General features: G+C 41.3%; 2 protein-coding genes across 2 annotated transcripts; one reads left to right on the top strand and one right to left on the bottom strand.

Moving 5' to 3' along the window:
• Positions 1 to 210: 210 nt before the first annotated feature.
• Positions 211 to 37,774, bottom strand: fam20ca (FAM20C golgi associated secretory pathway kinase a). Its single transcript, XM_058049022.1, has 10 exons — positions 36,795 to 37,774; positions 36,162 to 36,358; positions 29,753 to 29,831; positions 6,997 to 7,089; positions 6,070 to 6,185; positions 5,815 to 5,995; positions 5,625 to 5,734; positions 3,760 to 3,841; positions 2,907 to 2,966; positions 211 to 2,379 (listed from the first exon to the last, which is right to left on the bottom strand). Exons 1-10 carry the CDS (start codon positions 37,340 to 37,342, stop codon positions 2,121 to 2,123), a joined length of 1,725 nt encoding a protein of 574 aa, XP_057905005.1. The 5' UTR covers positions 37,343 to 37,774; the 3' UTR covers positions 211 to 2,120.
• A 16,653-nt stretch (positions 37,775 to 54,427) lies between these two features.
• On the top strand, positions 54,428 to 60,322 carry LOC131103089 (uncharacterized). The gene is made up of 8 exons (XM_058049020.1): positions 54,428 to 54,560; positions 56,289 to 57,416; positions 57,501 to 57,595; positions 57,675 to 57,719; positions 58,939 to 59,163; positions 59,271 to 59,448; positions 59,526 to 59,699; positions 59,768 to 60,322. Exons 1-8 carry the CDS (start codon positions 54,521 to 54,523, stop codon positions 59,857 to 59,859), a joined length of 1,977 nt encoding a protein of 658 aa, XP_057905003.1. The 5' UTR covers positions 54,428 to 54,520; the 3' UTR covers positions 59,860 to 60,322.
• The last annotated feature ends 626 nt before the right edge of the window (positions 60,323 to 60,948 follow it).

The raw sequence follows: 60,948 nt of genomic DNA, 5'->3' as shown, positions 1-60,948 counted from the left end.
ATATGAAACTATATTTATTATAGTAGTAATAGTATAATAGTTTAACTATTTATTAAACTATTTCTGAAAAATCAGAGTTCATTCTGGGGTTTCCAAGAAAAAATGATGATCATTTCCAGGATGTAGAACAGGGGTGGGAAAATGTTTTGACTTGCAGGCTGCATTGCGTTAATAAAATTCAGGGGGGGGGGGGGGGGAAACTATATATTTAATAACAGTCCACCCGGAAGTACTATATCTGTAAAAGTGTGTGTGTGTGTCCCTTTGTAAACAGCAGACCACATCAAATAACGAAAGTGATAAAACAGCTACCATCAAAAGGTTGGCTCAAGCCATGATGGCAGGTTGTATGTTGAGTTTAAAGTAAATACTTTGGAAAGAACAGGCGGGCCGTATTCAAACACTTGGCAGGCTAGATGTGGCCCCCGAGCCATAGTTTGTTCACCCCTGATGTAGAATAAGCTTTTTGTGCTACGTAAAAACTAGGTAGACTTGACACAATCTAATAGGATCCAGTCTAAAAACAATAATGTCGCTAAAAAAGGTGACCAAACATCCATCCATCCACTTTCTATGCCGCTAACTCGGGTGACCCAACATCATTGTGCATCAAATTTGCTGTGCTTGAGGTTGATGTCAAATGTCTCAGTGCGGTCGTCATACACTCACTTACCTGTTTGTCCCTCAAAAACAAGAAGAAACAAACACACCCTCTAGGCAACAGGGTGGTTTCCCCTCTCTTTTTATTTGGATTGCACACTTCAGTAAACAGATCTTCACAGTAACAATGCAATAGCGGGAAAACAAGCAAATCACTGTGGCGTGCTGCTTGTTAGGTCAACAAAGTACTTCTCTGTATTTACACTACAATAAAAATCTAATAAAACATCAGCCCCCGTTAGCGGGACCTACCATGTGTTACGGTATGTCCCTTTAATTGTATTTCTTTGACTAGCATCCCTCCTTAGCATTCAAGTACTCATCACTGGCATTGCACACGTCAGCCGTGACTCTTAAAATGCAACACTTTGAAATTTAGATGTAAAAACAACACAAAATAAAATAAAAACAGCATCCATCTTAGTGACTGACTAATAAATACTCATTTTTTTTGTATGGAATGGATTTCAAGTGCAAATAATAAAGCTCATACTGTATGACTGCTTTCCCGTTGGGAGTATTTTTGGTTCATTTAAAGTGAAATAACATTTGAATAGTAGGGGACATAGACTGTATGTACTAATAAGGCAACGTCAAGTAATGTTTCAGCAGTACAACTGTAAGTATACTGTAAGTGGTACCATATTATTTATACCGTAAATGCTCCAATTAATGCCTCTATTTAATAAACCTCCAATGCTGCTCTATAGTTGCAAAACAACAACTGGGGTCTCTAATTAGCATTAAAAGGTGTTCACGAACTCAACAGGATGACAGTATGTATTTGAAGTACATACAAGCAGCTTTATGTACCTCTGCATACGCTATAAAATGTTGGCTGTTGGTGTGAAAGCATGCGTGTTGCAGTTTTTTTTTTTTTTTTACAATGAACTCATCAGCGGTTTTAATGCTGGCTGAGCAGTTTGCCGCTAACGTCTTACAACATTGGTTTCAATGCCACTTTCTCATGCACTCCAAATCATTATTAAGTCGAAAAATGAATTCCAGAAATACCAGAAAATGGAAGTCCCCGGCTATAATGAGAGCATTTACGGTATTTGGTGTAAAGTGGGAATAGACACTAGTTCCTAAAGTTGGGATAAAACATTGAAGTTTTTCCCAACATGAATTAATTTAGTACATTTAAGAACATCACACAACATTTCCCATAAATGCGCGTGTACTGATAAAAGCTTATTTTCTGAGCCGCCCCGCTGTGCATTTGCTATGTACTGATATAATCAAACATTTATGACGTCTCTTTTATCTCTTCTGCAACACAAAATGTCAAAGTCTGGCTGTAAATGCGTAGATCTGTGTCTTATATAAACACACTTCCACAGAGGCATGGGTGTTTACAGTCTCGGAATTCACTGAATTCAGCGTGATATGAAAATTGGGATTCATCCCAGCTGTCCCCCACACATCACTTTGTTCCTGTTGACTTTGCCCCTCGCTCACTACCTGTGATCGGAGCCCCTGTGGGTACTGGATTCGCCTTCCAGGTCTTCCTCCACCACGCTGGTGTAGCCTTCTTTCGCCATGCAGTCGGCCAGAACCTGCAGCACCAGGCCCAGTCGGCGATCCATGGCCTGAAGGTGAGGCTGGATGAGGATCGGGGACAGGCGGTCCTGGAGGAGAGACTCCTCCATCAGAGAGCTCAGCTGGTACTCTTCTTTCGACAGCAGCTGGAGACGGAGATAGGTAGACTTCCTCACCCTAGAAACAGAGCATTTTTTTTTATCATGTAAAGACAAGATACAGTACATTGGTACCATATACAGATACTATACATCGGGGAGTGCAAAGTCTGGTCAAGGGGCCATTTGTTGTCCATGGTTGTTTTTTTTTTGTTCGCAACATAAAGAAAGAAAGAAAACTAAAAAAAACAAAACTGCAGAAATGGAAAAAAACAGGAACAATATTACAAGAATAAAGTCATGAAAAAATGGTGTAATCTAACAAGACTAAGGCCGGCTCTGGTCCTGATCCAAGTGCCACCCAAGCTGACTCCGGCTGTGGAAATGTTCACGCCAAATGTTCTTGTAAACAATAGCAGTATTTGCTAGCTGAGCCGCAGTGTCATCAATTTTTGTGTGGGTTCTTTGGTGCCTTTTGACTTTATATAAACCGTCTCATTTTTCTAGTTAATTCCTATTGTGGCCGGCTGTCCCAAAACTTTTGTTCATATAGTGAATAACAAGAAAAAAAAAAGTTCATATTAAAGAAAAGTATCGTCTTCTGACCTGCAACACTGACTGAGAGGCACCAGGATGGACATCTCATCATGTGAGTGTTTTCCAAACCTGCATGGTGATATACATAGATACAGATATTACACATAATAATACATACATGTACTTCATAAGGCTACATATTGTATTGACTGTGAGTGTTCGGTAATGCTGCAAGAACACCAAATACAATGCAATTGTGGCCATTAGGGACTGTACACATCACAACATAGTCATTTTGTTGCTAATCCGTCCATGAACTCACCCATAATCAAGTGAATCGGGCCCCCAGGATTGCATATATGGGTATACTGTATATATGCATATACTGTATAGACAGTAGCAATCAAAATGTTTTTGTTCCATACTCATTAGGGTGTCACAAGATCTCGTGCCACAAGATATCTCATTCCGGAAAAAAAAGTCTCATGGTTCACTAGGTCGGACAATAATAAATAAATGAATTCATCACATTTTTCTGTCTCCAAATAGGTAGGGAGAGGGTTCACTCTGTGCATTGGTTTCAGCACCATAACAGGTTAATTGCATAGAACAACGACATGAATGGAGTGAGCCCATTTGTTAGTCAGTGGCATACACCCACAGTGCCAAAGAGTGTAAAGTAGTAGAAATTAAATGAGTAGATTGCCATACATTGTCATATATTTTTTCATTGTAGTTTTAAAATCAAAATTTCGTCTCGTCTCGTTCTCGTAGTCTCATGTATCATCTCGTCTTGTGAACCGAGTGTGTTGTGACACCAAATAACAAAATATATAGCTGTTCTCATACTATTATCTTATTCTGCAACAAACCAAAGCTCGGCATTAATTTTTATTCCCATTTTAAGAAGCGTTCACATTACCCTCTTCCGTTGTCAAGGTGAATAATGAAGGTGTCATTTCCAAACTTCTCAAACGTCTCGTAATGATGGCGATCCATGTTACCTGGAGAAGGTAATGGACATCAAAGGTCACACCTGCACGAGTTCACAAGGTCACATTCACACTGCACTACACAACATTTACACTTTATTCACTTCATCATTCAAAGAATGAATACAGTATATAAATAAATTGAAGGAGCGATTGCATTGATTGTATGATATATCTACTGTGTACTACGTGAATGTGTTTGTGTATGATCAAGTACACTACACTACAGTACTATGAGCTTTGACTTTGTGAATTACTCTGAATCTTCTTCCTTTTATTATGCAAGGTGGTGGTTATCATTAACAACTGGCAGGATGACTAAAAAGTGTCTCACGTCTGGAAACACAGCACGCAGGATTGCATGGTTTATAGTGCGGTGTTCTGTGTAAACATTGCATGTTACAACATGGACACATGCGGCTTATAGACCTGTGTAGCCTACATATGTACAAAATGTACTTCAATGTTTTACATCATCAACCAAATTTAAATATTAGTCAGTGACAACACAGCAAGGCTGCATGGCGGACGAGTGGTTAGCGCGCAGGCCACACAGCTAGGCGACATGAGTTCAATTCCACTCTCGGGCATCTCTGTGTGGAGTTTGCATGTTTTCCCCGTTCATGCGTGTGTTTTCTCCGGGGACTCCGTTTTCCTCCCACATTCCAAAAACATGCTAGGTTAATTGGCGACTCCAAATTGTCCATAGGTATGAATGTGAGTGTGAATGGTTGTTTGTCTATTTGTGCCCTGTGATTGGCTGGCGACCAGTCCAGGGTGTACCCCGCCTCTCGCCCGAAGACAGCTGGGAGAGGCTCCAGCACCCCCGCAACCCTCGTGAAGATAAGCGGAAGAAAATGAATGAATGAATGACAACACAGCAACAGTGTTTAAATGAAACTATTCATTACTGAGGGAGGAAGCACATTCAAACCTACATGGCCCTGTGCGAAAAAGTGGTTGCTCCCAGGTTAAAACATAATTTAACTGAGATTAATTGAGATCTGTCAGTCTGGAAAAGGTCATAAAGCCATTTGTAAAGCTTTGGGACTCAAGCAAACCACAGTGAGAGTCATTATGCACAAGTGACGAAAACATGGAACAGTGGTAAAGCGGCCGGCCATACCAAAAATCCCCCAAGAGCGCAGCAACGACTTATCCAAGAGGTCACAAAAGACCCCACAACAACACAACATCCAATGAACTGCAGGCCTCACTTGCCTCAGTTAAGGTCAGCGTTCACGACTCCACCATAAGAAAGAGACTAGGCAAAAACGGTAGAGTTCCAAGACCAAAACCACAGCTGAACAAAAAAGACTGATCTCAATTTTTCCAGAAAACATATAGATGACCTTTGGGAAAATACTCTGTGGTCTGACGAGACAAAAGTTGAAGAACATCATACCAACAGTAAAATATGGTGGAGGTAGTGTGATGATCTGGGGTTGTTTTGCTGCCTCAGGACGTAGGAAGACTTGTTGACTATTTGTTGATTATTTCTAGTTTTTCCGTTTACTTCTGTTATGCAAGTTTGGAGTTACCATTAATAACTGGTGGCAGGAGCAATCACATTCATAATATGACATGTCTATATTATGCATGTGGATGTGCTCGTTTATTAGTGCGTGGGCTTTGACTTTGTAGTTGATTTTGAGTCCTTCTATTCATTTGCATGATGTAAGGTGGTGGTTTTCATTAATAATTGGCAGGAGGAGCGAACACATTAATAATCCCATTCATTTCAATCATAGGCAACACAGGTTGCAAAACAAGAGTTACAGGTGTAGGCTCCTACCCATGAGGAAGTCAAATATGGTCATGTCCATGACATCTAGCAGTCGAGTGCCACGGTCATATGGAGGTGTCTGCTTCACCTCGTCACAGTAATCTGGATCAACCTCCCACCTGGACGCATGAACGGCAAACAATAGATCAATAACTAATCGATGAACAGCAGAGCTGTATGTATTGACTGTGCTTCTCACTCTGCCTTCTTGCGTTTGTGGTAGGAGCGTCTCCATGGGTTTCTCCACGTCTTCCGTTTGGCCAAGTTGAGGTCGGGCAGAAAGGCAGCGAGGGAGCCTTCGATCTGGTCGGGTTTACCGCACAGAGCGTGCTCAGTGGAGCAGTAGTAGGAACATTCGCCGTAGAAGCAGACGTTGTTGGCTGTGGAAGGACATTGTGTCGTACAATCAGAAAACAACAACAAGAGGAACCATCCCCATTCCTGATGTTTCTACCTGGCGAGATGAAGAATGTCCTCCAGAGCTTTTTGTCGCGTGTCACGTCTCGTATCTCCCGAGTCATGTTGAGCAGCCGCCCTGCCACTGGGGGAACTCTTCGGAAGTCAAGGATCCTAGAGGGAAGATAAATAGGAAGTGATGATTGTAATCAATGTTAAATGTAGTGTATATGTGTTGAACGCCAACAACTTGCATCCACGTTTTTGTCCAACCAGTTCTCCAAACAACAATGTAGAGGGCATCCCACAGCAGCAATTCATAACTGCCACGTCTGTATCCTTTCAATGTGCTTTTTACGTAAGAACGCTCTCTCTCTTTAGTCTTCCCAGTGACCCGTTTGAGACTAAGCCTCGTGGGAGCAGAAATACACACACATACACACACACACAAGCGAGATTGACGTGTTGATCCGAGCAGCCAAGTTGATGAAACCTAAGCTTACAGGGGACGCCATTGTTGTGGAGCTGCAATCTGCACCGTCATGTTGGGCAATGTTGACAAAGGAGAAACTGTGTGTGTGTCTATGTATTTGAATATAGGATTACCTACATTTAGAGCTAAAAACGCTAGAAGTAATGGTACCTCGGTTTTCAAGTATTTAGTGCTAATTCACTGTAAACATCTTGCATGATGTCATCATACTATAAATAGTTAAATTCGGGAATTAATATTCTATTTACATCAATTTACATGCAATTTTTAAATAATAACCAACCAACTTGTTTGCCAAATGTTGTATTCATTCATTCATTTTCTACCGCTTATCCTCACGAGGATATTGGAATGTAATGGGGCGAGCCAAGTTGCGCCAATAGTGTCATTGTGTTTTGAAAAGCGCTAAGGAAATAAAGTTATCCAATACTATTACTACTGCACACTACTACACACACACACACACACAAATGTGTGTGTTGCCAAACTCACCTGTCCAAGTGAAAAGCGGCAATCTCCGCGTTGTGCCTTTCAAAGTCAGAGAAGTAGAAGAAGTCCGGAGGTGTTTCCTGCTCACGGGTCTGCCTGAAAAATGATTAAGATAAGTTGTCAACACAAGTTGGATTTCAAAAACAGGGCTAGGTTCCCACGGCTATGTTGAATAATAGACTTGTAATATTATGTAGCTGCCTGTCAGTCACTATGTGCTGACTCTGCAGGTTTAAAGCTCTTACATGGGCTCACACTTTCACCGCGGATGTCGTAGAGGAGGAGAACACTGGCAAATGTAAAGGATGCAAATACATGTAAAAACACTAGAATGCATGGTTGCTGGTGCTAAACCCCAGAGGTCAAACTGACTTGAACAAAAGGCTGTTGGGGTTGAATCGCCACCAAATTTGGTACACAACTTTTGAGGACTGAATTTGAGCAAGATTGGTTGAAAAACATGGCCGACATCAAGCAAAACGTCATTCCAGGGGCACCGATGGAACATACTGTAGCAACTAATTGTCTATAAGTCATCGACCATTTGTTGAATGATTATGAAGCGTTCAGGATCCCTGTTCCTGCTGAACAAAACAGCATAAACCAGCTACCAGTGTGACCAGCATATGTTGCGTTTTCGTCCTGGTAGCTAGTCTGAAGACCAGCTCCTATTGGTCTGGAGACCATCTACGAGCATGACCAGCATATCTTGTGTTTTCGTGCTGGTATGCTGGTCATAACGTATGCTGGTCTATGCTGTTTTTTCACAGCATGCTAGCATACATGCTAGCATAGCATGCTAGAATTAAAAATACAGCGAGTGTATTGATAAAATTGAATAAAGTTAAATTAAACTCACTGTTTTGCTTCTGTTGCCTTTTTTTTGGTTGTGCCAATAGCAGGGGTGGGCAAACTACGGCCCGGGGGCCACATGCGGCCCACTAAGCGTTTAAATCCGGCCCGCCAGTTGCCATGAACTGGACTGATGAGCATTGCGCTTTCATTGTGGAAACGTTTATCAAAACAAACAAATCTGGAACTGCAACACAACGAGCGTTCCGTTTACACTTCGATCTTGGTAGACATGATCTCGTACCAGCTCCAAACACCATCTTGTTATGGGTTACCAACTTCAGAGCTACTGGATCTGCATTTAAACGAAAATCAACCTAGCATAGCATGCTAGCATGAATTTGTGGGAAGAGATTAATTCAAAATACAGCAAGTGTATTGATAAAATAGAATAAAGTTAAACTAAACTCACTGTTTTGCTTCTGTTGCCTTTTTTTTTGGTTGTGCTAATAGCAGGGGTGGGCAAACTATGGCCCGGGGGCCACATGCGGCCCACTAAGCGTTGAAATCCGGCCCACCAGTTGCTTTTAAGTATTTAAACTTTTAACATACCAGTCGGATGTCCAATTAAAAAAAAAAAAAGACAAATAATTCAAGGCGGACTGTTAGAGTTATAAGCATAAAATCGTGTGTGCTAAATATATGTTATGGCCCTCCGCACAAGTTTGTTAACTCAATGCGGCCCACAAGTCAAAAGGTTTGCCCATCCCTGGCCTATAGTAACGAAAATATGATGCATATTTTTGAAAATGAATAATTTCAGATGTTCTTGTCCGTCTGACCCCTGCACTGTAAAAGATGCAGGGGGAAAGCGAGGTCTTGAATTCGACTTTGAGAGGGGGGGGCAGCGGGCGGGCCCGCAGGCGAGGTCACTATCTATAAGCACCAGAGCCTCCCTGGCAGCCCTTCACAGAGAACACAGTAAATTGTAAGCACAGGGTTGAATCCTGATCAAGAGTCGGAAGGCTGAGAGAAAGCGCAAGAGAGAGAGAGATGCTCTCATCTGGCCAGATGGCTTAGAGTCCTTGTTGGAGGATCAGGCCAAGGCTTAGGGTCTGCAAAGCCCTGCTGCTCTCTAACTACCCTCCTTGTGGACAGTTTATTACACAAGTGGACAAGACGTGATTATCAAAAAAAAAGGTTAGGATTTAGGAGTAAGATGTGCACGTTGAAAAAACTTCCATACAGAAATTTTTGATAAAAAATGAAGTACTGATTGAAAACCCTGACAAGGATTAGCGGAGATAGAATAGGAACATTAAGTATATTACTTGTACAAAGGGATTTCATAAGATCATTGCAGTGCCTTCACCGGATTTAGCTTCAACCATCATTTTAATGACAATAGCTCCACAAAATTCAGTCTCCACACATCCCGAAGAATCCAATTCCTGTTTTCAATCTAGCTGGTGGTACAGTGGGAAATCACTTTACAATAAACAAGCAAAAGCTTTGACGTACGTATAATTGGGCTGGCGGATGAAGTCCTGATGGCTTTGTTTAGTCCCACATACACACACACAATTGGAATACAAAAAGTTTATATACCGTAATAACCCAAATATAAGAAACCCTGTATAAGACAAACACAAAAAGACGAAATCCATGACAAAAAATTGCAAAATCATCATTACCAGGGATTCTGGGGCTTCTGTCAATGTGACGATGACTGAATATACAGGGTCAGGCAAAATGATCTGACACATTAGTAGGTTAAAGAAAAGGCAAATAAAGTAAAGAAACAAAAAAGTGTTTATATTTTCGAAAAGTACATCAATTTTTTTCATATAATGGAATTTTGCTTTGTTTCATTATAATGCCATTGTTTTTTGTTTCTTTTTCAGTTGCTGCCATGAATTGGACTGGTGAGCATCGTGCTTTCATTGTGGAAACGTTTATCAAAACAAACAAATCTGTAACTGCATCACAACGAGCGTTCCGTTTGCACTTCAATCTTGGTAGACATGATCCCGTACCAGCTCCAAACACCATCTTGTTATGGATTACCAACTTCAAAGCTACTGGACCTGCCTTTTATTTAACCTACAGATGTATCAGATCAAGTGCACTAGCTTGTCAATGAATACAGACCCATCATCCGCCTTTATTGTTTGACAACTTGGACAACCTTTGAAACCCCTTTTAATTTTAGGTATAAGTGACAGGAAGAAAATCTCTGACTCTCTTGAGGAGAACTTGTTAGTTTGTTTGCATGTATAAATCTCTGGATCACAAATGACCAAACAAACGACCAATCTTTTTCAGACTTTTTTGTAGGGAAAAAAAAATCCTGTCTTCGGGTCTAGAATATTTGTTTGATGGCCCAACTCTTAAGTGTTTCTGACCTTTTATTTTGGGAGCAATTGCAATTGAGCTTCAACATACACTATATGACAAAGTATTTGCTTCACTTGCTGTGACTCACATATGAACTTAAGTGCCATCCCATTCCTAACCCATAGGTTTCAGTATGATGTCGGTCCAACTTTTGCAGCTATTACGGCTTCAACTCTGCTGGGAATGCTGTCCACAAGGATGAGAAGTGTGGTTATAGGAATTATTGACCGTTCTTCCAAAAGCACATTAGTGAGGTCACACACTGATGTTGGTGGAGAAGGTCTGGCTCTAAGTCTCCGCTCTAATTCATTTCTATCAGGTTCAGGTCAGGCCAGTGAAGTTCATCCATACCAGACTATGTCATCCATGTCTTCATGGACCTTGCTTTGTGCCCTGGTGCATAGTCATGTTGGAAGAGGAAGGGGCCGCTCCAAACTGTTCCCGCAAGGTTGGGAGCATGGACTTGTCCAAAATGTTTTGGTATCCTGGAGCATTCAAAGTTCCTTTCATTGGAACTAAGGAGCCAATCCCAACTCCTGGAAAAATAACCCCACGCCATGAATTTCACACTCGGCACAATGCAGTCCCAAATGTACCGTTCAACAAATATTGATTTTATATACCCGTGGCCAGGCCAAGTCATTAGGATACCTGATTCTGATCATTTGGATGGGTGAGCAAATACTCTTGGTCATATAGTGTAACTGAAACGGCTAAATTTAGTGAGTTTATTTGCTTTCCAAATTTCCATAGTGTCCGGATCTTTCCAATCCACTACTGGATTTCAGGTAGACGAGTTGACTACTTCGAAGATCAGTTTGATCCCTCGTAATAATAAGAAAATAGCTTCTATTTAGAGTGCCGGTTGAATGCAGGACTGGAGGTGCATATTCTGGTCTGCAGAATGACATGCATGTTGTTTGTATGCATTAACTAAAGGGATCAGGAGGTTTTATATCCTTGAATGACAGAACCTGTTTCTCGCGTCGCTCTCTCTTTCTTTCCATTCCTCACAACAAACAAACAAAAAAAATCATATTGGTTTATCCTCAACAACCAAGAGTGTTCCAGCAATGCTCATCCACACTTGGTCATATTTACATATCCATCCACAGAGGATTAACTGTTTTCAATAGCGCTGAAGAAATCCTGCGCAGGGAGTTTTTTTTTCTCCCTCAACCGGCTTTGCATAGAATACCGACCGCGAATTGCATACGGCGTGCCGAGGGTATTGTCGGGTCAGCTGTGATCAGATGTCAAAACACAGCAGATTGGGGATGTTTAGAACAATAAGCTTTCCGGTGCTTATGTTGTTGCTGCACACCGACTCACCAATTTTTGCATGATCCCTTTTTTGCATTCAGAGCGTTTAGCGCCAACTTTGACAGCATATCTAACTGTAAATCCACACACTGCTGGTTTTTCATTGCTAAATATGAAACTAGAGAGGTGGTAAATGGCTTTGTTCGTCAGTCTTGGGTACGCAATCTAGTCCAGATTCGTCTGTCCCTCAACACAAGGATAAAGTTGAAGGTGACTTGAGAATATTACCTTGAAGGACACAAAATGCTGAGATTTGAACAGAAAACAGGGGGGGGGAACAGGAAATGAGTGTGTTGACACGCATGCTCTTAGGTCAGCATATTAAGACACTTGAAAGGCAACGGGAATCAATGAGAAGGGGGGCGGTTTAAAGAGCTTTTCCCTGGGTGTTTTTGTTCTTACCCACGCATGAAATGAGAGGGCATTATCATGAGTCATCACACGCCAGCTGAGTGACGTGGAAAGTGATGAGAGGGGAATAAAATCCTGTCAGTAAACTCTAAGAACTGCCTGGTTGGCAAAAATAGGCTTCAGAGGCTTAAATTGTAATATTACTATTCTGAAGTGCACTGTCGTCATTTCATAGTTTCATTAAGAATGCAAAATATGGTTGCTATTTATTCATATATACTCTACGAACCAGTATATGCTATTTTGAAATTGCATAGTATGTAAAGTAAACCTCACAACACGACACCTACTTTTAGCTGACACTCATTTAGAGGAGATCTGTGTTCATGGGATTGAGCCTGGGTTGTGTGCAAAGCTGGACTGCACGGGATGACCACTGTTATGTAAAGTCAAACTCCATATGTTGGTATGGAAGTCCTAAAATCAGATGTACAGTTTATACTGTATTACCATTATTTCCAATGGGGAAAAACATGATTCTAAATACAAACGAATGGGAGGTTGACCTGTCAGAAACACCTGAAATACCCCAGCAGGTAATCACAAGTGGAATCTCCCTGTCAAAAAATGTGGTGGGATTCATACAGAATTAATTTTCCCAAAATAGTATCAGGGAAATAGATTTGGACAGATCTGTTTCCCCAGTCGGGCTGCACGGCGGACGAGTGGTTAGCGCGCAGGCCTCACAGCTAGGAGACCCCGAATTCAATTCCACCCTCGCCCATCTCTGTGTGGAATTTGCATGTTCTCCCCGTGCATGTGTGGGTTTCCTCCCACATTCCAAAAACATGCTAGGTTAATTGGTGACTCCAAATTGTCCATAGGTATGAATGTGAGTGTGAATGGTTGTTTGTCCATATGTGCCCTGTGATTGGCTGGCGACCAGTCCAGGGTGTTCCCCACCTTTGCGACCCTCGTGAGGATGAAGTGGTCTTCTTCCATTCACAGTAAACACAAATCTAACATGCATAATCATAAATTGCAGTAGTCCTTGGTCTATGGACACTGAAATGAAGACCTACTTTAATCACACCGTACACATGGAGGACACACTGGCCCAGGCTATTGTGCAATGGGAGGGAGAGATAGCCTTATTGGGAGGAAGAAGTATCAATGAGACCACTAGGCTACTAAATTATCACCGTCCATTTCAGAGGATAACATCCTTGATGATGGTCAGCATGCAGACAATATCGTTTTGCCTTTTATGAGCATTATATAATGTCTAATGTCACTTTTCTTTTCTTTGGCACACTACGACCCGAAAAGTATGCCTAAAAAAGCATTTTTAAAATGCATTTTTAAAGTGCAGCTTCAGAAGGAAGGGATGTAGACGAGTGAAGTAGGAGCTTATATCATGTTTTGTAGTGTTATGCAGCGATCTCCAACAGAGCTTAAGTAAGTTTGATCAAATGTAGAATTATCAGCAATATGTTTGGAATACGTGGACCCCCAACTACCCACTATCACCAACAGGTCTGGAAAGAATTTTAGCTCAAGCTTAATGGCTTGAGACAAAAATAATACAAACATAGCGAGAGAGGCTAACAAAGTGTGTCACAAAGGAATTATACAATTAAATTCAGTTGTGATTGCTGTCAATACTTGTGAGTGGTTTTAGTTCCCAGGAGGAAGAGGAGGAGGAGGAAGAGGAGGATGGCCATAAATTACTTTTATAGTTGGCTACTAGCCACACGCATGGTTCAGATTTTCAATCAAAAGTTTAAAAAGTAATTCTGTGTAATTTAAATTTAGTGGGCGTGACTTCCATACTGTACTGGTGCCCTCTATGGTCTGGAAATTTCCATAGTTGGTAATGTTTTCATTTGAACATGCATCAGATTACAATTGAATGCATCACATAATCAGTTCACAGTTCCACATGTCCAAAAGGAGTAGGAAGAAGCAAAGCTTATTAAATCCTACCCCTCCATCTGGTACTTTTACAATCCTGCTTTCCATAATACAGTTTAAGGTTTTTTTTTTAATTGTATTTTTTTTAATAATGTACCTGGCGGCACGGCGGTCTAGTGGTTAGCGCGCAGACCTCACAGCTAGGAGACCAGGGTTCAATTCCACCCTCGGCCATCTGTGTGGAGTTTGCATGTTCTTTTTCTCCGGGTACTCCGGTTTCCTCCCACATTACTCTGGTTTCCTCCCACATTCCAAAAACATGCTAGGTTAATTGGCGACTCCAAATTGTCCATAGGTATGAATGTGAGTGTGAATGGTTGTTTGTCTATATGTGCCCTGTGATTGGCTGGCGACCAGTCCAGGGTGTACCCCGCCTCTCGCCCGAAGACAGCTGGGATAGGCTCCAGCACCCCCGCGACCATTGTGAGGAAAAAGCGGTAGAAAATGAATAAGAATAACGTACCTCTCGGAGTTCTCGCTTTCTTTTTCTACTTTATAACACAAAATGACATAAAACGACGTTTAACGAAGTATCTTTACAACATATTTTGGAAAATTCCAGGCTTCAAAATTTGTGGAAACCCTCTGGTTAAATTTTTGTTCTAGCATGACCCAAGTAAGGTCCATGGTCGGATGTGTTTGGTGTGGAAGAACCTGACCTCAACTCCATCTGAGACTTCAACAGAGATTGATTTACGATCTTGTTATTTTTCTCCAGTTACTTAACAACAACGTGGATGCAAACCAAAAACTCCACCAGAGCTGGAAGCCGGTCATTACTTTATGTTGATCTTCCAAAAAGAACCTACACTAAACTTCTCCTCCAAAAACAACCAAAAGACAATCTAAAGAGTCTTTCCGGCGAGCGAGTGCTGCCAAATGGAGGCGAAGGTGTTTGTGTGCTTGGACTGAGCGCTCCTGTTTGGAACTGTCAAAGTGTTGTGCTCGGCGGCTTGTGGTCGGCTGGCGTTTCCTAAATAGAAACCATCTATCAAGAGGCTAAGTGGTGCTTGAGAGATGTCATTGTGGTCAAGAGTGGGTGACGGCGCTGGAGGGGGAAGTGGTGTGTAAAAAAAAAAAAAAAAAAAAAAGTTCAGAGGGTTTGCATTTATGCAGCAGCTTAAGCACCAAGAAAGTCCACTGTAAAGGATGAATTGAATTAATACCCTTAAGAGATCCACGGGGACATTTTGTGCGGTTCATTTTCTCCCACTTTCAAGCCATTTCGGCTTTGCTGAAGGAATGTAAGTGAAACTTGCCAGATGATATTCATTTTTTTCAGAATTGTCATTTACGTACCTTAGCTTAAAATGGAACATTTTGAGTCATTTGTCCAATAGATGGCGCTACTTTTTTCCAAATCAATGCAAAAACAACCTCATATCTTTAACTGTTTTCTGTCTCTACTTAATGTCGATGTACCTCCTTCTTCTTCTTTCTCATTTGGGCTTTTCCCTTCAGGGGTCGCCAGAAGCAAATCAATCTCCTCCATTTTGCATCTGTCTCTCTCACACCAACTACCCTCATGTCCTCCTTCACTACATCCATAAACCTCCTCTTTGGTCTTCCTCTCCGCCTCCTACCTGGCAGCTCTAAACGCAGCATCCTTCTACCAATATATTCATTATCCCTCCTCTGGACATGTCCCAACCATCTCAGTCTGGCCTCTCTGACTTTATCTCCAAGGCCTCTAACATGTAATGTCCCTCTGATGTACTCCTTCCTGATCCTGTCCATCCTGGTCACTGCCAGTGAGAACCTCAGAATTCTCATCTCTGCTACCTCCAGGGGCTGCACGGCGGCCGAGTGGTTAGCGCACAGATCGATCACAGCTAGGAGACCGGAGTTCAATTCCACCCTCGGCCATCTCTGTGTGGAGTTTGCATGTTCTCAAAAACATGCTAGGTTAATTGGTGACTCCATATTGTCCATAGGTGTGAATGTTAAGTGTTAAAGGTTGTTTGTCTGTGTGTGCCCTATGATTGGCTGGTGACCAGTCCAGGGTGTACCCCTGGGATAGGCTCCAGCACCCCCGCAACCTTCGTGAGGATAAGCGGTAGAAAATGAATGAATGAATGCTACCTCCAGTTCTGCTACCTATATTCTCCTACTTAAAATATCAAGCTTCTGTATCTCTTTTCCCTGTAACCTCGCTCTTCCACTTGGGTTCTTCTCATTCACACACATATTCTCCGTCTTAGTGTAGCTAATCTTCATTCCTCTCCTTTCCACAGCAAACCTAATATAAAGCATTAAAGTCACTGAAAATATAGTAAGGTATCTGTTGCCATAAGGACCTCAAAGTGTGTAAAAATCTAACAATGCATAGAAATCACAATCACTGACCCATCTTTTTGAAAGACATTTTATGGAAATTATTTTCGTATTTGTATAGAATCCGATACCATTCCATTCCAGTCTGTAGGTGGTGCTAGTACAAGGTACAATTTCATTACTACATTACCACAATTTCTTTAAAGGAGAATCTTCTACTCATTGATTCATCACAGAGTCCCTACTGTGAGCATCACTGCCACCCAGGGCTATAATAAAAGGCCACTAAATGGGCTAGGTGAGGTGAAACCGGGCATGACCCTGGATCAGATTCCGGCCTGGTTGGTGTTGGTGATACCAGACCTGAGCGCTTCCTGCCCTGACACTAGAGAGCTCTACTCCGATGTAATTGATGGACAATGATGACATTCTTCCCTCACACACAGTCCTAATTGTCACCTAGCATGGGACAGACCTACAATACAAGCTGTTGTGCCCAAAACAACCACAAAGATCTCTCTCTTGTTCTGTGTGAGCTGTTGTTTCATTCATCTCCTCTGTGATCCATCTACCTCGGAAATACTTGAACGCTGGAGTATATGTGGGCCTGTTAATTTGCGCTGTTTTAATTTGTCTAGCCTGTTAACTGCCTTTCAACCCGTCGTCCAATTAAATATAATTGTGCAAATACGCAATGTTTTGTGTGGTGTTTTGTGAATCACACACGTCCCATAAATCAAATGTTCTGCTTTTCTTACATCTAAAAAAGGACACACTCAATTTGGATGTCTAGGATTCATCTCCTGGAGGTACATTTTTAGCATTCCAGACAAAAAGCAGCAGCAACATTCCTTGTGGGAAGCCTGGGAAATGACCCAGCCCACATTTGAGACTATATATAATAACATGGATGGGATGTCTGAGTAAGCAAAGCATGCAGAGCCGTAACGTAGACATGGTCAGGAGCCACAAAAAAACAAGTGCATTACATAAATATGAATCCTGTTGACACACGTAGGGATGCTTCGATTGATCGTAACCTCGTACTATTGGTGCGGTGTAGTATCCCATTTTAATGTCTTGGATAGTGCGCCCCCCCAGTCCCTCCCTCCTTCATACTGTGCAGGCATGCAGCAGCAAACCCAATATGTCTGCTGTTGTAGCACGTTAAGTGGCCTTAATTAAATTGGCAGGAGTATAGTAAGTTGTCGAGGCTGGCGGTGCCGCATCAGTCAAACAGCAGCTAACGCCGTCAACGCTAGGCAAAACTCGCTTGAATGTGTGTGACAGTCAGAAGTCTAACCAGGATATGAAAATAATTGAATTCATCAGACTAGATGACTAGCTTTTCTCAGCAGGGGAAGACAAAGACGCCAGGCTCGGCCGACTGCTCTCTCATTGGGAGCCCAGATATTTGCTACCTGGAAGTCCTGCCATGAAAATCTTTGTACTCTGGAAGGGTTTTATTATATCTTTTCAAGGGATAATATTATAGAAATAGATATAAAGTAGTCCATGATGCTACTTTATCTTGCTGCTCACTGGTGTTGCCAGCTATTTAGCCAAAAAAGGTCAGTAAGGATAATTCATAATGCCGCCTACAGAGAACATACTAACTCCTTATTTCTAAAATCACAAATACTTAAACTTGCTGATATAGTTCATCTTCAAACAGCTAAAATAATGCATAAGGCTAAAAATAACCGATTACCTAAAAATGTCATCCAATACTTCTCTACAAGGGAGGAGAAATACGATCTCAGGGAAGAACTACCTTTGAAACACTTCTATGCTAGGACTACGTTAAAAAGCCATAGCATTTCAGTATGTGGAATCAAACTATGGAATGGATTGAGTAAGACCCTCAAACAATGCACAACGATGAGCCAATTCAAGAAACAATACAAGCAGTTGATGTTTGCTAAATACAAGGATGAAGAGTCTTGAACCAGTCATGATGTGCTATACATATCACTATATTGACACTTACTATGGTACCCATTATGTCATTGGATGGTCATATCACCTCGTACTTTGGTATGTGACAAAAAACAAACAAACAAAAAAACCCCAAACTATATTAGGAAAGCAGGAAGTGAACAAATGTAACAGTTACTGATTGTAAAAGTACCAGATGGAGGGGTAGGATTTAATAAGCTTTGCTTCTTCCTACTCCTTTTGGACATGTATAACTGTGAACTGATTATGTGATGCATTCAATTGTAATCTGATGCATGTTCAAATGAAATAAAACCATCACCATTACCAATAATTGCTTTGTGTTGAGTGCTGTTCAGTGGATAGTAAGTATATAATATTATACAAGTTGTTTCATTTCTTTAGTATTGCTGCTTGACAATATGTTGGCAACTTTAATATAAACGTCTGCTGAAATGTAAAGTGTATACTCCCTTCAGTCAGACACTATATTTACACCTGCCAGAGAAATGTTACAATTAGTGGAAAATGTAGCTTTTCTCAACATTCCAAAAGTTAAAAGATGCATTATGACACAAAAAAGCTCACCTGAAGTCCGTGTTTTGCTTTTTCTGTAGGTTTTATGCCACATATCATGAGATACTAAGACAAAAAGTTCTACCTTGAATCTGATTATTTCAGTTCTAAATGCTTCCAAAGTGAAACAAATCAGGTCAACTAGCATCTGGAATGCTGCACTCCATTTTTAGGGTGTTAACATAATGAGTAATATAAAATATGTGACAGCTAGGTTTTAATTAGCATAGCACATAGCTTGAACTACATTCATTCTAGTATCATTAGCTTCTACACATCAACCTGACAGTGTATAACGTATTTATGAAGTACGATGACAATGATGAAAGAGCGATGGACGCATAGGAGGAAGAAGGGATGAATGGAAGAGAAAAAAAAAACCTCATCTTCCTCAGGAGTTGACCCAGTAAAACATTCATGAGAGATGTCTCCATGTGAAGTGCGCTAAGGGAGTTGAAAGCTTGGGACTCTAAAATAAGAAAAGTCTCTCTCTCTCTCTGAATCGGGAGTCTGCCTGTCACAAAGCAAGTCATCAGAGATTTGAGATGACACACGCTAAACTGTCGACCCCCCCCTTAAAAATCAAGAATAGACTGAGCTGAGACGAGGGTGAAGTCGACAAAAGAGAGACAATGACAGAGAAAGACCTCATTTTCTTTTGACAGCTGTAAAATAGAACAGAAGAATGTGTATATATAAAAAAATAACAATGGGATCACACAGGCGTGACTTGGGGTGGGGTCACACATGTTTGTTCATTTGGTCCCCAACTAACAAAACTAACCCTGAAACTCCACTTGATATGGTATGCTGGAGCCTATCCCAGCTGTCTTCAGGTGAGAGGCGGGGTACACCCTGGACTGGTCGCCAGCCAATCACAGGGCACATATAGACAAACAACCATTCACACTCACATTCATACCTATGGACAATTTGGAGTCGCCAATTAACCTAGCATGTTTTTGGAATGTGGGAGGAAAACGGAGTACCCGGAGAAAACTCACGCATTCACGGGGAGAACATGCAAACTCCACACAGAGATGGCCGAGGGTGGGATTGAACTCGGGTCTCCTAGCTGTGAGGCCTGCACGCTAACCACTCATCCGCTTTGCAGCCACGTGACCAACATAATATCTGAATATTTCGCCGGATATTCCATAATGATTCTGCTTCTCGGTTTGGTGTGTCACATGGTTCCGTGGGAGTATGTGTTCACAGCGCCACACATAGGTGTGCCTTGTGTATTATATCATTTTCACGTAGTTATCGGTTCCCATCTAGATGCAACTATTCCTCCGTGTGGACATCGTAAATGCATACAATATGTTCTTTACTGCACAGCCTTTAGTCTGCTGACCAAAATACTGAGGGACCTGCACCTGGTGCCGACCAAAAATCTTGTTTTTTTTAACATTTTTGTCCAGACAGTCCCAAACCACAACACAGCAAAGTTTGCCTGCACCACAATGACTACTAACTTTATTCTTTTATGTTTAAAAGAGGCTCTCCAACAAACACACACTCTTCTTCCTTCAAATCTATCCTGATTTCTCTCTCGAGCCACTTGTAAACAAAGCGCACCTGATCTCTAGAGCTTGTCATTGATTTGGACAGGCGGCTCAGACAAATTGCTTGATGTCCTGAGAAGCTAACTTTCACTTTCTCCGTTTGTTTTTCCTTAAGGCGTGTGATTGTTCTTCTGTGTGTCTGTGTGGGACTTGACTGAAGTGAAGAGGACAACGGCACATAAGAAGGAAGAAGGGTGTGATGGGGGTGCAAAAACAGTTTTTTTTATCATCTACCAGTAATGAAATATGATGTGTTGATTATTAGTTATACTATAACATGTTTGGACTTGCTTCCGAGGTAAAAGCAGCTCAATTTCATTTATTTTTATACCTGAAAATCAATTGATAACTGTGCTGGTTTGCTACCAGCTGCTTATAATTATCTGCATTGTAGTTCCCTTTGGACTTTTCCACATTAAAAAATAAAGACAATCCTTAACCAGGATGTAAAGTATTGGATAAAGTATAAAAATACTGATAAGCCATCAGCAAAGACCATGTTGTGAATGTGGTGTGCAGTCTGCAGACTCGCCGTCAACACCTCCTGTGTAATTCATCCTCAATCTATGATTGAGCGGCCACAGCTGTGGCGGCTTCGGCTTGGCTCATTGATGACTCCCAATTCTCCAGCACCACCCACCACTGAGTGGACAGAGGAGAGTGCTTGAACTCTGTCAACCCTGTAGGACTTTGTGAGACTGGGTGAGACAGCTGTGGTCAACACCTGTCTTCTGTAGCATCCAAGTCACCATACACACTCCAAGGTGAGTGGTGGCATTGTACTGCAGAACTCTGTTAGTACTGTAACTCACTTAGCTATGCTAGTGTTGCTTGATGTTATATTGTTATGTGAAATATGGCATCTAATACGTTGGAAAGTGCAGAGTTGCAGGGTATATGTAAAACGTAGATGCAGAATATGCACAAAAAAATGCACAATAGCACTACTGGGAGCCACACACTCTGTTGGAGACAGATGTGGACAAACAGCTTGTTAACATAAAACATATACATATACACAGAACAGTATTTTCCCAGAAGGACTTACTAAAAGCACTAGTAAACTGTCTAAATTCCAAATTTTACACACTTCCAATACACTAATGTTGGACCTGTAAGACACAAAATTGGGATGCAATTTATGCATCCGTAAATATGTTTTTAATGCCGCTTATTCTCACGAGGGTCGTGGGTATGCTGGAGCCTATCCCGGCTGTTCAGCTGGGTACACCCTGGACTGGTTACCAGCCAATCACAGAGCACATATGGACAAACAACCATTCACACTCACATTCATACCTATGGACAATTTGTCGCCAATTAACCTAGCATGTTTTTGGAATGTGGGAGGAACCCAGGTATTCCCGATTTCCTGACTTTATGGCCAACATGCTAACCACCGTGCGGCCTGTGTGACAACAGCATCCTTTAAAAGTATATTTTAGAAGCTTTTCGTGAAAAATAAGCACGCAAATAAAGCACAATATGGAAATAAACTATGTATTCCACCAGTTTTGGAATATTTGAGTTACATCATCTGTCACAAAACCTGCCCAATCAAGCCGTGCGAGAGGCGGGGTACACCCTGGACTGGTGGCCAGCCAATCACAGGGCACATATAGACAAACAACCATTCACACTCACATTCATACCTATGGACAATTTGGAGTCGCCAATTAACCTAGCATGTTTTTGGAATGTGGGAGGAAACCGGAGTACCCGGAGAAAAGCCACGCATGCACGGGGAGAACATGAAACTCTACACAGAGATGCCCAAGTGGAAAATCGAACCCAGGTCTTCCCGATCTTCACGTGCTAACCACTCGTCCATCGTGCAAATTCTGATATATAAATCACACCCACTAAACTTAGAGGAAAAAACAGATTTGTGCCTTCATTTCGAGGTAGCAAAGGCAGACTTTGAGCCGCATTAACATGAAATAATTACTGTTGCGGGACATGGCTGGTTGCTGTCATTCTCTCTCTCCCTGTTGCTGAAATAATCCTCTATGAAGTCACGTCACCATTCTAATATACTGCGACGCATTTGACAGTAGTCATAATTAAGAGAAAATAAGCCCTCCGCATGGCAAACGTTATGTTAGTGAGGTATATTAACCTTAATCTCACTCATTTGCACTAGGTTATGTTTACTTTGTCGCAGATCTTCCGCTTCATTCGGGAGGAGATGATGCAAAACGTGCTGTTGTGGTGTATGGAAGTGCTGCGTTACAACAGATACATGTCACGGTGTACAACTTGCTGCTTAGCCACATTTATATTGAGCTTTCCATCTCTTTCATTGCCTTGGTGCATTCTCAATTCTCAGATTCCTTCATCGTCTGCGTGTGCGACCTGAGCTTGTTGGTCACGTAAGCTTCGGTCAATTATTTTTTGTAATCAAGGTACTGGAATTATTTGAGGAATTGTTGCACCCCCATTGAACTCATCACACAGCAACTTAACACTCAAAATGTTCAACTAAAAATATAATAACATGTACCAATATGAGTTTGAAATTATTATTTTTTAATGATTTAATCAGTTGTAATGCTGCCTCTGTCCACCAGAGAGTCAGATGAGCCCCAAGGGAGGCGGATGTTATTGCAACGCCCTAATGAATGCATTGCTCAGATGGAATTAATAATGGGAAAACTCTAAAAGAGCTATTTCCCCCTATTTTAAAATCGTATTGGCACATTTGTATAATTGTTAGGTATAACTTTTGAGTATTAAGTTGCTCTGTGATGAATTTAGCGTAAGTTGTGAGATGACACCGTGAGTCATATTATGAATTATATTGTTATACTGTGACATATAGTGACATCCTGCAACTTTAATTGAGTTGAAAAGCTAGTTTTGAGTGCAGTGATGGCTCGTGATTGGCTCCTGCCAAAGAAAGAGCTACCTCAATGACTCGCAAGCGGCACAGTATTTTAACAATTTGTAGTCGTTCCGAAGTGAAGGAGATGTCACAAGATTAGAATTTAGTCATAAATTTGCTGCACTTTTACACAAGTAAAAAAATATAAATATAAATAAATATATAAAAACGGCATCAAGAAGCGACAGTTTGATCCTGGAACTATTTCCATTTCAATTACGCTCCATGGGGAAAAATTGCTATAAGCAACTGATTTTCTTTGATCTCAGAGGTTCCACTGTAATTTTCTCATGGGGGCTCTTTAAGAAAACACTTATAAAAGACCTCTATAAGAAGGAGTAAAAAAAAAAATCTTATAGGGCTTGGATATGACATAAGCTGCACTACGGTGAAGAATTCCTGAGGGGATTTGTGCATGTGTCTGTGTGGTGCATGCCATGAATGCATACATTTACATGCTATTAATTTACAGTTCACCCATATGTGTGTTATCCATGTAGCCTAACGTTTAGGTTCTTACTGCAGGGATTTTCCGCAGCTCAATGTGATGAATGTGATGCTATTATCTTCCCCTCGCTTTACATTTCATTGCCTTTCAATTTTTTCAGTCAACAAATGTGTGGCACGGCGTAACACTGACAGCTCAATCTGTGACTTTTTTGTGTACCAGCAGATGCTTGTTATTTGTGTCGTAAGTCCCTCACAATGCTGTGGTTGAAGATGATAAAACGGCAATTCTTCTCTTTCGATGTTCGCAGGCAGATGGAATTGAACACGAGTCCCACTTTTGTATTTACATGGAAGCATTTAAACCGCTTTATACAGGATATAATCAGAACTTTGTAGAATGAGAACGGGAATAGGAAGTCATGACAAAAAAATGACAAGGCACACTGCATCCATTCATTTTCTATGCCGCAGAAGTATGCTGGAGCCTATCCCAGCTGACTTCGAGCGAGAGGCGGGGTACACCCTGGACTGGTCACCAGCCAATCACAGGGCACATATAGACAAACAACGTTTTACACACACAATTTTACACACTTCCAATACACTAATGTTGGACCTGTAAGACATAAAATTGGGATGCAGCATCCATCCGTATATGTTTTCTATGCCGCTTATCCTCACGAGGGGCGTGGGTATGCTGGAGCCTATCCCAGCTGTCACTGGGGTGAGAGGCGGGGTACACCCTGGACTGGTCACCAGCCAATCACAGGGCACATATAGACAAACAACCATTCACACTCACATTCATACCTATGGACAATTTAGAGTTAACCTAGCATGTTTTTGGAAGTAACGTTCGACCTGCATTTTCCACACACCACAGACAAACTACAAATAGACTACAAATCCAATGTAATCCTTCCCACATATAAATAATACAACTGTTTAGGTTTTGGCTAGTGCTATAAGAGCCAAGCTTGTACATGCAGATGAGCTCCAACAGGAAGTCAGAATATAATGTCTTGCAGGATGCTGCAGGGTGGCCACGGCGTGATGATGTAACATATAATCACTCCAGTTACACAAACACATGAATATTTGATCTTGTGAGCCTTAAATAGCATGAAGAAGCAGTCTTGACCCCATAATAATATCCATTTGGCAAGATCTAATATTTGCATGCGGACGCCATACTCAGGATCTTGGCAGGGAGTGTGTAGGATGGGCACTAGGGACATGAGCCAGACAGACATGGAAGTCTGGCATGGAGTCTTTATACTGGGCTTAGAACAAGGATCCAGATGGACGGACTATAGTGCTGCTCCCCAAAAACCTTTTGGACGACTATATATATATCTATATATATCAATTGTTTTTTGGATATTCCTGCATCATTTTAGCAACAATAACAAAAGATAATATATATATATATCTTCATATAAAAGATACAGGCTGCACCGTGGTCGAGCGGTTAGCACGTAGACCTCACAGCTAGGAGATCCGAGTTCAATCCCACCCTCGGCTATTTCTGTGTGGAGTTTGCATGTTCTCCCCGTGCATGCGTGGGTTTTCTCCGGGTACTCCGGTTTCCTCCCACATTCCAAAAACATGCTAGGTTAATTGGCAACTCCAAATTGTCCATAGGTATGAATGTGAGTGTGAATGGTTGTTGTCTATATGTGCCCTGTGATTGGCTGGCCACCAGTCCAGGGTGTACCCCGCCTCTCGCCCGAAGACCCTTGTGAGGATAAGTGGTAGAAAATGAATGAATGAATGAATAAAATATATATATTTGAACACTTTGGCATTTCTTGTAATTATCATTTGTATACTAAAGAAAATATCATGATACTTTGTTATTCCAAGACGCTTCAGTGTACACTGCAATATGTATTCTAGGCCATATCTCCCATCCATAATGTACAGTATAGGAGAAAGTAGTTTGTCTGCTCAAAGTAGAACTGAAACATCATCCCTCTTTTGGAGCCCTCACTCTGAACTACTATAACCCACGCCGTACGCGTCTCCAATAAAAGTGGGACACACCGACAGTAAAACAAAGGTTATTTTTCATCATGTTCACTGTGATATTTTTATACCAGCGGCGCTCTCTGGGCTGTCTGATTTCTATCTTTTATTGTGGCAGTCAGAGAACCTGATTTCCTTATCATTTCTCAAGCGAAATAAAGAGCTGATAGTGATAGACATGTCACATTTCAGCAAGCACTTTATGACACTATATTCTCAAGGGGACAAGTCCTTTGACATGGAATGAGTAGTCAGTGTGCAGCTTGTATAGCTGGAGAGGTTGGTACTTGTGTGCATTTTGTGTTACCATGTTTTGGGTTAGGTTTCGTGGTTATGATGCACTCCCGTAATTGATTAAACTGTACAATAAACAACCGTGTATGCACACAATTAATAAATATGTAGTCACGCGTTGCCAGAAGGTGTCTTTGCCATCACAAGAATGGATCTAATACTATGGAAAGGACAGTGATAACTAAGCAGCATATTTGTCTCATGAGGAGACCGTCTCTCCTGCCCTTGCAACACCCCTTCCAGTGTGCAAGACAACAATAAGGATACAAGTAAGTATGAATGCGCCATTTATCATTGATAAATGCCTGGCAATGGCGATCGCCTGTGGCTCGAACTATTGCAGCCTGTAGCGGTCCCTTGGGTATCCTCCCTGGCTCCAAACAAACATGTCTGCAGTGTGAAATTTATTTGTGAGAGTGATGTAAAATTAGCATCCAACAGCACATGCCACAAAAATATCTTGCGGGGGTAGCACATTAAAAAGCTTTAATGCAGGGGTCTCAAACTCAATTTACCTGGGGGTCACTGGAGCTAGGGTCTGGGTGAGGCTGGGTGAACATAAAACAAAAAAAAAAAAGAAAAAAGTGTCTTCAATGCTTTTGCTTCTGCTCTACACTCCACTTTTTCAGTGCTTTGGTTCCAGTTTTCCACAAGAAAAGCTCTGAGAAAAGCAAGAAAAGCTCTTCTCAAATATCAAAAATTTTATTTACTACACAAAAAAATACATAAATCAAAATAAAGAAAAAAATCAATCAGTAATAAAAAAATAAAAAAATAATAAAACAGCAAATAAGAAAAACTTAAGAAACCACATATAGTTGGTGGGTGGAGAAATTATTTTGCTTCAGATTCAAATTAACAGTATTAACAGTTATTTAACCTTTAACATGAACATTAATGAAACTTAACCATTTTACCCAATTAGCAAGTTAGCATCGTTACATCTCGGAGCTGCGTCGTAACTTGCAAAATCGCGTCAATTGTGTCCGGTGTGTACAGTTTTAAGCTGTCATTTCTGGGTACATGATACCATACAGCATCCATATTAAAATCGCACAGGCCGCAATAACATGAAACTTTCATATCAAGGTGGGGGCCTCAAACTAGCGTCTCGCAGGCCAAACGCAGCCCGCGGGACGCGAGTTTGAGACCTCTGCTTTAATGAGTATGATGAGTTTGAGTCAAACGGCACCTAACACGGGCAAAATGCTAGCCAAGCGAATAACCCACAAAATAACTGAAATCGGAGCCCAGTTGGTTTCAGCTTGAGGTCACCAAAAGATGGCTGGATATTCTCCGTCAGCAGAATTCATGCCTCCATTTATCACAGCAAGTCTTCCAGGTCCTGAAGCAGCAAAAAAGCCCCAGACCATCACACTACCACCACCATATTTTACTGTCGATACGATGTTCTTTTTCTGAAATCTGGCGTTTTTGCCCAGTGTCTTTCTTATGGTGGAATCATGAACATTAGCCTTAACGAAGCCAAGTGAGGCCTGCAGTTTTTTGGATGTAGTTTTTGTGCGCTAAAGGGTAATCTTAGTTGGGCAGCCACTCCTGGGAAGGTTCTTCACTGTTCCATGTTTTCTATTTGTGAACAATAGCTCTCACTGCAGTGTGCTGGAGTCCCAAAGCTTTATAACCTTCAGGTGTAATAAAACAAGTTATGTTTTAACATTTTTCCTCCTTTAATAATAAAGTTTAATTTAAAAACTGCATTTTGTATTCAGTTGTACAATATTTTAATTTGGTTGATGATGATTTGACAAACATGCAAAAAATAAGAAAACACAGGGGACAAACACGTTTCCACACCACTGTATGCTCTCTTGAAATGTGTTCATGTCTAAATGAAGGTGATTTCATTGTTCCTTTTTCATATATAGCCAATAGCTGGGGTGCAGCCCACCATTTGTCATAGTATTGTCAAAATAGCGAGCAACACAAGGGTGTAGCAACATAATTGCTGTCATTTTAACACTGGTCCAAGTCTTTGTTCCGTGTTGTGTTCACATTTGAGTTCAAATGTTGAGTTCAACTGAACCGCACCACAGTTCACTTGCAGGTGGACTAAAACCCATCTATCAAGCGATCTCGGTCCACTTGCTTTTTGTAGCTGAACCAAACACGACACTCTTAAACCATACTCAGCACTACCTTTGCATCACTCCACAGTCAGAGTTGTTAGAAAAACACTATTTGTCTTTAACTCTCCTAGAATCCAACACTCTCCAGCGAGGCACTCATGTAGAAAACCATTCTGCATTTCACAGCCGTCAAAGGGAGCTTCTGAGCAATTACTTTTGATCACAGCCCAGTTGGCCCGGACGCTGTTTATCCGTGTTGGCGGGGGAATTCAACGGGACAGCAAAGAGAGACAGAGAGAACGGGTATTTCCTTTTCATGTGGAACGTGCCTTTGCTAGCACATACGTCTCCCCAAAGACAAGCGGTATGATGGCCCACTGCTCATGTTAATTAACACATAAGCCTGTTGAAGTTAATTAAAAAGCAGGCAGACATCAGAAGAAGATCACACAGAGTAGAGCTATCTATTGCGATGCATCAGAAGATGCGGATGAATCCTGTGAGATTTATTTTGAACATTAGAAGTAGTTTCAATGAAGCAAATGTACTTTTTTCTTTGTACGTTCAGCTTCAAAAACGGACATTCATTCATTCATTTTCTACCGCTTATTCTCACGAGGGTTGTGGGGGTGCTGGAGCCTGTCTTCGGGCGAGAGGCGGGGTACACCCTGGACTAGTCGCCAGCCAATCACAGGGCACATATAGACAAACAACCATTCACACTCACATTCATACCTATGGACAATTCGGAGTCGCCAATAAAGCTAGCATGGATGGGGAAAACTCACATGCAAACTCCACACATAGATGCCCAAATGGGGGAATCGAACCCAGGTCTCGTAGCTATGTGGCCTGCGCACTAACCACTCCTGCTCTGTGCAGCCGTAACATGTTCATTGTCTTTAAAATCAATGCATATAATCACCCATGGGGCTGCACGGTGGTTAGCACGCAGACCTCACAGCTAGGAAACAAGGGTTCAATTCCAGCCTCGGCCATCTGTGTGTGGAGTTTGCATGTTCTCCCCGTGCATGCGTGGGTTTTCTCCGGGTACTCCGGTTTCCTCCCACATTCCAAAAACATGCTAGGTTAATTGGCGACTCCAAATTGTCCATAGGTATGAATGTGAGTGTGAATGGTTGTTTGTCTATATGTGGCCTGTGATTGGCTGGCGACCAGTCCAGGGTGTACCCCGCCTCTCGCCCGAAGACAGCTGGGATAGGCTCCAGCACCCTTGCGACCCTCGTGAGGATAAGCGGTAGAAAATGAATGAATGTTTATATACATTTGGAATTGTTTTATGCAAGTAAAACTAAATGAAAAAAACTATAAAGACATGTTTGGCTTTTTGGAAAAATTAATTGGATTTACAGTATTTCTTATGGGAAAATTGATTTGGTTAGCATCCATTTCGGTGACAGGGTTGGGCCGGATTAATGACGCTAAACGAGGTTTCACTGTATTATGGACAAGCTCGTCAGTAAGAACTCGTCAACACTGTTGGTGGGTTGGGATAACCCAAACCCAGGGTGTACCCCGCCTCTCGCCCCAAGACAGCTGGGATAGGCACCCCCGCGACCCTCGTGAGGATAAGCAGTAGAAAATGAATGAATGAATAATCACCCATGCGTCTGCTTCTACTGCTGCATGAAGCATTGACATGACACTAACACATATCCATGTTATGTTGGATGATAAACATGAGATAAAGCCAACACAAAAAGCTCAGATTCGCCAATCCACACACCAATGAATCTCTTCTCTGGCCGAAGTTTTCCAAAAAACTAATAAAAATAAAAAATAAAAAAAACTTATGCACTTACTTCATAGGTTTGAACAGAGCCTGTCCGTAGTTCTGGAATGTCATGATCAGCTTTAGTTGGGTGCCTCCTGATTTCATAGCTGCAAAAGACAGAAATTGTGTACATATGTCAAAAAGCATGCAGATCTAAACTCTAAAAAGAGTTTTGCATGAATGTAATCACAAGGCAATCAAATCTGCTGACCACAATGAGCAATCAGAGTGTAATTGTGATATATTCTGGAAAAAGTATACTTGGGCAGGGAAAAAGACCAATAAAGCACCATGAGCAATGTTTTGACACAACAAAATAAAGTAGCACAGGCAGACATCTTTGTATTTATGATTAAAAGTGAAAGCGTATTCCTACTTTCCTACTTCTTTTCAGACGTTGAATTGTGCAACTATAATCATGTGATGTTGCTTAAACCTGTTAAGCGTGTCCAAAACAAATAAAACCAAGGCCATGACCAAATCACATGAAGGATATCAAATGGCACTGCCAATCACCATTTACACCTGAAGGCACCACAAACAGCAAAAAACAATAAAATATTGACAAAGTGCTCATCATTTTATTATGTTTATCTGTTTGGTTTAATAAAATCCAATACAAATGCTGTTTGATTTTTTAAAATGAATTCAACAATAAAATCATCTCGAACAGACGAGCCACCTTTGCTTTTGACAAATTAAACATTTAATCACAATCATAGCAATAATAAGCAATCTACTTCAGTCTCAGAAATAGGGTTCTTCTAAATGGCTGCCTATTTGGCTCTTAATGGACAGGCTTTGGGGGATTTGCTCATTTATTACAGCGCATTAACTCGAGCGTCTCACGGCACTGTGCTGCTGGCGAACTCCTGTATCCAAATAAAAGGCCCCCCCCCCGCGGAGAACCCACTTACTATCCCACCACCTAGCATGCATGAGCTGTCTTTTATTGTCTCTTCTCTCTCTTGCACACTTGGTTTGCAAGCACACTTCAGCCTTTTATTACAACTTCTTGGGTCCCAGAGGTCCAATCGCCACTGTCAATTTTCCCTCTCAGACAGATGTTCGCATTATGCATGTGCAGTTGCAGCCAAAATATTCATACCATAGCCAAATTGTGAGGTATTGGATGGAACGGTGCAACCACATAACATGCGTTTGTTGTACTATGTAACTGTTCATTCACATATAAGACAGTTGAGACAAAGACAATACACAACCTGGCCTGTACTTCTTTGGATAAAACATATAACATACTACATACATATAAAATCTAACCAGACAGTTTGTGTATTATGTCCAGTTAGCATTTGCTATCAAACATTATCATATATTAATTCATTCATTCATTCATTCAACAGCTTATCCTCATGAGGGTCGCAGGGGTGCTGGAGCCTATCCCAGCTGTCTTCGGGCAAGAGGCGGGTTACACCCTGGACTGGTCGCCAGCCAATCACAGGTCACATATAGACAAACAACCATTCACACTCACATTCATACCTATTGGAGTCGCCAATTAACCTAGCATGTTTTTGGAATGTGGGAGGAAACCGGAGTACCCGGAGAAAACCCACACATGCACGGGGAGAACATGTAAACTCCACACAGAGATGGCCGAGAGTGGAATCGAACTCGGGTCTCCTAGCTGTGAGGCCTGCGTGCTAACTACTCGTCCAGAATTGAAAATGATTATGCAGCCAAGGTCAAGGCAACATATTCAAAAAGGTTCGACAATTTATATATTTTTATACCTGTCTTTTACGTTATTTTGTGCGAGAGGCACACACAGGTAATGCTGTAACTTCACAATAGAAGAGATTATGTTTCGTGCAGTTTAAATGGCCACAACTTGGCATAAGTGCATTCTATAAGAGCTCAGCATCTCTCATGTAAAATAGCGCCCCGCAGCAACCATGAAATCAAAAAGCATAGAGCAGTGTAGCGTTCAAGAGGTTAAGCATTGAAGGGGTATTTTTTTGTGTTTCAAACGCATGCGTGCACAAACACAGTTCAGTTCCAAATGTCCATTTATCCACTATTTTATCTCGTTTCATCTTTCTTTTTGCATGTACCATGTTTATAGCAATAGAACATCATATTCTCAACTTGAAGTCTACATAACAATAATTATGTCTTTGTGATGCAACTGAACTGGCGACCCCGTCTCTTGCTTGAAGTCGATTCGCTCCTCAACTACCCATTACTTCTGGGTAAGTGTCTCAAGGCAATACATTTGAAAGTCCATCTTCTGAAAGGAGATTTGCAGTTCAAAGCATTCCAGTAAACAGTGCAGCAGACAGCAAACACTGCACATTAGGAATTACTTAAAGGGGAACTATTATGCTTTTTTCCACTTTTCTGAACAATAAATGTAGTTAGAATGTTGTATTCTCGTGTTAAACCATGCCAAAGGTTCAGATAATGAGGTTTGCGCATTTGGAAGTGAGTCCTGATAGAAATTTGGTATGGCTCAAAACACTCGGTTTCAGAAGGCGTGGTAAAACTGCCCCTTTGTGATGTCACAGAGAGGTGGACTTCCTTATATGGTTCATAATTAGGAAGCCCTTTGGGGCTTGCCCCGAGGAGGAATAATTTAAATTAAATACAGCTGGAATAGGTGCAGATTCTGGAGAACCTAAAAAAAAAAAAGCTGTGTCGGTTGTTGTGTGTAGCTGCTCTATAGGAGTCCACAAAATGAGCTTCTAAGTAAAAGTACCATTTTATAACCGCACTACAAAACAACAATAACCGGCACCTACAAATATTCTATTTACAGGATGTTGATGCCTCTGGGACCATACAGTCAACTTTGAAGAAAAGCCATGAGGTCAACTCACGAAGCAGATTTATTGAAGTCAGGTCAACTGGGATGATGCTCTTGTGTAGCTTCATTAAGTTTGAAGATTAAGCCCTGCCACAACAATGCATCCATAAACCCTGCCTGAAGTATGTTTGAACAATGCGATTGTAAGCCACGAGTGACCTCAATTCAATGCTCTGTGCTGCTCGCTTTATGTTTTTAATAAAATAAAAAGTACCTCGGCGGTGGAAAAATTCCCGCAAATCTCTGCTTATTGTTTCCCCGCTCGCATGCAACGACATGACATCAGCATTAGTAAACTTGGACAAGACACTCTCCAACAGCCCATCTGTTTTCATATTAGACAGATAATACATGTGTTTCTCTTGACCCATAATCCATCTTTCGCTACACAAATTAATCATGCCCTTCTGCTTCTTCTTCTCCTCCGAGCATCCCCCTTGCCCGCACCGTCACATCAGATTCACGCTTTACGCCGCAATGATAAATCCACCTGTGTCGCGTCACCAGAAGTGCGTGTATGATTTATGAGCCTCACCCAAGCCTGAACAAAAGGCCGCCTGTGCAGACAGAGACACTCCGGGGCAGAGAAAGCAACATTAACCCCTCCAGCCGGAGGAAATGCTGCAACTTTCTGTCTTTGCTTTACACTTTTGGCGAGACGGATAAGTGGTGCATAGGTGTAGAATTAATGTCAAATTAGGGGGTGAAGACGCTTTTCGTGCAAGCTTGCAGGCACTCGCTAGACTGCATTTTTACAGGCATGATTCAACACAAATGAATCATTTGTTAATTTTCTATACCGCTTATCTTCACGAGGGTCATGCTGGAACCTATCCCAGCTGTCTTCGGGCGAGAGGCGGGATACACCCTGGACTGGTCGCCAGTTTGGGATGGCTCAAAATGCTCGGTTTTAGTGGGCGTCGGAAAAGTGTTCTTTTGTGACGTCACACATGCCTAATTTTTAATTAATCGATTATAATGACCATCCACACCACATCCACAACATGAGACTTATGGAAGCAACTCAATCAATAATAGGTGTGTCAATTCCTTGTTTTTTGGTTAATTGGCTCCAGGAATGACCGTAATAAGTGAATTCCTGGTAAGTAAGATTTCTTTCTTTATAAATAACCAGTTTATTTCCTTCGAAATGTAGATTCCTAACATTATTAGAGCCTGCCAGACATACAATAGCACCCACATAGTTACCTGTAAACTGATATTACCATATAGAGTAGGTAAATCAGAGAAAATAACCAAATTAAGACATAAATTGTGCTTATGTGTGTTACAATTCATGTGTTTGGGATGTGTGACCGGGAAATCACATCAGGGGTGTAGTGTTAATCTTACATAATAATTTATTAGTGATGAGTACCTATATATTTTATCATAAAAATCAACTTTTAAAAAGTGAGGCATGTTGAAGAGAGAATATTATGCTCCTGGAAGTGAAATAAATCTAATAATAACAATACTTTTATTGCAAATCTGAAATAAAAAATCCACCATTGCAGAATGGCATAGAGGGGGAAGAGAAGCAAGAGGATGTCAAAATTAACTGGTATCCATCCATTTTCTATGCTAAGCCTATCCCAGCTGTCTTTGGGTGAGAGGCGGGGTGCATCCTGGACTGGGCGCACCCTGAGCTCACTAGTTAACAAACATGCTGCTGATTGTGTGGGACTTCTCACTGTTTCAGAGGACGACATTTCACCAGATACTCTGCAAATATTCTAAAATGAGGGACATCAAGCTTTAAGACATCAATTCATTATCTGCCACCTGAAATGCCAGCATTGCTACAACGTCCAGGGCCCGGGGCTTGTTCCTATTGCAAAATGTTTGGCGTAGACCAGGGGTGCTCATTAAGTCGATCGCGATCTACCGGTCGATCGCGGAGGTGGTACTGGTCGATCGCGGCGTGACATTAAAAAAATATCATCCCAGCATCAATGCCGTCACTTGATTGATATACAGGGCAGCCATTCAGATGACAACTGAATGTTGCCCTTCGGGTGACCAATCAAATCAAACAACGTCTCTAAGTGCAGCAGAACTTACGATGTCAGCCTATCAGCCATCCCCGTTACTTGATTGACATACAGGACAACCAATCAGATGACAACTGAATTTTGACCTTTAGGTCACCGCTCATGCGTAAACAACGATGCAAAGTGCTAAGCTAGTCGGCGAATTGCGTTAGATTTTAAGCCCTCGCTAAAGTTTATGGTCACTAAAATGAGTGAAGTAGCTGGACCAAGTAAAAAGGCAAAAAACATATCACTTCCATACGGAATGGGAGGTGGACTTTTTTTTCACAATGTCTTTTTCGAAGTGCGTTTGCCTCATATGCCATTCTACCATCGCAGTACCAAAGAAGGGAAATGTGGAGTAATGTGGAGGTAATTACAAAAAATGTTAATAGTTAATTATGTGTGTTTTGCAATATTGGCTCATTTGGTTATGTAAGGTACATCAACATACATTTTACGTACAAATAATCCTCAATACATTTGAAAATAAATAGATGTTTTGCATTTTTGTAGTGGGTAGATCATTTTGACTCGGTCATTTTAAAAGTAGCTCGCATGCTGAAAAAGTGTGAGCACCCCTGGCGTAGACGAACTAAGGGCTAAAAGTAGGGCCCTGTGATTTCCATGTTAATGGAATGGCGGGTGGTATTGTGGAACTGGCTGATATGGATGGGTGGAGCTCAGTGGCATTTGCAGCACCAAAATGGAGCACTTGACTTGCTCATGCTAGCCCACCTACATAGGTAATCTCGTATAATTTTTTTTTTTTTTTTTAGATCGGTTATCAGAGCCATGTGTAAATGTTATTGGATTATTGGTCATCACAATTATTGTGCACGCCTACAAAAAAAGTATATATAATTAATTAATTACTCGGACATTTTCGTCGGTGGCTGCACGGCAGACAAGTGGTTAGCGCGCAGGTCTCACAGATAGGAGACCAAGTAGTTCAATTTCACCCTCGGACATCTCTGTGTGGAGTTTGCATGTTCTCCCTGTGCATGCGTGGATTTTCTCCGGGTACTCCGGTTTCCTCCCACATTCCAAAAACATGCTAGGTTAACTGGCGACTCCAAATTGTCCATAGGTATGAATGTGAGTGTGAATGGTTGTTTGTCTATATGTGCCCTGTGATTGGCTGGCGACCAGTCCAGGGTGTACCCCGCCTCTCGCCCGAAGACAGCTGGGATAGGCTCCAGCACCCCCCGCGACCCTCGTGAGGAAAAAGCGGTAGAAAATGAATGAATGAATGAATGATTCACTAATAATAAAAGTCTTCTATAGCATAACACAGAGCTGAGATGCATGCTTTTTTTCTTGGCATATATTGGATTGCTTTTTAGCTTAAAATAAAATGAACACTTCCAAAATGTGTTTTTCCAGTATGTGGCCCTCGGTGGGAAAGTTCAGTCACCCCTAAAGACATCCCAAAACTTCCCCTCAATCCTTTCCAGCATTTCTCAAACCCAAGACGGATCGCTCATATACCTTTACTCAACAGTCTCCTGTAACTGTAACTTCTACCTCCTCTGACCAACAATGGCGTGACTATCAAGTGATCCCGAGAGACTCACCCACGCTGGTGATCTTCTGGTTCACCAAGTCCTTGAGCAAGGCATCCAGCACTGGATTGTGTCTGGCGTACAGCTCGTAGCGGTTGATCCCGATGTGGAATCGCAGCCAGTTTGGGTACGACTCCGCGGTCGCTTCGGCTACCGGTGAGTTCTCCTCCTCGTCGTCCTCCTCCTGGTCGTTGCCACCTTCATTGGGCCTGGAGGAAAGCGGATGATTGAGAGGAGAAGATACTGTTTGAATGAAGCACAATCTAATAATACAGCAGTATGATGAATCAGAAGTAGCATGACCGGAAAGAGGATGTCATGACAACAGGAGAAATGAATGCGTGCTACTATTACTACACTTTTATGACGCTTTCTTCTATTTTGCCATCAAACATCCTCACTTGCCACAGAGTAGAATGACTGCAACATAGAGTCTCATTTTATGTGTACATTAATACAATATAACCATTTCACCTTTGACCTAATATTTGCAATCCAAACATTTCCTGCTCAGACAAAGAAAATGAAGGGCATAAAGACCAACTACGCCCCAGATTAAACTGTTTTTAAATTAAATTTTGACATTTGATAGATGTACAATAGTAATGTAGGTACAGTAGATAGAAAGATATAGTTGATAAATACCATTCTTGGTTGCCAGTTGCTCTGGGATAAAATCTGATGTCAGTGTTGACATTAAATAAAGTGTCCCCGTCCGTAAGACCCGGAAGTCCAATCTTGTACAAAGGATGCTGAAAGAGAGCCGACAGTCGCGATGCAACGGCTCCATTCACCGCCCGACCCCCGTTCGCCTCTCCAATCAGCGGCTTGTGGTCCTCAGCCTTCCCGCCTGACACTCCCAACCTCCGGGGAGCCTCCACTTTGTCCCCGACGGCGGTGCTCTTTTCCGGTGACGTGTGGTTCGAGTTGGGCTCGCTGCTGAAATCCTGCAGGATTCTCAGCGTGTGTTTGTTGGGCCAAGAACCGGCTTCGGCCCCCGACCTGGCGCGCTGCTTAGCCCAGCCTTGCGACTCCGCGCCGGCGTGGTGGGCGCACTGGCAGCCGCTATCCGCGCCGTCCGTTCCCGATGCTCTCTTCTCCAGTTTGGGCAACAAGTCTATCATAATGTGCACGGTGCATGCCACCAAAAACACCATGAGGAGTAAGAGTCTGAATTTACGAAACATGATCATCTTTTTGATGTGTTTTGTGTGTGTGTGCACACAAAAGCTTCACCTTGCAGCAGCTTAAATGTTAAAAAAGTCCAGCGTGTGCTCCTTTTTTTCTTATTTGAACGAAAATAGTCCAAAGAGTTCATGGACATCGTGAATGGTCACATCTTCATCCATTGTGCAAGTTAAAAGTCAAATAATCATTTAAAAAAAGAAAAAATATATGTAAATATACCGATATAGTCCACACAATGAAAGCTGGCAGTTGTTTTGGATAAAAAATAAGATATTCCTTGATGATAAAGCCAAAAAAATGGTGATCCGTTTGGGTGCCACCTGGCCGGAATCAGCGACGCGGAGCCCAGCCGACAGGTGCGAGCATCCCGGCCATCGCTGGAGGTCTTCCCGCTGCCTTGTCTCTCCTCCAAGTGTGCATCCTCCGTGGGTGTGTGCAATAATACAATCGAAGCCCGGTGGAGTCCAGCCTCGGTGGCGTCATGAGGAAGCGATTGGCTGCACAACATGCAAGCAGCACTTGTGACATGCACGTCGGAGCTTGCAGACAGGAAACCCTGAAAGGGTGCAACGCCACCATTCGCCACCGGGGAGCGCTAATAAGACCAGGAGTGAATTTACAAGGAGGTGAAGATACAGTACTGTATAAAGTACTGTATATCCGCTTGTTTCCTTTGCAGTGGACAGCGTTAATAGTGCCATATAATGATTATTTCATCCATGATCTTTTCTCAGTTTACCTTTACTTGCCTATATGTTATATATAGTATTCCATTTTACAGCTGTCTAACACGGAAGTTGAATTTTTGTTGGTTGTGCAATTAGTACTTGGAATAGCTCAAAACGCTCAGTTTTAGAGGGCTTCGCAAAACTGTTCTTTTGTGATGTCACACATGCCTATTTTTTTTAACAATCGCTTAATCGATTATAATGACCATCCACACCACATCCACAACAAGTGACTTATGGAAGCAACTCAATCAATAATATGTGTGTTAATCCCTTGTTTTTTTGGTTAATTGGCTCCAGGAATGACCGTAATAAGTGAATCCCTAGTAATTAAGATTTCTTTCTTTATAAATAACCACTTTATGTCCTTTTTAAATGTGGATTCCTAACATTATTAGAGCCTGCTAGACATGAAATAGCACCCACATAGTCACCTGTAAGCTGATATTATCCAATACAGTAGATAAATCAGAGAAAATAACCAAATTAAGACATAAATGGTGCTTACGTGTGTTGCAATAAATGTTTTCATACATGCAAGATGTATTTCATCGCCTTAGTTACACACATGCATTTCTGCATTATTGGTGAAGTTGTTGCATCCACCACCCTCATCATTTTATATGAAAAGGTAGTAGCAATCGGTCCTCATGTCCACCGTGGAAGACATTGGAAAAATATGTTCAATATTTGTTGGCAAGCTTAAATAGACACAAGGAAATGTATCATATTGCTAATCTGCAACAGTGACGTTCGGTGAGGGTGATGGTTGGTGAGGTAATGACTCCTTTGGAGTCTATTTGGAGAAGTTTTCAGCTTGGATCGATTTTTATCCCTCATTTATCGCTGTTAATTGGTTTTAATTCCTTATTTATAAATTGGATATTTTCGTAGTTAGAGCATAGATAACCTATTCACAAGCTTCTAAATATGTTTTTTTTTTTTAATCATTAGAGCCCTCTGGAGATGAAATAACACCCCTATAGTCACTTTTACACGGGTATTACCCAAAGAAGGTATTATAGAAAATAAGACTAATATAGACTCAAAAATGTGAGCATCGGCAGAGTTCCTTGTTGCTGTTTCTTGTTTATACTTCTGGTTTATAATTCTGTAATATGGCTGACACCTATTGACCATTGAGGAATACGACATATTAATGTGTCTCAATGCATTTTCTGAAAGTCTTATATTTGCATTTTATTACATTTAGTAATTTTTATGCTTGAAGATGCTTCATTCAGGCCAAAAAAGGGAGACTTATTATGCTATAAATGGAGTTAGAATGTTGTATTCTTGTGTTAAACCATGTCAAAGTTTCAGATAATGAGGTTTACACATTTGGTAAGTAAGCCTTAAAAGAAGTTTGGAATGGCTCAAAACTTTCAGTTTTAGAGGGCGTGGCAAAACTGTTCTTTTGTGATGTCACAGAGGGGAAGGCTTCCTTATGGGTGTTTCTGTAGGCGTGATACGCAGTCTGCCGAGTTCCCACAAGCTCTGCTTCTCTGTTTACGAGAACAGGCAGAAGTTATTGGAGTTGGTGAGTCCCAGCAAGAAAAAATATTTTCATCTGTCAACGAACGACATTTCACATGGGACTGATTTTGTGAACTGTTGCTGGTGCCAGAATCTCCCGAAGGAAAGGTGCATTAATGTCAGACATTCTCGGCATCCACGGAGGTGCTCACTGTCTGCAACACGGTATTCCCACAAAAAACGTGTAATGACCACATTTCCACTACCAATGTTGTGCCAAGATTGCCTGCAGTTAGAAAACGTGGCACCCTCATGCCTGGCTTCTGAGCTTCAGCGGTATCTCTGACAAAGTGTGTCCGACAATGAGTGCTCCTCCTCGAGCAGCCGAGGTTGGAGGAGCACCAGCACCCTGACACAGTAAGTCAGGGATCTCCAGCCAGTAGCTCATGAGCTCCTAAACACTTTTCAATTAGCCCTCTCAAGACTTTATTCATTTATTAGAAAGTGTTGTTTGCAGTAGTCAGGAAGTAGTTTGGGAGTGTGATCAGTCACAGCGGAGTGGGCGTGGGGTGGAATAAATTAAAACAGACTGGAAATAAAGATGGAATAGGTGCAGATTCTGGAAGATCTAGAATGTTTTCTGTGCGGTTTATTGTGTGTAGCTGCTCTATAGGAGTCCACAAAGGGTTAAAAAACTGAGCATAATAGGTCCTCTTTAACATGCAAATTTTAGTAGTAACAGCAATAATTTATTAACAGAGTTTGAAACACCATGATAAAGTGAAGCGTGTTGCGAGGGACGACTGTACAATCCTGCATCTTGGCACTTAAATCCATTTTGAAGAGCATCAAAGTATCTTTATTGCACTTGACCTGTTGCTGACTCTACGTGACACATTGACGCTGGCGCTGCTGTTTGTGCATTTCAATAAAATAAAAAAAAGCTGTTGTCACACTGACATTGAATACCTTTCACAGGTTGCAGATAGTCATGGTGTATGATAAACGATTGCAATCATACCAAAAATACATTAATAACACTACAATTCATGACACCAGCCTATTACTGATTTGTATTAGTCCCATAATAAAGAGTTGCTTTAGGAAATCTGTATTTAATTGGCTATTTATCCTTCAGAAAATTGGTTATTTTGATCAAAGTCTCCCTAATCAGGTTATTTATCATCTGCAACTTTAATCTTTCGTGTATTATTAGTGTTCTCTGCGGCTATTTTTGTTGTATTTAGGCAAAACACGCTCTTTAATAAAACCACACAAGGTAAAACACTTGCAGCAATTGGCCAAAGTAGATTACTCTGAGATTTCAAAGAAAAGCAATCATGACTGGCACTAAATCACAATGCTGCGACGGGCTCAGGTGCACAAAGTAATACAATGAACAACAATTGTGTCATTCTGTTGTGTGTGTTTGTTAAGCTTGATAGCGTACTGAGACTTGTGCATAAAGATGAAACAATATCATCAAGCTAACAACAAACAACTTCTATTGAAGGTGACTGATTCATATTACAAACGTTCAAATCTGTTGTATACCAGAGCATGGATAATATAATTTGTCTCACTTCAAAGAGTCACAGTTCAAAAAGTAACAATAATACGTTCCAATCCATAGTGCACGCCACTATGCTGCACTCTTAACATTGAGACATCCATGTTCAATCCCAGTAAACAGCTGATGAGACAATGTATCAATAAATAATGTGTGCAATGTGTAGTTAGGGATTTTGTGTGACTCTTAATGTAGCTGAAGTCCATATTGTACAGCTTCATGGACATTTGAGATCACATCGTCATCTTATTCCTGAGAGGTTCATTCTTCTGTAATCTCAAAGTGGAACAATTGCCATGGCAACTCATTATTTCAAAGTACCATAATACAATTTCTTCTTTTAGAGAACCCAAAGCTGTCTCTCAAAACCACAGGTATTCCATTCACAATTGATGACCTTTGACCATAAACTATCTAAAGTTCCACTGCGCTAAGACAAGTGGAAAAATAATTCCACTCAACTTTCAAGTTTGACTTTACTTTTCAAATCCACAGGGAAATATTTTTTGTGTCTGTCAGTAACTGCATATTTTGGCCTGAACCATTTTCATTTCTTCAGTTATTATTTGAACTCAGTATTAAAGTGGTCTGCAATTATGATGGTTCATAAGGGACCAAACAGGACCAAATTGTGGATTGTGGATTAATCACATCTTAAAGGGGACCTCCCACTTTTCTGACCGGTAAATGTTGTTAGAATGTTGTATTATTGTGTTAAATAAATTAAAGAAATTTGGAATGGCTCTGAATGCTCGGTTTCAGAGAGTTTTTTCTAACACTGGCTCACTGTGATGTCACAGTGAGCTGGGGACTTCCTTATATGGGCGTGCCCAGATACAAGCTGTACAAACAGAAACGGGACGTGGTTGGAATAAATTAAAAACAAATTGTTTTAGAAATGGGCTGCACAGTAGTCGAATGGTTAGCACGCAGGCCACACAGCTAGGAGACCCAAGTTTGAGTCCACCCTTGGGCATCACTGTGCGGAGTTTGCATTTTCTCTCCGTGCACGCGAGGGTTTTGTTCAGGTACTCCGGTTTCCTCCCACATTCCAAAAACATGCTAGGTTAATTGGCGACTCCAAATTGTCCATAGGTATGAATGTGAGTGTGAATGGTTGTTTGTCTATATGTGCCCTGTGATTGGCTGGCGACCAGTCCAGGGTGTACCCCGCCTCTCGCCTAAAGACAACTGGGATAGGCTCCACCCCCCCTCGTGAGAATAAGCAGTCGAGAATGAATGAATGTTTTGGAAATCCAAGGACATACAGCTGGAATAGTTGCAGATTCTGGAAGCTCTAGAAAGCCTTCTGTGTAGCTGCTCTATCGGAGTCCACAACCCAATACAAAAGGCCAAAAATGAGCATAATTGGTCCACTTTAAAGCAAGTATCGGCTGTCACCAGCAGAGGCTTTTTGATTCAGTCTCAAATAGTTTGTAGTATGACGACAAATGCCATAATGTCTTGAAGTAAAGATAGCATATCTACTATGTGGAAAAACACATAATTCAATGAATTTTCTGACAATTAATTTAAGATAAAAATAGAATAAACTATATCAACCCAAATATAAAACATCTTCTATTTTTCAAGGCTGGATTTCAAGGCTCAACGAACAATAACAACATAATTGTGGGGAGAAATTGTGGAAAAAAATGTTATTTTTAGAGCTGAATTACACACAATTTTAGAAAGTCAACCCCATCAAAGCCCCATTAGGCAGTTTTATGAGCCGCGTGATTTAGTGTCAGCTAATTCCAAGCTGAGAGGCAATTGGCAGCGTGTGTCAGAAACACAGAAGTTATAATGGGGGAATGATTTGAAACCGAGCAATAAAGATTTTGACGAATGGCCCGTCACTAGGACAGAAGGACCGACGGGGTCGCACAAGTCTGTGACGGAAAAGGAGAAAGTCAATGAGTGTTACGCAATGATTCATTTATTCACTTGACTAATAGGGAGCTAGAAATAGACTTATTTCGATGTGGGTCACATCGAAAGAAAGACAAATACGGTGGAACCTTTGACGCTGCTTTTAATTTGATGTTTTTCCTATATCTCTTCCAAATGAAGTAGCAGCTTCAACAGGATGAAGAAAGCTGTCCCAATACTTTGTTGTTGGACAAAGACACGGTTTAAGAATTTGGTTCTGTTCATGCATTAGAGTATTTGACTGAAGTAACCATTACTATGTGTTACAGGGGAACTATTATGATTTTACCACTAAAATGTAGTTAGAATATTATATTCTCGTGCCAAAGTTTCAGATAATGAGGTTTGTGCATTTGGAAGTGAGCCCTGAAAGAAGTTTGGGATGACTCAAAATGCTTGGTTTCAAAAGGCGTGGTAAAACTGCCCATTTGTGATGTCACAGAGGGGCATAGCTGTAACTCCTCCCTCAAGCTGTGCTTCCCCCGCCCTCCCTCGGTTTACGAAACAAGCTCAGGCAGAAGTTATTGGAGTTGAGGTGGAGGTGATTCCCAGCAAGAAAAAATTAATCCGTCAACAGCATTTCACACGTGAACATGAATGTGAAATATCCGCCAAGTAGCCAAGGATATACACTGGAATAGGTGCAGATTCTGCTAAATCTAAATAGTTTTCCGTGTTGGTTATTGTGTGTACCTGCTCTATAGGAGTCCACGACTCCAACAGAAGTTGAAAAATGAGCATAATAGGTCCCCTTTAAGTTATTTTTACACCTTTTATGTTAGAACCTATAGCCCGGGAGTCATTCAGCCAATGGGTCTTTTGATGACTGCATCTGGCTCTTAGACATTTGTCAACACAATAAAATGTTATTGTAATGTAATTTTATTTGTAGTTGACATTTTAGGGTAACTCAGGGGTCTCAAACTCAATTTACTTGGGGGCCATTGGAGCTAGGGCCTGGGTGAGACTGGGCCACATCAGGTTTTCAAAAAAAAACACGCATTTATTAAAAACAGAAAAATATTCAAACTTCTTCAGTGCTTTGGTTCCGATTTTCTACAAGAAAAGCTCTGATAAAACATTCCACTGTTCTCAAATATCTTAATTTTTATTTTTCTGCACAAAATAAGATGAAAAATAAATAAACAAATCAATCAATCAGTACTAAATAAATATAATAATAATAATAAAACAGCAAATAACAAAAACTTGAGAAACCACATAAAGTTGGTGGGTAGACAAATTATTTTTTTCAGATTAAAATGAACAAAGCATTATTAGAGCCCTGTAGACATGACAAAACACGACTATAGTCACATTTATACTCTTTTTATTTACAACATATTGCGCAACTGCAGGGTCTTGAGACACATGCTAACTCGCGAACTAGAGATCTAGCGACCTAAACGGTAGCCTCCAAGTTATTTCCTTTAAACTTAAAAAAGCCAGTTATTTAACCTTTAACATGAACATTAATCAAACGTAATAATTTTTTCTGGGTACATGATACCATACAGTATCCATATCAAACTTGCGCGGGCCGCACTAACATTAAACTTTCATATCAAGGCGGGGGGCCTCAAATTAGTGTCCTGCGGGCCACATTTGGCCCGCGGGCCGCGTGTTTGAGACCCCTGCGGTAAATGTTAAAAATAAAGCTCACAATTTAAAACTATAAGACAGAGCTTTGTTTATTGTGTGTTTTTAATATCAACATTTCAGCTTCTTCCCTTTATATTTTGCTTTGCTTATTTTGTGGTTTAATTTTATTTTTGCAATGTGGTGCGGGCCGTAAATGGACCCCCCCCCCCCCCCCCCCCCCCCCCCCCCCCGGGCCACACTTTGGACACCCCTGCTTTAAAAGGTGTTATGATGGTGACAGTTTGACTCCGGAAGAGACAACTTTTGTTTTGAAATACAAACAAGGTAGAAGAGCGTATATAGCGCCACCTCATCAGCTTGTGTTCATGCTGCGACTTCAAATTAAAACCTACAATTGACTACATCACAATATTTCACTTTCAATTACTGGCTGACAGGATTTAAAATTGGAATCAGCCCCACTATATTAACGCTATGGCCCATAGTCTTTTTAATGTGTAATATGAATTTCAATACAAAGCTGGTACATGAACTGTATTAGTCTTTTCATTTTGCCAATCACAGCGAGACACGATGGCGGGAATAATGAGAGTGGTGTGCGGCACAGTGCAGTGGTCCTGCCGCGTTGATCACTTTATCTCAAACACTCACGGGGTAAATTGAGCTGTGGGATTTGAAATTAGGTGGAAGTAGGGAGTGTGACCTTGAAAGTTGAAGCATGGGCTGGATGCTGGTTAGGAGACTTTCACACTCGTACTTCAAACTCATGGAAAGTGAAGATCTTAATTACCTGTACATGAGTGTCGCAGTCTGACAATTGGGTGTTCTCATTCCTGCTCCAACGGCATGCTGGGATTTGAGCCAGCCCCCGCCCCTGCCCTGCCCTGCTGGCTGCCTAAATGGCAGAAAACAACATGTGATGCCTGAGAGTCACAGTAGATGTTGGAGTTCATGTTTCCCCTCAATGAACTGCTGCTCCCCAGTGTTCATGCAGCCTGAGACCATAATGCCAGCACCACTACACTTGAGTAGTGACACTTGTTCACTGGGTAGTAAATCTATATGGTTATGCAAGCTGTACACTGACTACTCTAATGTATATCAAGGTTTATTTTGTATAGAATCGTCCAGTGGAACCGTCGGTATTGTCATTAATGTGTTCCAGAAGGTCTGACGGAAACGTACACTAACCAAATGCATTTTTCCCACAAGAGTTTTTTTTAAATAGTTGTACAATTATAGTTTTACAAACGTTAATTCATTCATTTTCTACCGCTTATCCTCATGAGGGTGCTGGAGCCTATCCCAGCTGTGTTCGGGCGAGAGGCGGGGTACATTTTGCATTAGATTTTGCTTGCTTTGCTATTATATTTTTGCTCTTTACTGAATACTGAATTTTATCTATCTATACATACCCTGGACTGGTGGCCAGCCAATCATAGGGCACATATAGACAAACAACCATTCACACTCACATTCATACCTATGGACAATTTGGAGTCGCATATTAACCTAGCATGTTTTTGGAATGTGGGAGGAAACCGGAGTACCCGGAGAAAACCCACGCATGCATGAGGAGAACATGCAAACTCCACACAGAGATGGCTGAGGGTGGAATTGAACTCAGGTTTCCTAGCTGTGACGCCTGCGTGCTAACCACTCGACTACCATGCAGCCCAGTTTTACAAATGTATACAAATGTATATAAACTAAGGCTGTCAAATGATTAAAAAATTTATTCAGATTAATCACAGCTGGGGCGGCACGGCGGTCTAGTGGTTAGCGCGCAGACCTCACAGCTAGGAGACCAGGGTTCAATTCCACCCTCGGCCATGTCTGTGTGGAGTTTGCATGTTCTCCCTGTGCATGCGTGGGTTTTCTCCGGGTACTCCGGTTTCCTCCCACATTCCAAAAACATGCTAGGTTAATTGGCGACTCCAAATTGTCCATAGGTTAACCAAAAAAACATGCCAACCGGGGCGTACACTAACCAAGGTTCCACTGTACTTTTTTAATGTTAACCAAAAAAACATGCCAACCGGGGTGTACGCTAACCAAGGTTCCACTGTACTTTTTTAACGTTAACCAAAAAAAACACGCCAACCGGGGCGTACGCTAACCAAGGTTCCACTGTACTTATTTAACGTTAACAAAAAAAACATGCCAACTGGGGTGTACAGTAACCAAGGTTCCACTGTACTTTTTTAACGTTAACCAAAAAAACATGCCAACCGGGGTGTACACTAACCAAGGTTCCACTGTACTGTCATAGAAATGATCGCTGAAATGTGAGGAGTGAAATACTGGTTCTAAGTGTTAATAATGCTAAGAAATTCCACAAAGTCTTTAGGCCTTTATGGTTGTGAAAGACCAGTTTCCGTACAGGAACAACAAAAAAACCAAATTACAAGTATATGACAAAAGATTTACCAGCTTAATACACATGCTGCATAAACACATCCATGAACTTTGCCTGAAGCTTGGGAATAAACTCAGCAAACAAACCTGGAATCCTGCAACAAGGGACAAGAATACAAATAATGAATATAAAACAAATAAGAACTCCAACAGAGATCTTGTTCCTCCCCCGCACCGACCACTTTACTGTTATTAGCCTCCAGTCGGCCACTCACTTTTAATGACACGTGTGAACATATTGGATAGAACTTACCAAAAACTCTACTGTTGGTAGATTTTAAGTCAGGGGTGTCCAAACTTAGTCCATTGAGGGGCGGATATAGAAAGTCATCAAAAACACAGTCTCCTTGCAGTACTACTCAGGGAACCTTTTGATGTCTTCGTATAATTTATATCCTCTTCCTGACTTCTCAAATGGTGACTTTGCACACTGTGACCTGGAAAACATTTTGGGTGCTTGAGGTTGTCGGACAAAGGCGTCAGACAAGCATTTCATTTTCTCAAAAAACGACAAGTTCCAAAATCTGTAAAAATGGTATTATGCTACTTTGGTAAGCACTCTGTTTGATTGACGGTCAGACCATTTCCCTCTGGCAGCAATAAACCAATCACAGAACGTGATGTAATATATACAGTATGTACATTGGCAATGAGAAACCAATCAGAGTACAGTACATAATACGTACAGTACGTACGCTTTACATGAAGCAAATTAATTCAGAGCTGGACATGTAAACAAAGCGAAGAGCGATGGATTAAAGACGGCGAACACAGAGGCAGTGCCGGGTGAGCTACGCTACCATATGTGAATGAATCGTGGATGCTTGGGCTGAGGTCTAAGGGCTAAGAATCCGACAATGATGAGAGGGAACCCAGCATGTTTAATGGCAAAGTTCCCCAGCTGTTCAATTCAGATACAGAAAATGTGGACTTTGATGGTGGGATCTGTGCCATTTAACGTTCTAATGCGAGCTATGTTCAATTCTGGACCAGTGGACTATACCACGGGGGCCAGTAAAAAAAAAAAACAAAACAATCTGTGGGCCGCAAATGCACACACAATCTAAGAGGTACACCACATTTACAGTATCACAACCGGCCGTGTACCATCTCAATGGATTACTAACATGACAATAACAATTACTGAAGATGAAATTCAGTGGCGCGGAAAGCTTGAACTATACCGCTTTGTTGAAATATACGGCAGCAACAATGAGCTGTGACCGCACACACACACTGTAGCAGAAAAACAATCTCCCATTGCCTTACCCAAGGTCATCGGTAAACTAGGGCTGCAGCACTCGTACAGTAATATGCTGTCATATTAGCTTCTCTAGATGCCTGGGGAGGCTACACGGAGCATATTCCCTGCAGTCAGGCTGAAAGTTAGATCACCGCTCAAGCCCCTGAAAGTAATTCACACAAATACTGATAAATAAGTTGGTGAGGTGTCACTTCCAATATTGCGTTAGTTGGATATTACCTCCTAAAAAACAAGTCTGGGTTGTCTTTTTTAGGTGTGAATGCCTAAGAAGGGAATACTAGGACTAATGAGGAATCGTAGCTTATCATGGCAAACAGCAGATGCAGTGCAAATTGTATGCTGTGATCTTCCGGCAATGCCGTGACATCATTGGTTTTTGTCAGTGATCTCATCTCTGATCCTGCATCTAGTGTTTTTTGACTGAGCAATGAGTAGCTAAAGCATCTTATTGCTTTGCAATATAACATTAGATCAATCCTGGTCTCTCTCCAATGATGAATTGTTCCCAATAGCCGGGTAATCAGATCAATGTTAAAATACGGCATGGAGGTAATTATTGGATTAGAGACGCCTACTCCCTGACTGCGGTCATGATCAAATTAAAAGTCAGAAAGGTCAAGGTGGAGGAAACTTGTTAGGAATATTTTAATAAGACCTTGAGATATGATTAGCACTTTCAATATGTTGCTTTATAATATACAATATGCATCCACTGTCTTCAGACATAACTGTATTAGCTGATCTAAGGCTAATCTAATGGGTTTCAATACAAGTCGATTTTATTTCTACAATGCTAATAAACAAGCTAAAATCTTGGTACTTTACAAAAGTACCAGGGGTGTCATTTCGATTTAGTAAACCGGTTACAGTATACAGGTACACTTTATAGGTACAGTATATTTACACAGAAACAGCCTGCATCTCAGCTTTGTGTCCATTTTTGTAATTGTAGGCCGTACGGTGTTCGAGTGGTTAGCACACAGGCCACATGGTCAGGAGATCGGGTTCGATTCTCCGCTTGGGAATGTTCTCCCCGTGCTTTGGGTACTCCGGTTTCCTCCCACATCCACCCTTCATAGGTATGAAAGTGAGTGTGAATGGTTGTTTGTCTATATGTGCCCTGTGATTGGCTGGCCACCAGTCTAGGGTGTACCCCGCCTGTCGCCTGAAGACAGCTGGGATAGGCTCTAGCATACCTGCGACCCAAGTGAGGACCATAGTAATTTTCCAAATTACTTTATTTCTTGTTTTGTTGCTATAATTATAATATATTAATATATTATATTATATATTATTATAATAATAATAATATATTAACTTTATGCTTGTAAAATATTTTTGGCATAATGTTATATTTTTTCTATTAATGTTATGACTTTATCCTAATAGTTCTACTTTATTCTTGTAAAAGTACTGCTTTTTGCCATTTTTCTTGTTGTTTTTCTCAGTTATAATGTTTAATTGTATCTTTTAATTAAACTCAATTATTTCAGGCAGAATAGTTTAGGCCAATCAAAAATTGTCCCTCGGCTAGCATGTTTTTTGGTTAACATCAAAAATGTATGTTATAATTTTGCCTCGGTTTGTGTACATTGTCCGGTTAGCGTACAATACGGTGCGTGTCTTGTTGTGTTATTAATACACTTTGTAAGTCCAACTGTGTCTTCATGTATGTATATTTAATGACAAAACATCCTTGTTAGCAACCTATTAGCTTGCCGCTACATTGAAGCAGGAACGGGAAGTCGTAATTCAATAGAGTTTCTTACCTTATTTATAAAAATTTTGACTTTCATTGGCTCCATTTTGGGTTATTGAGGTAAGAAATAGAGACGAGAATCCAAGAAATAACTCATGGCAAAACAGGGAGGTGGTGTTGATCATGGTCCACATTCCCACATTCTTTGGGAACAGTAAAGTTAAAAGCACCCTTAATGTTATGTTTGTGTTACATATGTTTGTATAATGTTATGTATGTTTGTATAAGCTGCACGGCGGTTGAGTGGTTAGTGCACAGACCTCACAGCTAGGAGACCAGGGTTCAATTCCACCCTCAGCCATCTCTGTGTGGAGTTTGCATGTTCTCCCCGTGCATGCGTGGGTTTTCTCCGGGTACTCCGGTTTCCTCCCACATTCCAAAAACATGCTAGGTTAATTGGTGACTCCAAATTGTCCATAGGTATGAATGTGAGTGTGAATGGTTGTTTGTCTATATGTGCCCTGTGATTGGCTGGCGACCATTCCAGGGTGTACCCTGCCTCTCGCCGGAAGACAGCTGGGATAGGCTCCTGCACCCTCGCGAACCTCGTGAGGATAAGCGGTAGAAAATGAATGAATGTTTATATACATTTGGAATTGTTTTATGCAAGTAAAACTAAATGAAAAAACTATAAAAACATGTATTTTGCTAACATTTTTGGCCTTCTGGAAAAATTAATTGGATTTACAGTATTTCTTATGGGAAAATTGATTTGGTTAGCATCCATTTCGGTGACAGGGTTGGGCCGGATTAATGACGCTAACCGAGGTTCCACTGTATTATGGACAAGCTAGTCAGTAATAACTCGTCAACACTGTTGCTGGGTTGCGATAACCCAAACCCGGTGTCTTCAGTGTTAGGTTAGCATGACATATTTAGAGGTCATGAGGCAGATATAGTAGTTCCGATGATGTTGCGCATTTAACGTGCCGCACACGTCCGAGTAGCAATTTCACCAATGACCCTCGCTCGCTCCTCGTAGCTTGTGTGCAGACTCCAGTGTTACACAATACTTTTTGGCACAGCTGCTGTGTCGCCCCCACGGGCCACATCCTGTTACCACACACACACACTTGTTGACACACGGGTCATCGGCTGTGCTTCCAAACACACGAAGCAATGGCACGGATGGAAGATGCACAAAAACAACAGCGCAACAAGAGGCAGACATTTCTCCCCTCATTCCAGCGTCAGTGTGTGCGTGCTTGTAGGGTGTGTTGTCTTTGGCCATGACTTTTCATCCTGTGCGTCCATAATTAGACAGCTGCTGTATCTGGATGATGCCAAGAACGGATGAGGTTAAGGAGTGGAAGGTTTTTTTTATTTTTTTTGTTACCCTCACGACTAGGCGAGCGAAGGTTTAATTATAGAGGCGACGCCCCCGCTGGCCCCTGATGAAACATTTCCTGTGATTAGACAAAATGATCACTATTGATTGTACGAGCAAGAGAGTCATGTTTAATTGAACTAGAATAATTGCTTATTGATGGCAGAGCTGCTTGCCGCCTCTGATGAAGGCTGCACGGAGAAGGTAGAAGGGGGTGGAAATCCTTGCCTGGTGGATGGTCAACACATGTGACTGAGGAGAATCCCAATTCCTTCAGAAATTGTGCAAAAATGCTACTATATAATGCTACTATAATGCTTTATAAAACATCACAGAGCATCATATCAATCCTTTATGTCAGTAATCCCTCGTGTTTAATTTGTGGTTGACTGACTTCAGACTTGACCGTAATAACCAAAGTAGGATTTCTTATTTATGAAATATTTTCACAGAGCATAGAAAACCTGTGGGCTGCACAGCGGTCGAGTGGTTAGCACGCAGGCCTCACAGCTAGGAGACCAGAGTTCAATTCCACCCTCAGACATCTTCCGTGTGGAGTTTGCATGTTTGCATGACTGTGCATGCGTGGGTTTTCTCCGGGTACTCCGGTTTCCTCCCACATTCCAAAAACATGCTAGGTGAATTGGCAACTCCAAATTGTCCATAGGTATGAATGTGAGTGTGAATGGTTGTTTGTCTATATGTGCCCTGTGATTGGCTGGTGAACAGTCCAGAGTGTACCCCGCCTCTCCCCTGAAGACAGCTGGGATAGGCTCCAGCCACCCCCGCGACCCTTGTGAGAATAAGCGGTCGAGAATGAATGAATGTTTTGGAAATCCATGGACATACATACAATGTTTATGTATGTTCTGAATAGCTTTTTATTTGTATTTTAGTTAATTTAGCCAATTTGTTGCCAAGTAGCACCCCGTACCCCGTGAATATGTTTTGCTTGATGGCGGACATGTTTTTCAATCGATCTTGCTCAAATTTGTGGTGATGCATATCAACATCAACATCTTAAAGGGGAACTGCACATATTTATTTCCCTTTTTCTGTGCATTATAACACAAGAAAACAAGTTAATTTGAGTTAGCTTACAATGCTGTAATTGGGATACCCTATTTCTACTATGAAGCCCTCTTAAAATTAACTTGTTTTGCTCGTTATGATGCACAGAAAAGGGAAATAAATTACCTCCCCCCAAAAAGTGCAGCTCCCCTTTAAAGCTACAGTTGGTGTTTTGTAGAGCTGCACTTTAAGCTGTGTGAGAAATTTCAAGTTAAGCTCACTTACGGGTTTAAATTTGTGTTTGTATTCGTCCGAAAAATACAAATGAGGGTGCCCTAATTTCTTCACATGACTGTGGCTAGTGGCAATAAGCATTACATGGATGCCATCAGTGCTTTGATGAATGCTATGACATCACCGGCATATGCTGCGAAGGCCACAATTATCATTCATACCATGGCCAAATTTTGAGTCAGAGCAGGGATTTTCAAAATAAGGCACATTGAGCCTCCCATTATAAGAATATAATACAGTACTCCCCCTAAAAAGTGATTTTCTGGAGCTTATACTGTGGTGTTTTTCCACTCATACTGTAGTAACAATCTATTCATTTCACAACAAAACTAAAGTTACCTTTGCGGTTTGCAAAAAGATGCTTTATTTTTCTCAAGCTGCTGCAGTCATGCACTTGACTTAGAGGGAATTTACATTTCTTTTAGCTGTAACATACACTGTATGAAGAAAAAGTCATTTTCTTTCCAATCACGTTTACTGTATCCATTACTAGCGTACAGGGCATGATCGATAACTGTATCACCTGGTGACCCGCGGGTCAACTTGGGTAAGCGTCAATATGAGTTCCCTATTGCACTACGAGTACTGTACATCGATCTTGTCTCATTTCGCTCGGGAGAAATAACAGCAAAAGTGCTAACTCCAGCAATCTGTACTGTATATTCTGCTGACTGGGCCGTTACTTACATATTTCATATCAACACTTCTGAACCAAGAGCCTATATAGTCATCATGGAAAATACATAAAAGGTAGACCCTGGATCTGAATGCATATTCACAAGGTTGCAGTGATTTTTTTTTTTTGTATGTCTGTCTCATTGTGTCACACTGCTTGTGTTGTGAGTGAACTCAGACAGCCTTAAAGTTACGCAATAGCCAGTGGTTACAGGGCGGACAAGGCTACAAAAGGTTATTCTGCCCTCATGTCACTGTGGTAGCCAACATGTGATCACTCGGTAAACAAGGTTGTTTTGGGAGTCATGATAGCCACTAAAGTACGGACTTAAATGTTCGGATGAGAAAAATAATACCACGAGTGGAATAATTACATTAATAAATCTGGTAAAAAAATTACCAAAAAAATAGTTATTATTATCTTTGACGCCAGCTTCTGCAATTTAGTTGGACAACCTGATATTAAAAGTAAAACAGATGAAATCGAAGCACGGATGAATCTAAGTCAGTCCGGGGGCCATTTGTGGTCTATAGCTTTGTTTTAATTAGCTTGTGCCATATTGTGAACATTAAAATAAAATCAACAAAAAAGGCTGACAGGATTGTTCCCAGTATTCACGCTAATAACTATTTGTTTTGGCACTCATTACACAAAGCTCAAATGTTGAATGTTTATACAGTATATACATTAAACTTAAATTGGAGGGGAAAAACTCGATGATATCAAAGTGGCCCCTGCTTTTGGCCTTGCTGGAAAAGGTTCGGACCCTGATAAGCTACAGCAAGGTAGAGAGCTATTAAATGATGGTTATCATTCCATGCAATGTACAATAAAAGTAATAACCGCCCTTATTTTTGCAGGATTTTAAAATACGTCATCATTCTTTATGTTGTCATCAGCGGTTTTAAGCTTGGGCAATTAAAACACAACTTTCTTGGGCTTTGATGACATCACCTTCAACTTGTGTTGACATTGATGTTATAGTGTCTCTGTCAAGGAATGGAACCCAGGAGTCTATTCAAATCCGACAGCAATTTGACGCATTTGATGTTATACCATGTTTTGGAAATACATGTGATTATCGTGGCTGGATACGATCCTCGAGATACACACATGATGAAACAACATGGATGATGACATGCTTTCATCCTCTGACAGCTATTCAGGTGCGTTACATCCCATAAAGATCTTCACGTCGGAGAAACTTAATCATCTTCTACCGCTAATGTCAATTTACTTTATCATTTATTTGGAATTATTTAGTTTCCATATGTACACAAATGCTCTAATCGGTTTTATTCCTGCATGGGTAAGTACCGCGCCATCTTTGTTTATTGGAATTGGTTTCTGTGTTCTTACCAAATATGTTGCCATTAACTATAATTCGGCATCTGCAGTTGTTTTAATTGCCTTTGCTTCATGGTTTGCCTCAATGTTAACTTATATTTTCAAGATACTTCAAGCAATATTTTGCAAATGTTTTGCCTCCATTTCTTATCTAAGATGAGTTGATGATATGTTGAATCATTTTAAAGTCTTCAGTTGCTTTGTTACTGCATTTTTAGTTGTCATATAAACCGGGTTTACATAAGTTTTTTTGTTGTTGTGAGGGAATGCTTTATACAGTTTCCATTTCCTAATTTGGACTGTTGCTGTTGAATTGATGCTCTGCACAAATTAAGCTCCTAACAGATATATAAAGTTAGTTAATTTTCGTTGTTTCATGAACTTTTTACCTTTTATGATGGACTATTGTGACTATTGTTACCATTTATGTGGCATTTTCCTTATGATTTCACTTGACGTCTCGCTATGAGCCACTGGACGGGATATGCGATGAAGAAATAGACACTGGGATGTTAATCTCAGATAAAAATATGATATATGTTATATTTCTTTCAAATAAATGTAGTGGATGATATCAGTTTTACCAACATATCTTCTAGTACAGTGATTCTCAACTGGTGGGTCGCAGAGCAGTTTTCAGTAGGTTGCCAGTCGTGCCTCCCCAAAAAAAGTGTGCAATGACCCGATGTCCCTGAAGGCATCTCACATCCACAAGGTGTGTGACATGTTGGAAAAACATCAAGTGTGAACATAACATAACTAGATTGCCTTTATATCTGCTGGAGGGGCGCTATAAAGAGGCAAGTGTCTCACCGCTCCAGCACACATTGTGTCACATTGGGAATTCCGTCCACGATGAAGACTCGCAGGTACACTTTCATGCCCAATTTCATCTATTTACCCAGGCACAGAAGAAATTGACCTCCTGTTATTATCAAACGTACCTGCTGAGTTAATCAGAAAAAAATTTCCATTTGTTTATGTTGGATTGTACTTTTTGTTGAGTGATTAGCGCGCAGGTCACACAGCTAGGGGACCCGAGTTCAATTCCACCCTCAGCCATCTCTGTGTGGAGTTTGCATGTTCTCCCCAAACATGTGTGGGTTTTTTCCGGGTACTCTGATTTCCTCCCACATTCCAAAAACATGCTAGGTTAATTGGCGACTCCAAATTGTCCATAGGTATGAATGTGAGTGTGAATGGTTGTTTGTCTATATGTGCCCTATGATTGGCTGGCTACCAGTCCAGGGTATACCCCGCCTTTCGCCCAAAGACAGCTGGGACCATCGTGACGATAAGCGGTATAGAAAATTAATGAATGAATGAAAAATTCCGCCATTTGGATCAATATTGGTGGGTCCCGCAGCCAAACCAGTTGAGAACCACTGTTGTAGTAGATCATCTTCTAAATCTAGACAAATGTCCCATTGCAGGGACTTAACTGAATGACTCTGAGCTGAATAACAATTACTAAAAGTTGTGCTAAAAGTCTTAAGCATTGTTTATCTTCCAGTATCTCATGTAAAAGTTCTTTCTCTCACTTGTAGAAAACAGAGAAATAACCCCCTCGGTGGAAGATTGCGGTGTGGGGACACTTAGCAGTAATGGCACACCACCAAGTACCAGTGATCGCCAAGATGCAGCAATTGATTGTGGACAGGTTGGAGGGACTAAATGGAAGGCTGATGCAAAGACCTTCACTAAGAGGCACAAACTTCATATGTCCGTGAAGGCAGCGCCGACTAAGGGTGCAAGACAGATGGGAACAAAACCAGATATTGTCACGTTCAGAGACAGGGACAGAGGTAAAGGTGTGTTGAGGAAGGGGACCAGGAGTAGGTCCACTGGAAAACTGTTTGAGGGATCAAAAAATGCCTCAGAGTCCAGTACAACGAAGCACAATCAGCACCAGAGTAAACTATCAGATGGGTGCTTGACGGTCAAAAAGACAAAGATACTCACAAAGAATCAGAATGAAAAACCAACTGAGGTGTCAATGAATGCTGTTAGAACTACACGGACGAGGAGAACGTCCACCACAAAACTAGAGACTCCCACAAAGCGGCTGAGGGCTAAACACAATAAGGAGTCTATGAAATCAGTGCCTTCTGAAGGCACCAGGAGAAAGTCCATCACAAAACCAGCGACCCTCACACAGAAACCAGGAGCGAAATATTCTGGGGGCTCTACGAAGACAAATAGAAAGTCCAACCCAAAACCAGTGACCCTCACACAGAAACCAGGAGCGAAACATTCTGGGGGCTCTATGAAAACAAATAGAAAGTCCAACCCAAAACCAGGACCTATTCAAAAGAAGCAGCAGGCTGAACAAACTGACGGACTTATGAAAAGTTCTTTAACTAAAGGGATCAAGAGGAAGTCCGACACAAAACCAGAGACAATCTTAAAGAAACAAAGGACTCAGTCTATTAAGGTGTCTGAGGAAGGAGACACCAAAATAACAGATACCCTTATGGACAATCAGACTGAGAGGTGTGTGAAAACTGTGCCAGCAACACTAGAGCCCCTCTCAAGGGACCAGAAGGGAATACCCACTGAGTTATCTGTGTTGTTTTTTGGGGGGAAGAAGACGGACACGTTGAGAGAGACGAGAGGTGACATCCCACCCTGGTTCAAAGGCCAATCAACCTCCCATCAAGCTGCAACCAGTCGAGGTAAAACAAAAGCAAGTGTATCATAACTACACAGCCCTTGGCCAAGGATAAGCTTGCTATTAAAGTTTCATTCTGTCTGTGCAGACTTGTTTGCCCAGAAATATCAGCAGCTTGATAAGCTCGGTGAAGGAGGCTTTGGATCCGTTTATGCTGGTTACAGGAAGACGGATTATTTCCCAGTAAGCACTATATCATACAAAACAAACAATTGCTTAATGTGCTAACCGAATATCTATAAATCTCATTTATATCTCATAGGTTGCAATCAAGTACATACCCAAAGAGGTAAAAAGTGTCCCATTGGTGAGTCCTCATGTTGTTGTAATACTTTTCATTTTGTTACAAGTAACATTGTAATACATACTGTAATTTATTCAATCATTCATTTCCTACCGCTTATCCTCACGAGGGTTGCGGGGGTGCTGGAGCCTATCCCAGCTGTCTTCGGGCACAAGGCGGGGTACACCCTGGACTGGTGGCCAGCTAATCACAGGGCACATATAGACAAACAACCATTCACACTCACATTCATACCCATGGACAATTGGCCGAGTGGTCGCACACAGGCCTCACAGCTAGGAGACCCGAGTTCAATTCCACCCACGACCATCTCTGTGTGGAGTTTTAATGTTCTCCCCGTGCATGCGTGGGTTTTCTTCGGGTACTCCGGTTTCCTCCCACATTCCAAAAACATGCTAGGTTTGGTGGGATTTTTGCTAGGATGCTAGGATTTTTACAATAAAAAAAGAAGAAATCTGGTAGTCTGTCACTTTATTTTCCATATGTAACCTGGCATGTGTTTTTGAGAAGGGGGAAAGAAAACATGCAAACTCCACACACAGATGCTGTAATGGAGAATCTCATGTCTGTGAGGTGGACGTGCTAACATCACCATATGGAAAAAAAATAGGAAAAATGTGTGTTTCACATATGAGCCTTGCATCAATTCCACCCTTGGCCATCTCTGTGTGCAGTTTGCATGTTCTCTCTGTGGCATGTGTGGGTTTTTTCGAGGTACTCCGGTTTCCTCCCACATTCCAAAAACATGCTAGGTTAATGGGCAACTCCAAATTGTCCATAGGTATGAATGTGAGTGTGAATGGTTGTTTGTCTATATGTGCCCTGTGATTGGCTGGCGACCAGTCCAGGGTATACCCCGCCTTCTGCCCAAAGACAGCTGGGATAGGCTCCAGTACTCCCGCAACTCTTGCGAGGATAAGCGGTAGAAAATGAATGAATGAAAGGTTAATATGTCCCTATGAGACATTTTTGGGTAGGTTATTGTTTGAATTTAAGTAATTGGGATTTTAGGAATTAAGATTTTGTATGTTTTATATAATTGGCATTATGTATTATCCTAATTGACCTTTTTAGCAGCACAGTTAGTGAGTGAAGTGTGTTTCTAAAGTTATTTTCCCATATCACCCCACTATAAGTCAGATATAGTAAAATCAGAGAACAATAGAGAGCGATTTTTCCATTGTTGGCTAAAAGTGTTGTATGGATATTTTGCATCTCGTAGAAAATCAATGGATTGAAGAAGGACATCCCTGTCGAGGCATTACTCATGATACAAGCGTCGATTAAAAAGAACTCCAATGGACAGTCTGCAGTTGTGTCATTGTTGAACAAATACGATATGGAACATGAGATTGTATTGGTCATGGAGAGGCCGGTACCATCTGTGGACCTGTTCACGTATGTTACTCGATGTCGGCTCGGCACCCTGCAGGAGAATGAGGCCAAGGTATGAACACACATACGGTACCAATTACCTTCCACTATGGAACCATTTTGTTGGGTAATGGTAGTAGTAGTCTGTAGAATCAACAGCATGTCTGTGTATCTTCTCAGAACATCATGAAGCAGCTGGTGGATGCAGCCATTAATATGCACGCTGTGAATGTTTTCCATCGAGATTTAAAACAAGAAAACATTTTGCTGGAGGCCACCTCTGGCGTCCCGCGAGTGCGAATCATTGACTTTGGTTGTAGCTGCTTTGCATCTAATGGTCCTTACCAGGACTACAATGGTAGGATTCATTTTTTTTTAATCATCTATTGACCTCTCTGTTGATTAAAATTCCCAATACCATGTCTCCATGTGTAGGAACCTTATGTTATGCTCCTCCTGAGTATGTTCTAAGACGGACATATAGCGCCGGTCCAACTACTGTGTGGCATCTGGGTGCGCTTCTCTTTGAGTTGATGGCTGGAACAAAACGGTTTGACACCATCATGTTCCTCTCCCAGATGCTACGATTGACTCGGGTTCTATCTGAAGGTAAGATCTGCTATGCAGTTCTTCTTCCAGTCAACTATTTCACCTGAACTTAATTTCTTTTGGTTTAGAATGTGAAGATTTCTTGTGGAAGTGCTTAAATTTGGATCCAGAGAAACGTGCCACCCTGGAGCAGATGCAGGAGCACCCTTGGCTCATATGATACTGCACAAAACGCTTTCCTCAATGCATGTCAACAATGTCACTGGTAATGACAGTTGCTTTGTATGATGCACCCATATGGGAAATACTTCAAAGAATACATTAGAATGAAAGTTCGATGCATCACATTTAGTCATTAGGGACCAGCTCAACAAGTCACAGAGTTAATATGAAGTTAATATATCCCAGTAATGCTGTCTGGTCTGATTCAGGGTCAGCCATCATCAATTGGAAGCTTTCACAAAATGCATTTTCTGCATAATCTAATGGTAATTTCCAGGTATTTGTATGTATATTTGAGGACTGTATCACACTCTCTCATGCATATTCACTTTTGTACGTTACCAAAAGCACCATGACTAATAACATTGCTATGATTATAAATGAACCTGTAATGCCAGTAGACATTATGATGGTGTATTTGCTGCCAACTGTAGGAAATGCTGCATGGTGCCTTATTTGTATAACGCCACAACATGTCCAGTTGTTGATTACGATTACCTCTTGCACCTTATTTTGCCTTTAACTGGAAACTTGGTTTCAAGCATAATTGTGTAGTTGTACATTGTAAATGGTGTTACATATGTTTAAATAGATCATTCCCTTTTTTCAAAAAAATATTTTTGGCTGTCTTTGATTATTGCGTGTGTTTTTGTGCTTTCAGACAAATCTAATCAAAGTAAGAGCAAAGAGCCAGCGGTGTAGCCAAACTACGTTATCACTCACTTCGCCACATTATTTTGACATGACATACAGCCTATTCATTATATGCATGTTTAATATTTCATACCAATACTGCACAGTATACATATTTCATGCAGAACATTCACAGTTTCGGAATTCTGAATAATGAGGAGGAAGTCAAGTATAGCACTTTCTGACAAAGTCGGGGATGACCTCCACCATTGCGCTCAAATGCCCTTTCCTGAGAGCACATACCTGTCAACATCTGCATTTGAAAATAAGGTACATGTTCCAAAAAAAGTGTTTTCCATGTGCAACCCAACAGCTTACAGGACACTTTTTAAAAAATGGTTTGAAGATAATACATTGTCCTTAAACCTAAGTAAAACTAAAATCATGTTGTTTG

This window comes from Doryrhamphus excisus, chromosome 15 (genome assembly GCF_030265055.1).
Source record: "Doryrhamphus excisus isolate RoL2022-K1 chromosome 15, RoL_Dexc_1.0, whole genome shotgun sequence".
NCBI classification, from domain to species: domain Eukaryota; kingdom Metazoa; phylum Chordata; class Actinopteri; order Syngnathiformes; family Syngnathidae; genus Doryrhamphus; species Doryrhamphus excisus.
This window is presented reverse-complemented; position numbering and strand designations above follow the sequence as displayed.

What these genes read in the sequence shown, in the direction of transcription:
- LOC131103089 (XM_058049020.1), top strand. Translation starts at nt 54,521, where the DNA reads ATGGATGATGACATGCTTTCATCCTCTGACAGCTATTCAG. An exon ending in TCAAGCTGCAACCAGTCGAG is followed by an intron (nt 57,417 to 57,500) that starts GTAAAACAAAAG and finishes CTGTCTGTGCAG; the next exon opens with ACTTGTTTGCCCAGAAATAT. An exon ending in GACTCGGGTTCTATCTGAAG is followed by an intron (nt 59,700 to 59,767) that starts GTAAGATCTGCT and finishes CTTTTGGTTTAG; the next exon opens with AATGTGAAGATTTCTTGTGG.
- fam20ca (XM_058049022.1), bottom strand. Translation starts at nt 37,342, where the DNA reads ATGATCATGTTTCGTAAATTCAGACTCTTACTCCTCATGGTGTTTTTG. An exon ending in GCAACTGGCAACCAAGAATG is followed by an intron (nt 36,359 to 36,794) that starts GTATTTATCAAC and finishes GCTTTCCTCCAG; the next exon opens with GCCCAATGAAGGTGGCAACG. An exon ending in CCTCTCAGTCAGTGTTGCAG is followed by an intron (nt 2,380 to 2,906) that starts GTCAGAAGACGA and finishes CTCTGTTTCTAG; the next exon opens with GGTGAGGAAGTCTACCTATC.